This window comes from Lactuca saligna, chromosome 9, assembly GCF_052625555.1.
Source record: "Lactuca saligna cultivar CGN05327 chromosome 9, ASM5262555v1, whole genome shotgun sequence".
In the NCBI taxonomy this organism is placed as follows: domain Eukaryota; kingdom Viridiplantae; phylum Streptophyta; class Magnoliopsida; order Asterales; family Asteraceae; genus Lactuca; species Lactuca saligna.
This window is the reverse complement of record NC_136425.1, coordinates 22,008,508-22,080,596: the sequence shown is the minus strand read 5'-3', so window position 1 is coordinate 22,080,596 and position 72,089 is coordinate 22,008,508. Positions and strand designations below refer to the sequence as shown.

The 72,089-nt window shown below is 34.6% G+C and overlaps 3 protein-coding genes and 2 long non-coding RNA genes across 5 annotated transcripts; 1 reads left to right on the top strand and 4 right to left on the bottom strand.

Annotated features, from left to right (window-relative positions):
• Positions 1 to 23,812: 23,812 nt before the first annotated feature.
• LOC145014850 (cytochrome P450 93A3-like) lies at positions 23,813 to 25,597 on the bottom strand. Its single transcript, XM_078973284.1, has 2 exons — positions 24,664 to 25,597; positions 23,813 to 24,576 (listed from the first exon to the last, which is right to left on the bottom strand). The coding sequence occupies exons 1-2, from the start codon at positions 25,567 to 25,569 to the stop codon at positions 23,950 to 23,952; spliced, it is 1,533 nt and encodes a 510-aa protein (XP_078829410.1). The 5' UTR covers positions 25,570 to 25,597; the 3' UTR covers positions 23,813 to 23,949.
• Positions 25,598 to 33,838: 8,241 nt separating this feature from the next.
• On the bottom strand, positions 33,839 to 34,638 carry LOC145014851 (uncharacterized). Its single transcript, XR_013665654.1, has 2 exons — positions 34,334 to 34,638; positions 33,839 to 34,191 (listed from the first exon to the last, which is right to left on the bottom strand). It is a non-coding gene; the product is annotated as an uncharacterized LOC145014851 (long non-coding RNA).
• A 4,874-nt stretch (positions 34,639 to 39,512) lies between these two features.
• On the bottom strand, positions 39,513 to 41,469 carry LOC145015649 (cytochrome P450 93A3-like). Its single transcript, XM_078974120.1, has 2 exons — positions 40,366 to 41,469; positions 39,513 to 40,298 (listed from the first exon to the last, which is right to left on the bottom strand). The coding sequence occupies exons 1-2, from the start codon at positions 41,269 to 41,271 to the stop codon at positions 39,672 to 39,674; spliced, it is 1,533 nt and encodes a 510-aa protein (XP_078830246.1). The 5' UTR covers positions 41,272 to 41,469; the 3' UTR covers positions 39,513 to 39,671.
• LOC145015650 (uncharacterized) lies at positions 41,291 to 42,055 on the top strand. Its single transcript, XR_013665987.1, has 2 exons — positions 41,291 to 41,406; positions 41,522 to 42,055. It is a non-coding gene; the product is annotated as an uncharacterized LOC145015650 (long non-coding RNA).
• Positions 42,056 to 54,138: 12,083 nt separating this feature from the next.
• Positions 54,139 to 56,053, bottom strand: LOC145018331 (cytochrome P450 93A3-like). The gene is made up of 2 exons (XM_078976224.1): positions 55,065 to 56,053; positions 54,139 to 54,976 (listed from the first exon to the last, which is right to left on the bottom strand). The coding sequence occupies exons 1-2, from the start codon at positions 55,962 to 55,964 to the stop codon at positions 54,350 to 54,352; spliced, it is 1,527 nt and encodes a 508-aa protein (XP_078832350.1). The 5' UTR covers positions 55,965 to 56,053; the 3' UTR covers positions 54,139 to 54,349.
• Positions 56,054 to 72,089: the final 16,036 nt, after the last annotated feature.

Here is a 72,089-nt window from a genome sequence, read left to right as displayed (position 1 = left end):
AGGTAACAATTATGCACGTTACACACTTCATATTTCCTTTATTCAATTGATTGCTCGGTCTATATCTACTTCTTCACTATTTTCTCACTACTACGCTCGATTTAGAACGTTGACAACGTATCTAAATCTCCTTCCTCAATTTACTTTGTAAGCATCATCATCATTTTGTCAATTTCACTTCCTGTTTCTCTCAGATGTGTTTATGTAGCATATTCTCGCTTGTTCAAATTGATTACCGAGTCGAAGCTTTTACAATTTGTCATTCCGTGAAGAAAAAAATATTCTCGTATTTGAATCTTATTATACTGTATTTAGACATTTAATGAGTTTATTGTGTTAAATAACTTATGATAATCCAATTAGTTGTTGGTTTGTTGCTAACTAGTGATGTATACTAAATGCAATTTGGAACTTGGTTAGAACTTTATTATGTATGTGGTCAATGTTTTTTGATATCATTTGTTTTGATGCATGCGAGTATCAATATAGTTGAATGTGAATTTTGAAGTAAAATAAATATACTTGGTTGAAAATTACACAAAGTCAATAATTCCTCACAATAGATGGCCTATTCGATCCAAAATAACCATGTTTCTTATGCGTATTTTAGAAGCAACTCCAAAGACAGTCATGAGGACAGTGAGTGTAAAAGGCATTACCCTTTATCATTTAAAGTCACATCTTCAACTATTACTTTAATTTCACAATAAACAATGCAAGTTTTTTTTTCATATGATCTCAGTTTAATCATCTAAATGTGATCTAATTGGCTATTTTGTCAGGCTATCTAAGTGTGTAGAGCAATCGGATTTCAAGTTATTATGTAACATCCATAAAAATTCAAGCAAATTTAAAACTTTTTAAAACATTTACAATCCATTAAGTAATTAAAATTTGTTTTTCAAAATAGTTTAAGTATCAGAGTATCCCCAGAATCAATCTTGAAAATATGAGGAGGTGCATGATAATGCCTTAGCCTTCTCGCGATCATCAGAAGTACCTGAAACAAAATCAACAACTTTAAGCCCGAAGCTTAGTAAGTTTCCCCAAAATACCAACGCCATACAAATATAACCATATCATATAATAAATACATAACAACATGCATAATGAGCCTTCATCCTGATTGGACCGTCTCGCAAGGCCTACAACCTATCTAGACCGCTCCCGAGCCTTCAACATGATTGGACCACCTCGCAAGGCCTACAGCCTATCTAGTCCGCTCGTTAGGCCTTTGACATGACTGAACCGCCTCGTAGGGCCTACAGCTTATCCGGACTTCCCCGGGTATGTTAGCCTATAGCACAAAGCATGACCACCTCAACCTAACCCCCAATCAAACAAACATGTGCACATAAATATCATAAGCTAGCTCAAATATATAATAGTGAAACCGATCTAACAGATCACTAATCATAGCAACATCCCATAACCGGGATACAGACCTAACATATCACTAACATAACATCATCCTATATATCAGGATACTAACCTAACTAGGTTACTAAGTGTGACATCCCCAAAATCACGGCCAGAAAAGACCGGTTTAGTTTATGCTTTTAAAATAATTTCAGACTAATCTTTTGATTTAAAACAGTTGCGGAATTTGTTCCCAAAACGAAATATGATGAAAATTAGATTTAACAAAGCATTTCTTAGAGAAATGTATTTTTCATTACATTACAATACTTGGGATGTCATGTTCCGATAAACAAACCAAAAGCATAAACATTTCAATACAGACCTTACAAAAGTTATTTACAACAACAGGTCTATAATCCAAAATATCCTGACAAATCATCCAACTTATGTTCTGGCGCCATTACCTGTAATACAAAGAAACTGAGTGGGTCAGGCTTGGGAGTCTGGTGAGCATATAAGTTTTTCAACCCACAATAAATAATTATATTTAATTCCACCAACCAACAATAACCCAATTACCCATTCTCGTTATTCTCACTTTACGTCCCTAAGACAACTAACACAAGGGACCTAGTCTTAGAATATTTCATCAGGGCGACAACACATGCATTCAGGGGTTTCCCAACAATATATGTCAAATAAGGCAACCATGAAGGGGATGGAGTACAATGAATGAACACCCAAGTTCATTAACACCTACTTGTGGCGAGCCTGCAAACGTTCCACAGGACTGTCTAGAAAAGTCTATGGTCATCATTTAAACTCCGCTAGATGACTGATTAAAAACAACATCGATGCCTCTCATCTGTTTATCACACATCAACTATCTACCTATGTTCTACCCAACATATTAGTAGATAAAAATATATAATTTTATACATAGTTTAAAACCTGTATAACATTCTCATTCAATATATATTCCAAACAACAGATGAGACACATACACATAACACGTATTTCATAGAAAATAAATCATATCTATGAGATAGAAGAAAGTTAATATACATTCAAACATATAACAAGAAATATACACATAACACGTATTTCATATAGAATACTTCATAATTATGCGTTACAAGAAAGTGACTACACACTCACTTCATCAGAAGATGATCGGACAATACTACGGCTTGTAGAAGTAGTATTCTTCGACGGATCTGGAAGATCTTCACAAAAACCGGGCTCCTCGCGGGTAGAGCTTTGGCTCAGGAATTTTACTTCTTGGGATCTTCGGGGCTTCGGGACTTGCTTCGGGTCTCGGGAATGATACCGGGGCTTCGGGATATTCTTGCACGCAAAACGAGGTAAAAATGCGAGAGAAGGAAAGAAAATAGCAATTGAAACTCGGCAGCCTTGATTTCAATTTATAGAGGGTTGGATCCTCGATTTACGCTGGGTGTAACCCGGATAAGGTCGTTGACCCCCCCTCCCCCCCCCCCCCCCCTTTGGATAATATCGGAATTTATAATTAAATTTAATATTTTAATTATTTAATAAACTTCAAAAATTCATATCTTCCTCATACGAAATCCATTTTCAACGTTTTTTTATATCCACACATAGGTGGGACTATACTCTACAACTTTCATTTAGACTCCATTGTCTAATTTTGAATTTATTTTTATTATTTATTTTTAGTAGGCCGGGATAGGAAAACTCCGTTATAAATTCATAACTTCTTCATATGACGTCCGTTTTCGCCTGTATTTTTATCGTTTCACTACTATTAATGGGATCTTCAATTCTTGTTTAGATTGTTTCGGCTAAAAACCACTCGATCTCAAATCGAGTATTCAGGTTGCATACTGCTAAGTCGAAACTTCGGAAAATCATAACTTCCTCATACGAAGATAGATTTGGGCGTTCTTTTTATGCACACTCTCGGTTTAACGAACTCTATGACTTTCGTTTATATTACTAAGGCTAATTATCACTCTAACGTAAATTTCACTTTTTACGTCATTCAGTGACGCCGGTTCTGTCGCGAAACTTCGACAGCTCATAACTTCTCCGTTATAACTCGGATTTCGTCATTCTTTATATCTCCGGAATCCTTGTTTCAACAACTACATCTTCATGCAAAGATATCGGGCTTATCTTACACTTTAATTTTGACACTTATTTTATTCTTAATTCATTAAATTATAATAGTTAAGAAAATAAACACATAATTCACATAATAGTCAAATATTTCATCATTAATACTTCAAAATGAGTTACAAGGGTTAACCTAGACTATTACATCAACGATAATGCCTAGCCTGGAAACACGGGCGTTACAATTCTCTCCCCCTTAGGATGATTCCGTCCCTAGAATCACACATCAACAAACAAATGCGGATAGCGACTCAACATGTCACTCTCCATTTCCCAGGTGAGATTTGGCCCATTCATATGTTTCCATCGGACAAGCACTAGTTCAACCTTCTCGCATCGAAGCTTCTTAGTCTTTCAGTCAATAATTACCTCTGGTTCTGCAATTAACCTCTTGTTTTCATCAATTCTCAATTCAGAAAATGGAATTATATCGGGAACCTCTCCCGTGAACTTCCTCAGACAACACACATGAAAAGTATTATGAATACTATTCAGTTCTTCGGGTAATTCGAGTTTGTAAGCTTGGTTACCAATTCTCTGAAGAACTTTAAACGGTCCAATAAACCTTGGACTCAAATTTCCCCTTTTACCAAATATTATAAGTCCCTTCCAAGGTGAGACTTTAAGCAAAACCGAATCTCCAACTTCAAAAATCATCGGTCTTTGCTTTTTGTCAGCATAGCTCTTTTGACGGTCCTGAGCTGCTAACATTCTTTCTCTAATTACTTTCAACTTTATAGTGGTTTGATAGGCTATCTCCGGTTCCATAAACTGCTTTTCCCCAGCCTCAAGCCAACAAGATGACGTACGACACTTATGTCCGTACAAAGCTTGATAAGGTGCCATCTTTATGCTCAAGTGGAAACTATTATTGTAGGAAAATTCTACCAAAGGTAAATGCTCATCCCAAATACCTAGGAATTCTAGGGTACATGCTCTTAGCATATATTCAAGTGTTTGTATCGTTCTTTCACTCTGACCATTAGTCTACGGATGGTAAGATGTACTTAAACACAACTTGGTACCTATTTCCTCTTGTAGACTTTTCCAAAACCTTGAGGTGAAACGGTTTTCACGATCCGACACAATAGTTAACGGAACACCGTGAAGCCTCAGAATTTCCTTCACATAAGAATTCGCAAGCTTATCCATAGACCACTTCTCATTGGCTGCTATGAAGTGCGCACTCTTAGTGAAGTGATCAATGACCACCCAAATCATGTCGTGTCCGTTCTTTGTTTTGGGCAGTTTAGTGACAAAATCCATTGTGATGTCTTCCCATTTACCCATGGGTACAGAAAAAGGTTCTAAACTCCCATATGGTTTCTGATGTTGTACCTTAACCCTTGCACAAGTCACACACTCGGCCACATACTTTGCAACATCAAGCTTCATCGTTGGCCACCAGTAGTAGGGTTTCCGGTCCCTATACATTTTAGTGCTGCCAGGATGAATCGAGTACATGGTTTTGTGAGCTTCTTCCATCAGAAGATGTCTAATTCCTCCAGAATTAGGTACCCAAATCCGATCTTGGAACACCTTGAGTCCGTGACTTTTTATACCGAACACTAACGTTTTACCCAAATGTTATTCCTTTCGGTCATTCTTTTCTGAAGCTTCTTCTTGAGCTTTCTTTATACTTCCCACAATTTTCGACACAACTTCAATTCTTAATGCTCTTGGCCTTTTTCTCTCAACATTGACTTTCAGACTGAGAGCATCAGCAACAACATTAGCTTTACCGGGGTGGTAAGTTATCTCACAGTCATAGTCCTTAAGTAATTCTAGCCAACATCGTTGCCTCATATTCAATTCCTTCTGATTAAATAGATACTGGAGACTCTTATGACCAGTGAAAAGTTTGCACTTCGTGCCATAGAGGTAATGTCTCCATATTTTCAGTGCAAATACTATCGCGGCTAGCTCCAAATCATGAGTAGGGTAGTTCTTTTTATGTACTTTCAGTTGTCGAGATCCATATGCAATCACCTTTTCTCTTTGGTTTAGAACACAACCCAACCCAACCCCAGACGCATCACTATAGACAGCGAAGTCTTCAACTCCATCGGGTAGAGAACGTATCGGTGCTTCGCATAGCTTTTTCTTTAGTTTTTTGAATGCTTCCTTATGCTTATCACTCCAAGCATAAGTTTCTCCTTTGTGGGTCAAAGCTATTAATGGAGTAGCAATCGAAGAAAAGCCTTGGATAAACCTTCGGTAATATCCGGCTAATCCTAAAAAGCTTCGGATCTCCATGGGACTTTTCGGTTGTTCCCACTTCATCACAACTTCAATCTTTGCTAGATCAACCATTATCCCTTCTTTGTTGACCACGTGACCCAAGAATTGGACTTCTCGAATCCAAAAATCACATTTGGAGAACTTGGAATACAACTTCTGCTTCTTCAAGATTTCTAACACTTCTTGCAAGTGTCTGCCATACTCCTCTTGGCATTTCGAGTAAATTAGAATGTCATCTATGAACACTATCACAGATTTATCAAGAAATGGATTACATACCCTATTCATTAAATCCATGAACATTGCTGGTGCATTGGTTAGTCCAAATGACATAACCAAGAACTCGTAGTGTCCATACCTTGTTCTGAACGCAGTCTTATCGATATCCTGCTCTCTCACTTTTAGCTGATGATATCCTGACCTTAGGTCGATCTTCGAGAAATAGCTTGAACCTTGCAATTGATCAAACAGGTCATCAGTCCTTGGCAACGAGTATCTATTCTTTATTGTTGCCTTATTCAGCTCTCTGTAATCAATGCACATTCTCATGCTCCCCTCTTTCTTCTTTACGAATAACACAGGAGCTCCATAGGGTGATGAACTAGGTCTAATGAAACCTTTTTCCAATAACTCCTGAAGTTGCATCATCAGCTCCTTCATCTCCGTCGGTGCTAATCAATAAGGTGCTTTTGCTATTGGCATGGTTCCTGGTAACAAGTCTATTCTGAACTCCACTTATCTATCAGGTGGTAATCCAGGAAGATCTTCGGGAAATACTTCCGGATAATCACACACCACTAGAATATTCTGCATCACCTTCTTTTCCTTCTTAGCATTGATTACGAATGCTAAATATGATGTACATCCCTTGGTCAAACACTTTCTGGCTTTCATTATAGGGAAATGATTCCAGAATTTACTCGACAGTTATCCTCATACACCATAAATGACTCTTTCCCTGGCGGGTTTACTTTTACTATCTTCTTCTTGCATAAAATCTCGACATCATTGGCGCTAAACCAATCCATTCCTAGAACAATGTCGAAACCATTTAGTTCTATAGGCAATAATTCCTCGTGGAACTTATTCCCATTCAAGTAAATGAAGATATTTTTCATGCGATGGCTAACAGGTACAAACTTGCCACTAGCAACTTCGACTAATAAGGCGTTATCTAGTCTATCAACAGACAAAGCTAGTTTTCTACCAAATTCATGCGAAATAAAGGAGTAGTTGGCTCCAGGATCAAATAAAATTTAAGCAGGCGATTCGTTTACAAGAAAGGTACTTGAAGCAACATCAGCTTCATCCTTCGCAGCCTCAAGTGTCATCTGGAAGGCTCTTGCCTTCGGCTTTGGGGGAATGTTGGGTTTTGCTGCCTCTTTCTTCTTCGGGTAGTCTTTCAAAATGTGCCCCTTTGTGTTACAGCCAAAACATATCCTTTTGTTGGACGGACACTCATTGGCAAAATGCCCAATTTTTCCACACTTGTAGCAAGTTACATCCTCACTACATTTCCCAAAGTGCTTTTTCTTGCACTTCTCACACCATTTCACTTCGCCTCCTTTTCCTCCAAAATTTTTCGAATCATACTTCAAAATTTTGATTTTTTATTGGAGCCTGAAGTTCCTTCAAACTTTCTCTTATCGCCAACTTCAACCTTCCTGACGGTTCTTCCCTTAATCATGTCCTCAATAGACTTGGCAGCCCAAATAACTGCCTCTAGAGTAGGTGCCTGACGTATTGGCACCGCGTACTCCCATGTGAGTCCCATTACGTACCGGTCTACTTTTGTTAGCTCATATGGAACGATGCGCAAAGAAAACTACATCTTGTCTGTAAAGTTATTAGTGTATTCATCAACTGACATGCTGCCTTTCATCAATGTCAGAAACTTGTTCTCTAACTCCAACAGATTTTGAGCCGAGCAGAAATTGCGTTTGAACTGCACCAAGAACTCTGCCCATAACAATTGCAGTGGCTCATTAGGGCTTAAAGTCTTCCCTAGAGTGTTCCACCAATGAATGACTCCACCTCAGAACTGACGCACTGCAAAGGTAGTGTACAACTTGCCTTTGCAATCGTAAGTCATGAAGGCTAACTCCATTTCAGAGATCCAATCCATCACTCCAATCGGGTCCTCCTTTCTAGTGAAGGTCGATGGTTTGCAAATCAAAAACTCCTTGTACTTGCATCCTACTCCATTATGTCCTCCACCTTGGTTGTTTTGTGGAACTATTGGTGGGTTGTCTTGACCAATTATCCCACTAAAGTTCTCTCCTTCAGACTGCCCTCCATTAACTTCGGGCTCTTCCACATGAATTGACAGTTCTTCACGATTCTGTTGAAGCAACCGCCTAGTCTCTTCCATTTGACGATCCAACATTGTTTGAATCATCATTTGTACACCATCCATTGTCATTGGCTCAGGTGCTGCTACTACAACAGGTATTTTCTCAATCACTGGTGGTTGATTATTGTTTTCATCTGCATTTCCAACTCCATTCCTTGTTCTCACCATTTTTTATCTATACACCGAATAATGTGAAATTAGATCCTCATTCACCATAGATATTCAAATCATCCTTATCACTTCGAAACGTTTACATGCTAGTTCTAAATTTGTAGACGTACACATAGAATCCTACATACATAAGGTTTCCAGATCCGGTCGGCAACAGACCATAGATCCGAACAAATAGTATCATATATGGCAAACATAAAACATTTAACACATAAAAGCATTTTGGGCAATTTTCCTATAATAAACTAGTGCTCGTGTCTAAAATATAACCGACATACATCTCACAATTTCACTTAGCATTCTAAGTTTAAGTCTAAAAATCCTACAAATTCCTAGTTCGCTTAAACTAATGCTCTGATACCAACTGTGACATCCCCAAAATCACGGCCAGAAAAGACCCATTTAATTTATGCTTTTAAAATAATTTCAGAGTAATCCTTTGATTTAAAACAGTTGCGGAATTTGTTCCCAAAACGAGATATGATAAAAATAAGATTTACCAAAGCATTTCTTAAAGAAATGTATTTTTCATTTCATTACAATACTTGGGATGTCATGTTCCGATAAACAGACCAAAATCATAAACATTTCAATACATACCTTACAACAGCTATTTACAACAACAGGTCTATAGTCTAAAATATCCTGACAAATCATCCAACTTATGCTCTGGCGCCACTACCTGTAATACAAAGAAACTGAGTGGGTCAGGCTTGGGAGCCTGGTGAGCATATAGGGTTTTCAACCCACAATAAATAATTATATTTAATTCCACCAACCAACAATAACCCAATTACCCATTCCCATTATTCTCACTTTACGTCCCTAAGACAACTAACACAAGGGACCTAGTCTTAGAATATTTCATTGGGGCGAACAACACATGCATTCGGGGGTTTCCCATCAATATATGTCAAATAAGGCAACCATGAGGGGATGGAGTACAGAAAATGAACACCCAAGTTCATTAACACCTACAGGTGGTGAACCTGCTAGCATTCCACGTGATTGTCTAGAAAAGTATGTGGTCGTCATCTAAACTCCGCTAGATGACTGAATCAAAAACAACATAGAGGCGACTCATCTGTTTATCACACATCAACTATCTACCCATGTTCTACCCAATATATTAGTAGATAAAAATATATAATTTTATACATAGTTTAAAACATGTATAGCATTCTCATTCAAAAGATATTCCAAACAACATATGAGACACATACACATAACAAGTATTTCATAGAGAATAAATCATGTTTATAAGATAGAAGAAAGTGAATATACATTCCCACATATAAGAAAAAATATACACATAATATGTATTTCATATAGATTACTTGATAATTATGCGTTACAAGAAAGTGACGACACACTCACTTGATCAGAAGATGATCGGACAACACTACGACTTGTAAAAGTAGTATTCTTTGACAGATCTGGAAGATCTTCACAAAAACCGGGCTCCTCGCGGGCAGAGCTTCGGCTCGGGAATTTTACTTCTCGGGATCTTCGGGGCTTCGGGACTTGCTTCGGGTCTCGGGAATGATATCGGGGCTTTGGGATATTTCTTGAATGCAAAACGAGGTAAAAACACGAGAGAAGGAAAGAAAATAGCAACTGAAACTCGACAGCCTCGATTTCCTTTTATAGGGGGCTAGATCCTCGATTTACGCTAGGCGTAAATCCTAGTTACGCTGGGCGTAACCCGGATAAGGTCGTTGACCCCCCCCCCCCTTTGGATAATATCGGAATTTATAATTAAATTTAATATTTTAATTATTTAATAACCTTCAAAAATTCTTGTCTTTCGCATGCGAACTCCGTTTTTAACGTTCTTTATATCCACGCATAGGTGAGACTATACTCTACAACTTTCATTTAGACTCCGTCGGTTAATTTTGAATTTATTTTTATTATTTATTTTTATAGGCCGGGACAGGAAAACTCCGTTATAAATTCATAACTTCTTCATCTGACGTCCGTTTTCGCCTGTCTTTTTATCGTTTCACTACTATTAAGGAGATCTTCGATTCTCGTTTAGATTGTTTCAGCTAAAAACCGTTCGATCTCAAATCGAGTATTCGGACTGCATACTGCTAAGTCGAAACTTCGGAAAATCATAACTTCCTCATACGAAGACAGATTTGGGCGTTCTTTTTATGCACGCTCTTGGTTTAACGAACTCTACGAATTTTGTTTATATCACTAGGGCTAAATATCGTTCTAATGTGAATTTCACTTTTTACGTCATTCAACGTCGTTGGTTCTGTCACGAAACTTCGATAGGTCATAACTTCTTCGTTATAACTCGGATTTCGGCAGTCTTTATATCTCCGGAATCCTTGTTTCAACCACTACATCTTCATGCAAAGATATAGGGCTTATCTCACACTTTAATTTTGACGCTTATTTTATTCTTAATTCATTAAATTATAATAGTTAAGAAAATAAACACATAATTCATATAATACTCAAATATTTCATCATTAATACTTCAAAATGAGTTACAAGGGTTAACCTATACTATTACATCAACGATAATGCCTAGCCTGGAAACGCGGGCATTACACTAAGCATATCACCATCCCATTTACCAGAATGTAAATCAATAACATATCATGTAAATAACCCATATACAAATCCAAAAAGGGTCGGCATTGGTGCTTTGAGCCTATCAGTATAGTGAGGACAACTCACCTGGCACTGCTGAAGTCTTGCGAATGAAACTCCAATTGTTGGTTGACAGATTCTCGAACTGCCAACATCAAACAATACCCAATTAATAATTGAGTTTCAAGCCCAAGGTCCAACCCACACTCCAAAGGCCCAAAAGTCAAGTAATAGGCCAAAGCCTAACATATGACCCAATTTTCTAAATTGGACCTAGACCTTTACGTGGTCTTTCCTCAAGGTCCATCCAATTATCTAGTCCAAACTCTTGGTATTCCCATGGCCCAATATCACATAATCATAAAGGCCCAATTATAGCCCACCTATGGCCAAAATTTTCAAATTAGGCCCAAGTCTCTCACACGGACCTTATCCTAAAATCCATACAAATATTTTAGTCCATTTACTTGTTATTGGAAAGCCCATCAATAGACCAGTCATCAAAGCCTAATAGGAAAGCCCAACTCAAGGCCCAAGTGAAATTAGGGTTTCCACATGAAATGATGATTAGGGTTAAGTTTTTCTTACTTAACCCATTAAGGACTTAATACATTAAGTCCACTATTGCCTTAGGTTAATTTGTTAATGATTATTATTTAATATTTTAAGTTTATTAAATAATTCCCATGTGTGTCCCGATCAATTCCCAAAACTTAGGGTTTTATGCCATTTGGGTTTTCCAAACTCTAATTAGGGTTTCCTAACCAATACTAGCCCATTAATCACATGGTTGGGCTTTTAGGTCAATTAGGGCTTCATTTGGCCCATTAGGGTTTCACCAGTCCCATTCTGTCTAAGTATCCTAAATGAGTCAAAACGCAAACTAGGCACACCGCCACCAAACACAGCGGCTGGTGGTGGTTTGAGTTTTTGTTTCATTATTCTTATATATAGTTACATGTTACAATGATTTAATCAAGAAAATAACACACACACACACACACTAATTGATAAACACACACACAACCACCCCTGTCACCCTGTGGCTGCCGGTGGCGGTATATGGTGGCAACCACCACTTCACGGTGGTGGTAACTTCACTTCAAATTCCGGCCAAGGGTTTCTCACCCACACACTACATTACACACACCTAAAGTATACAAAAATCACACACAGCCACCTGCCATGGTTGCTGGTGGCGACAAAAACATGGCAGCAAGCGATGATTTACAAAGACAGCCACCACCACATGGTGGTGGCAAGCTTTTCTTGAGTCGTCATCAGCAACACGCATCTATAGAACATCTACTCGTCGGGAGCTGGAAACTTAATTTACTCCGATCTCAGCCACTCCCGTAGTGGCACAAGACAGTCGGGAAAGAAACCAGTTGCAACAACCGTCGGGGGTGGCGACAACGGCGATCATGCAACGACAGAATAAGAAGCGGATAAGCAATACACTTCGACCGGTTGTTGGGAGCAGCGGCGATAAGCTTCGTCGGCAAACAATGGCAGTTGGCTTCGGTGGTAGAGAGCTCCAAGATGGAGATTGGAGAGAGTATGGGTAGCAGCTCATGCCTTTTGTGGCAGTAGAACGACACCGACGATGAGGGGCGACATAAGGGGGTGCGGTGCCGGAGTTTGAGAATGAAGGTGGTGGCGGCTGCCATCTCTATTAGGGTTAGGGTTTCAGTTGCATGGGAGTTAGGATGAATATATATGGGCTAACGAGAGTGACAGGTTCACCCGTGTCCATCCCCAACCATTTGCATATTTTACACATTTAGTCCCTCTCCATAAGAAATCTTTTCAACTTAAGTCCTAAAAATTACCATGCACCCCCTACATGACAATATCTTTTCAACTTGGGTACATAATTTACCCTTTTAGCCCCAGCCATCCAAATCATTTCATATTAAGTCCCAATGACACCAAACACACCCTGACTTCCAACTTCTAAATTATGTCGTTTGACTCCCCGAAACCAAAACCCCATTAAATATCATTTGATTTTGGACTATAATAATACAAAATGATAATACAAATTACTTCTCAGGGTTTCGGGTTTTTTATTCAATTATTCTATTTTAAACGGGATGTTACATATTGTTCTCACAAGAGATGTCAAGAAGACCACATAACAATGTGTCATAAGGTAGATAGGTAAATTTGTATTAAATGGTGGAATAAATTCATGTACTATAGTTGTTTGAACGGGATGTTATGTAATTAAGTAATTAAGTCATAAAGATACACACATATCTATCTTATGGAATTAAGTTTGTTCTCATTAAGCTAATTAAGTAAAAAAAATAAAATAAAAAAGACTCATATATAACTTATCAAATACACTTATTTCATGTGATTCTCATATGAATCACATGCAATTCACATATGAATCACATGTAAATCACAAGTGAAGCACATATAAATTACATGTGATTCACATGTAAATCACAAATAAATCACATATAAATTACATGTGATTCACATGTAAATCACAAGTGAATTACATATGAATTACATGTGATTCACATGTAAATCACATACTAATTACATGTGATTAACACGTAAATCACAATTGATATCACAACATAACAAATTTTGAGCATTTGAATGACATGTGATTCATATGTAAATTACAAGTGAATAATATATGAATTACATGTGATTCACATTTAAATCACATGTAATTCACATATGAATCACATGTCATTCACATGTAAATCACAAGTGAAACACATATGAATTGCATGCGATTTACATGTAAATCACAAACGAATCACATATGAATTTCATGTGATTCACATATAAATCACAAGTGAATCACATATGAATTATATGTGATTCACATGTAAATCACAAATGAATCACATATTAATTACATGTGATTAACTTGTAAATCAAAATTAAATCACACCATAACAACTTTTTAGCATTTGAATTACATGTGATTCACATGTAAATCACAAGTGAACCACATATGAATTATATGTGATTCACATGTAAATCACATATGAATCACATGTAATTCACAAGTGAATCACATATGAAGTACATATGATTCATATGTAAGTCACAAACGAATCACATATGAACTACATGTGATTTGTTAGGTGCTATTTGTGCACCTTTTTGCGCACCTTTTAGTCCCATTTTATGCATATATCTAACACAATTGTTCTTCCTTTTCCTTGCATTTTATCATATTCATTTTAGTCTCTAGAACAACCTTATTTGCACACTTTTATATCTTTTTAAGGTAAACTGGAGGTTGGAACGCGCTTTGGGAAGTGTCGGGAAGCATTGGTGAAGATTTCGGGACGATCGGGCGAAGAACGAAAAAGTTGGAAAAATCAAGTTTGGAATTGGAGTCAGAGAGGTACACGGGGCGTGTTGAATTTACACTGAAAAGTGAGCACGGGGCGTGTTTGACCAAAATAGGAGCTGTTGACCATGCTGAACATGACCCGTGTTAGTTTAATGCAAATCAACACGGGGCGTGTTTCTGAACACGACCCGTGTCATTCTAGCTTATTCGAACACAGACCGTGTTCGACCCAGAAACCAACTTTTGGCAGTTTTTCCTATCTTTCATATTACGGGTTAAGGGTCATTTTTAGAAAAAGGAGAACATATCAGAGCACCATTGGAGAGAAGAATTCGAAGCTTTTTGCAAGGGTTTGTCCGTTAATCATTTGGAAACATTAATTCTTGTTTTTGTAAGTTGTAATTACACTTAATTTCATCTTTTAGACTTGTGATCTTGTTCTAGCCATGTGTGGCTAAAACCCTAATTTCTCCAATTTCATGTTTTGACTTCTTGGTAGTGACTTTATTCATATGACATGGTATTTGTTCTTAATTTCTATCTAATGAATTTGATTTTGCTTCAATCGAATGTTTGATTCTAATTATGATTCTTATTGGCCATTTGAATTAGGGTTAGGTCATTCAAGTTATCTCTTTTACAAAATCCGTAATTGTTTTGTGAAATTGAACAAGTAGCAAGCATTAAATTGATCTCTATTGAATGAATTTAGTGTAAATCTTATTCATACACTTTTACACTCTCGAGCTTATGAGGAGTATTGGGTGTTGTTGGGAACATTCACATAAAGCTTCATGCAATCTTTTAATCTAATCCTAAGATGTTGTTTAGATTAGGTTAATAAGGTTAAGGTTAATCAAAGAGCTTGTTTTGGTTAATTAATATGGTGAATGGGAAGTGTTAGAGCTTATTATCACTTTCAAGTACCAACTTGGATAGAATTGAACGAATATTGTGTCATCTTTGAGTCACATTGCTAAATTGTCATACATGGGGTTGGAGTCCTTACAAATTCTGAATTTAATTCACGCATTTAGTTGATTGCTTATGTTTTTAATTGTTTGTTTAATCATTACATTCTAACCCCCCCCCCCCCCTCTTTACTATTGGTGACCATAGTACCTTGTGCAAATAGGTATAGACCAATTATCATGAGTCTCTGTGGATCGACCCTGCTTGCCTTGTACTACCTTTTAGTGCAATATAGTGGGATTATTTTGGAGTATATCGTACCCCTTTATTTGTTGGGTTTAACACACCTAACAAATTGGCGTCGTTGCCGGGGACACAGTGTTACTAATTTTTTATGCTTAGAGCTTTTCGTACAGGTACGCCATTGCCAATTGATTCGGAGATAGAGAAGACTGCAAAGAAGTTAAGGAAGCAAGCCAAGCTTCGTAAGAGGCAACCAGTTTCCGGTACTTCTTCATCAACCAATCCCCCGGTCATCAAGATTTGGGAGGACATACCCCTCTCAAGTGTATCCGCATCAGAAACAGAAAGCCCATCACTCTCACCACAAACAACCTCACCCATAAATACCACTCCACCCTCTTCACCTATTAATAATATCCTAAACAGTTCACCTTCAAAAACCACAACCAATTCTCAAGCCATGGCACATAACCCTGGAGGGAATCAAGGTCCTCCAAACCCACCACCCGAATAAACTCTTCGTCAATGGTCAAGACAAGAGGTGACTCAACAACCTCTTTGCATCACATACCCAGCCGCCACCAACTTGGAACTAAAATTCGGGCTTATCCACTTACTCCCAACTTTTAGAGGATTGGAGAACGAAGATCCTCACAAGTTCCTCACTGAGTTCCATGTAGTATGTGTGGGTATGAAACCACACAATGTCATGGAGGACCAATTCAAGCTTAGGGGATTCCCCTTTGCGGTGCAAGACGCGGCCAAAGATTGGCTTTATGACCTTCCACCGGGGACGGTAACTACTTGGGTAGATCTTGCGAGATTGTTTTTGGACAAATATTTTCCCGAAATGAAAGCTTCAGCCCTACGACGGGAAATTATTGGAATCAAGCAACACAAAAGAGAAGCTTTCCACACATATTGGGAAAGATTCAAGAAACTTTGTGCTCATTGTCCAAAGCACGGGATCACTGAGTACCAGCTCCTCCAATATTTCATTGAAGGAATGACTCCAATGGAAAGAAGGCTTCTTAACGCCTCTAGTGGTGGATCTTTGCCCGATAAAACCCCAACTGAGATCCGAAATCTAATCATGAACATGGCTGAAGATTCCAAACATTCAAGCCATGATGAAGAATGGTACACGGATGCACCCCGGGGTGTAAAAGAAGTACAAACTCCTCAGATTGAAGCTCAATTGTCCGAGCTCACGAAAGTAGTCATGATGTTGGCCAAAGACAAAGGTGTGCAGCCCACACCCCGCCCGTGCGGTATTTGCACCCAAGTGGGGCATCCAACTGATATGTGCCCACAACTCCAAGAGGAAGATTATGAAGAAGCGAAAGTCATGGGAGGCTATTCGGGGGCAAATCAAAGAGGTTATGAGCAACCAAGATGTGATCAGCGATGGAACAATAATCAAGGGTGGGGAGGCAATCAACAAGGGAATTATCAGCACAATCAATCGCATCAATATCAACCAAGACCACCATTTCCTCAAAATCAACCACGACCACCATTCCAACCTCAAAATTTCCAACCAAGGCATCCACAACAACCCCCTCCCCAAGCAAGTTCTTCAAGTATGTCCTTAGAAGACATAGTAAAAAGCCTTGCCACAAGTACTCAAAGCTTTCAACAAGAAACCAAGGTGAGCATAAAAAGCCTGGAGCAACAAGTATCACAACTTGCTCAGTCCGTGAGTAAGATGGAGTCGCAAGGCGAGCTACCCTTTCAAATGGAGAAGAACCCAAAACACAATGCGTGTGCAATTACATTAAGAGGTGGGAAAAGCTATGAAAATCTGAAGATGCTGAAAGAAGAAGAAGAAGAAGAAGAAGAGAAGGAGATTGAGGTGGAAGAAGCTGTCAAAGAAGAGGAAAAGAAGAGTAATCCAAAGTCCAAGAAGCTAATAGAATCTGAAGTGAAAGTCACACCAGCTCCATTTCCTTCAAGGCTGGCAAGCACCAAAAGAGAAAGGGAAGATGACGAAATCATGGCCATGTTTTGAAAGGTTGAAATCAATATCCCTCTTTTAAATGCCATTACACAGATTCCTAGATATGCTAAGTTCCTTAAGGAACTTTGCACATCTAAGAAAAAGCTTAAAGGAAATCAAACCGTGAAGGTTGGTGAAAATGTCTCAGCCGTGTTACAAAAGCGGCTACCGAAAAAATGCAAGGATCCGAGTGTTTTCACGGTTCCTTGCAAAATGGGTAACCTTTTTGTACCACGTGCCATGCTTGATCTTGGAGCATCAATTAATGTTTTACCTTATTCAAGTTATAAGACAATGGGAATTGGACCTTTATCAAAAACCGGAGTTATCATTCAACTTGCTGATCGGTCTTTGGTACATCCGAAAGGTGTATTGGAGGACGTGTTAGTGCAAGTTAATGAGCTCGTTTTTCCCGCTGACTTTTATGTTTTAGACATGGGTGATGAAAACACCCCACAATCAAGCTCCATCCTTTTGGGGAGACCCTTTATGAGTACCGCAAAAACAAAAATAGATGTAGCCAATGGTACTTTGTCAATGGAGTTCGATGGTGAGGTAATTAACTTTAATATCTTTGAAGCCATGCGTTATCCTAGCGATATTCATTCTTTAAACTTCATAGATGTTATTGATTCATGTACTAATGATTGCTTTGAGATGTCAAGCCAAGATGTGCTAACCACCATCTTGAGCAACACTTTGATGAGACAGGGATTAAAGAGTTGGCTGACAAGTACACATTGGAAGACGAATTGATCGAAGTAATCGATTTCTTGGAGAAAGCACAACCTATGAGAGTTGAACCACCCCGCATGAAGCTAAAAAGTTCTAATCCGAAACTTCTCCCATCCATAGTACAATCGCCGACTCTTGAGTTGAAGGCTCTTCCCGACCATCTCAAGTATGCCTATCTTGGAGAGAAAGAGACACTACCGGTGATAATTTCGACTAAGTTGGCACGAGAAGAAGAAAAAGAGTTAGTTGGCATTTTGAAGAAATACAAGGAGGCTATTGGTTGGACTATTGTGGATATAAAAGGGTTGAGCCCATCATTATGCATGCACAAAATACTGATGGAAGAGGACTTCAAGCCAACCCGTGAAGCACAGAGGAGGTTGAATCCACCTATGATGGAGGTGGTAAAAAAGGAGATCATGAAGCTCTTGGATGCAGGTGTAATCTATCCTATTTCTGATAGTAAGTGGGTGAGTCCTGTGCAAGTAGTCCCGAAAAAAGCTGGAGTTACCATTGTCAAAAACTCCGAAGGGGAATTGGTACCCACCCGTGTGCAAAATGGGTGGAGAGTTTGTATCGATTATAGGAAGCTGAATGTTTCTACCCGCAAAGACCACTTCCCTTTGCCATTCATTGATCAGATGTTAGAACGATTGGCTGGGAAATCCCACTACTGCTGCCTTGATGGTTTCTCTGGTTTTCATCAAATTCCGGTTGCCCCGGAAGACCAAGAGAAAACCACATTCACATGTCCCTTCGGCACCTTTGCGTATAGACGCATGCCCTTTGGTTTGTGCAATGCACCCGCAACCTTCCAAAGATGTATGGTGAGCATATTTTCAGAATATGTCGAAAATATCATAGAGGTTTTCATGGACGATTTTTACTGTTTATGGAAACTCTTTTAATGAATGTTTGCAAATTATTTAAAAAAAATATTGTTGAAAAATATATGATAAAAAAAAAAAGATAATTCAAAGTATTTATGATGCAAAATATTATGATTCAACTTGTTTATAATCATTAAAAATTTGTTATGATCCAAAAATACTATGGTCTTTAATAGTATACTTTATGATTCAAAAAATATAATGAGTCAAAATTTATTATAAAGAAAATTTTGATTTAATATATTATGATAAAAACATGATTTAATCCAAAATTATATGATCAAAGATTCTATGATTTAAAAGGATATACTGAAAAATGTTATGAACCAAATGATATTATCCATAAAAATGTTATGAACCAAATGATATTATCCATAAATATTATGATATTTAATCTCTTATAACTTAAAACTTTTATGATTGTTAACCTTCAAAACCTCAATCCAACTTTTAGTTCAAAGAACTAATAATTAAGTCAAAAGACAAAAAAAAAACCCTTAAAACTTGTATTAAAAAATGTAAATAAATAAATAAAAGAAAATGAAAAAAATAAAATAAAATAAAACAAAAAATACATTATAAAAAGTAAAATCGAGTTAAATTATATTTTTAAAAAATAAAGATATAAGAAAAAAAAACATGCTAAATAACTGTTAGATTAGGTGTTTAAACTCATAATTAAAATTGATATATACTTGAATTGATAGTAGCAAAGTCCTTTTGGGTTGTCCTCAAACCTAACAATTGAACATGATGACTTTAGAGAGATTAATTTATTATATGAATAATAAATTAAATAAATTGTTTACTAATGTGTTATGAAAATAATATATTAATTAGAAATCATATTATTTAACTAATAACTAATAAAAACTTAATTGGAATTAATTAGATTAATTAGAAATACAATGATTGTTTTGTTATTTATTAATAGTTGAGAAAGGAATGCTCTATAACCTCTTGAAATAGGTGGAAAAATCTCTAAGGAAACCCTAGGAGATTTCATCCATGGCCCCCTTGGACAAGGGGTTTGGGTTGTTTGGTCACCAAGCAAATGATCTAGTTAGGGTATATCCTTTTTAAACCCTAGCTTTGGCGCAAAGTTTTATCAACTATATAAGGAGTCCCCTAACCTTATTTTTGTCCCATGCCTCCCTCCATAAGCTTTGCTTGAAATTTCCCTTCTCTCTTCTAGTTCATTCTCTTGTTAGTTTTGATGTGATTCTATTAGAGGCATGACACTTGTGGTGCTTGCTTCCAAGAGATCTTCAAGAGGAATTCTAGTTGTTTGCTATAACAACTAAAAGGTATGTAATCCTAACACCTTCTATTGTTAATTTCAAAAATTATCTAGGGTTTACAAGTTTCTTTTTGATGATCTTAGTTATAGGTTCAATAGAGAAAACAGAGATCCTATTTAGGTTGCATGCAAACTTAAGGGTTTTAATTTTAAATGAACATCATTAATGAAATTAGAAAATAATTGCATAAGTAAAATATTAAATTAATAAATGATAAAAATTATTAAAAATAATACTACATAGATAATTATATTTAATTCTATTAATGAGGAAGATGGATTGATGTCAATGAATATTATTATTCAAAATAATTTAGATTATATATATATATATATATATATATATATATATATATATATATATATATATATTAGTTAAAAAATATTATGTCAAAGTTAATGTCAATAACATAACCATTATAAACACACACACACACACACATATATATATATATATATATATATATATATATATATATATATATATATTTTAATATTCTAACAATATATTTTTAACATGCATCGCGCAACCTACGAGAATTCGTCTAGTATATATATATATATATATATATATATATATATATATATATATATATATACTCTAATAAATGAAGTTTTTTTTTACACTTATCATACTCTCATTCAATTTGTCAAATGTCATTTTATGATTATTTTGAATTTTTTTTCCACATGTTATTTTATGAGTTTTTATGTTTTATTAAATTTCACATAAAATTTTAATGTAATAAATATAATAATAAATAGATATCAATTACCTTAATAAAGTTACCTTTTAATTTAAACTAGGTTTGGACCGTCCGCGCGATGCTGCGGAAACCTAGTATGTTAAAAACGCAATTCAACATGGATAAGGTTTTTCAGAGAAATTTTTGCGTATTGCGGCGGGGAACTTCTTTTCAAAATGAATCATAAAAATATAAAATAAGGTTTAAAAGCAAACAATTATGTATGGATGAGGTATATAAAATAAAATTTAAAAATGTATTTTAAACGTATTAACTAACCTTTAAATAAAAAAATAATATTAGTAAAAATGAAAACTATAAAAACAATTATGTAAGGAACCAAAAAACTTAACTTAAAATTACCAATAATTTAAGTTTAAAATTACGAAGGATAAATTGTGTTTAATCAAAATTATTTTAGGGTAGAAAATGTAAATATAAGATTCTTTTATTACAAGCAAATTTGTTATTTTTAGGAAAATGTTTATTTTAAAGCTTATATTATATTCTGTAAGAGTTGTAAAGAAAATATAGATGTAAGAATCTTTTTATTACCAGAAGCGTAAATTTGTTATTTTTAGGAAAATGTTTATTTTAGAGCTAAGAGTTGTAATTTGATATGGATTTAGTTGGTTTTGATCTGACATTAGTAAAAGCAAAGGAAGTGAGTACAATCGTTGGTTAAGAAAAAGAAAGAAGAAAGAAATGAGAAGCAAAAGGAAATCGAACGGCTACGAATGAAAAATTGAAATGAATAGTAAAAGTCCTCACATACCAACTTTGGTAATTAATATATATATAATTTCCAAAATTAAAACTCATTAGTTTCTTTTGTTTATTTATTTAAATTTAAAAGATAAAAAAACATTTTCATTATAATAGTTCTTTATTTTCTTAAATTTTCAAAGTTTTCAAATATTTAAACATTTATATTTATTTTTTGTTTTTTTTTTAAATTAACCCATATATTACATGGGTATCATAACTAATATATATATATATATATATATATATATATATATATATATATATATATATATATATATATATATATATATATATATAATTTGAACAACGAATACAAGAAACATCTAAATACTATTCAAAAAATTTAAAGCCATGTTTTTTTAAAAGAAATGATATTGTTTGTGTTAATCTCTTAATTTTTCAAAAGTAGATCTAATAAAATAACCATTAGTAATTTCTCTTAAATTAACTATACAAATGTTAGATTTCATAGTATAATTTTTAGAGCTTGTAATACGGATGTTAGATTTTATAGTACGGATGATGGATTTCATGGTATGGATGACACAAAAATACATACTTATAAAAAAATGTTTTTCATATAACATATATGTGAATCTGCAAATAGTAATGGTAGATACCATTTGCGAAATCGCAAATGACATATCAAAAATCTACTTCAGAGATGATATATGGGAAATAGAGTTTTTTTTTCACAGAACTATTACATATATGTACAAACAATAGTATTATACATCAAAACGTCTACCTAACTTGTAACAAACTAGTAAATAGAAAATGACGAAACTACCATTGATAATTAGAAATGTTTAACTGTCATATTAGCTAAATTGAAATACTAGCTAACAACAGATAGTCGTAGAGGATTTTACATATGTGATATATTAAATTCTCCAATACATTTATTTATTTGAATTTTTCCCACTTAAATATTTACATTATTTTTTGCAAGAGGACTTCATTTTCATAAACGCCATCTACAAACATATCGACTATTTTGGAGTTGGTAAACTTTTGATTAAATTTTAGAATTTTGCAAATTAGATTAGACATATTTTTCTTTTTTCTAATACGATTAATAATTATCAATTTCAAACATTTAAACTAGTAAGTAAAACATAAATAAATATAAGATTAACAATAAATAATTAATGAATTTTTTTCCATCAATTTAAGTTTTGCTCTAAAAAGTTATTATAACTTTTTCTACATTTTAAATTTACAAGGTATTTGATAGAAATTTTTACAATGTTTAGAGTTGTCTTTACAAAAAGTAAAATTTTGATTTGAAAATCAATTCATGCATTAAAATTTTATATAGTACACATCAAATTAAAAATCTTATTTATTAACACCCACCAAACTAAGGTAGAAGATAGAAGAGAGGAGAGAGAACACGGGTCGTGTCCAAGGTGGGCCATGTAGCACTAGCAGCATTGCTTGGTCCGTGTACACCTCTTAATTACTCTAATCGGGTTTCTTGTTTCTTGAACACAATAATAAAGATACATATTTCCATGTAACAACATCCAAATAACGACGATTTTACTGATTCCAGATGGTTCAATATGAGCCTGACCAAAGACCATAAAAAATGTTATATAAATAAACCTAAAAGTATATATGGGGGTGTAAAGAAAACAGTCAAAAACCAAACTTAGTCGTAGTTATTGCTTTCTTGATTAAAAAATAATATAACATGGAAGACGATAAAATCAATTTCATGTTTACATCGACCCATTCATGCTTTTCAAATAATTCCTAAAGGTTTGTTAACTATACGGCGTTATCCTAACCGAATTTGTGCTCCAACCTAGATGACGATGACCATATTAACTTTTATTTATTTATGTTACTTTCTAGACGCCACTACTTTTAATTTCTATCGCCGTCCATAAAGAAATAGGGGAAATACTTTTCGATTAGACACTTAAGCTTACTAGTCACTTTCCATTAATATCTCTTTGTCAAGTAATTAATACGATAAGATAATGTATCAAAATCTTAAAGATTAAGAGAACCAATAATCATCATGGCTGGAAACATAATGATTGAAATACATAAATAACATGCTTTCGTTACACATTATTCAAAGCAAACACCATTGACTATTGTACTTCGAAGTGACGTATTACACAGACAAAGGGAGGGGATGAAGTCGTGCTACAGGAACACAAACCAAAGGGTTAGCTCTAGGAAGTGTTATCCCGATACCCTCTTCCATGTCAACACTAGTTAGATTCCCATCTTTTCCAGCTTTCCAATCGAAGCACTGAATCATACAACCGAGAGTTACATACACCACCGACAACCCTAGCGATGTCCCTGGACACATCCTCCTCCCACTACCAAATGGTAACAACTCAAAATGTTGTCCTCTTACATCCATCTGTTTCTCTTCGAATCTTTCAGGCTTGAATTCAAGTGGGTTTTCCCAGTAGGCTGGATCTCTGCTGACGCTCCATATGTTGAAAAAGATTGTAGTGTTTGCCGGAATATGGTAACCTCCGATGGTGGAATCTTCTGTTGAGATTCTTTGAATCACTGGGGCTGTGGGGTGAAGACGTAGTGATTCCTTCACGATTGCTTGAAGATAAGGAAGGTTTGGTATGTCTGATTCTTGTAAAAGTCTGTCTTTTCCCACAACTTTCTCGATTTCTTCAACAGCTTTTTTCATTATGTGGGGATGGTTTACGAGTTCTGCCAAAGCCCACTCGGTAGTAATGGCAGAAGTGTCTGTTCCTGCACCAAATATATCCTGAAATGAAACACATATATATGTTAGTAGATGCAAATATAGATATAACAAATGTTGAAATATGATATGCTGATGTTAATTAATTACCAGAATGAAGGCTTTAATGTTGTCTCTGCTCAACTTTATCTCCATGCTCTCATCTTCTGAGATGTCGAGTAAAAGGTCAAGCAAGTCTTTGACTTCTGCCTTCTCGTAATTCTGCTTTCTTGCCTGTTGACGCTTCTCCATGATCTTTTCTATCATCGCATCAAATCTTCCACGGATTTCCTTTGACCTTTTTCCAATTCCTTGTAAATCTATATTCTTAAGGAACCATATATGATCTGAAAGGTTAAATGTAAACATGAGTTCCCCTATGTCGGTAACTATGTTCTTTATGTCCCCTGCATCGTCATCTTCGTCTGAACACCTCTTGCTCATCAGCATTCGTGATATAATATTGTTCGCCATCTTTATAAGCTCCCCTTCAAGTTCTACCGACTTCCCAGCTTTGGCTTTCTCTGATAAAAATCTTAAAAAGCGATTGATTTCTTCGTTTCTGACTGGACGGAGGGAATCGAGTGTTTTAGCATTGAGGAGTTCTGAAACGACGATCTTCTTCAAGAACTTCCAGTAGGGTCCGTAAGTAGCAAAAATGAATCCACGGCCTCCGTAGGCAATATAATCCATGGATGAGTTATAGGGTCTATTTAAAAAGACATTATCATACGTTTTAAACAATTCTTTCCCTGTTTCTGGTGAACCAAAAACAACACTGGGTTTTGAACCCAGAAAGAGGCGAAAAACTGGCCCATATTTCAAAGAAAGCTTGTGGAAAGCTTGGTGGGGACTTGGACCAAGGAGGTGGAGATGCCCGATGATGGGAAGGGCAAATGGAATCGGAGGAAGGCGAGATTTACCCTTCGCACTATTCGAGTTGAATAACGACCGTATGAAGATGGTGGTTATGGTACCTATGAGAAAGAGGATGAGGTAGCCTTGAACATCAGCCATGGTTCAAGTGAAGAGTGGAGAAGAAATGTGCTTAATTTGTAGAAAAAGAAACCACTTTTTTGCAAGTTGCCAAAAAATAATAAAATATATTTGTATTAAACTTTATTATTATACCTTTCTAGGCATGGTCCGTCCAGCCATCATTGTTGACAGTCGGAGGTTCATAGTCCACAACAACCTGAGACTATTTATTATTAATCCTCTCGATTATGGTACTATTTATTATTAATCCTCTCGATTATGGTTTTATTATGGAAAATCTTTGAAATCAGTAAACTAGAAATAGGGAAATCAGTAAAAAAAAAAAAAAAAAAAACGTCCTGGGTTTATCAACTCAAAAGCTATTTCTACTCTTTTTTTTAAATCCCAAAAATCCAATAACACTTGCAAAATAATCATTGTTTATTGTATAGGATTTTTTTTTGAAAATTTCAGATTTTTTTTTAAAAATAAACAGTTAGAGATGTCTTCTTCGATAATATAGTTAAAATTTAACACTGCTAAAAAAAAAAAAACAGGCTTTACTTGATATATGAATTACGACATACAACATTTTTATGAGAGGCACAAAGGTATGTCATACAATTTTTCTCATATATTGTAAAATATCAATGATTTACGACAGACAAAAATGTGTGTCGTAATTTTATGTCATATTTTAAAGAGTAAATTAAAATAATTTTTATCCGTTAATACTATAAGGAAAAGTTAGTAACCGCAAACAATAATACAATGATGCTATGTCACACAAGTACATGAGAACTATATAGTATGAAAAAAAATTAAAGCAAATTTAAAGGATGTGAATTAAATATTAAAACCAATAAACCACTAGATTAGTGCAAAAAAAAAACTAACTACAAAGCAAGGGGAGAAAAACCCGAACAATCGATCAATTTGAAAACGCTCCACTTTGGTGTGGGGAAAAAAACAAAAAGATGAGTGTTTGGTAAAAAATTGTATTTTGATGAAAAAAAAAACTTAGGAGAATGGCCCTTCTAATCGGTAGCTAGGTTAGCATTATTTTTGTTTGCTAACCTACAAATAATAGTTATTATATATAAAAAATAATGCATGGTAGAAAATCTCATATATAAAAAGGAAGATTATGAATGATAATAGCTAGCAAACACCCAAATTTTAAATGAAATAAGTGTTTGGATGGTTTGTAAAAAAAAATTAAAAAAAAAAAAAAAGACATGAAGGACCGTTTCGGTAACAAAAAAACTAAAACAGTTGAAGTATCATTTCTACAACTTGGATGATTTATGAATAACAAATAAGAATGCAGGGTCAATGCAGTAATGTGGATTCCAATTTCAATAAAATGAGGCATTTTTTAAAGTATTACCTCCTAAGATCATTAGGCTATAGTCGCCAGCCCTCTCGCCAAACACTCCCTACCAATATTTACACCATCTCCTACGAGTCGCTAAGGTACTCGCCAGTGACGAATCACAATTGTATTAGTGAGAAAAGAGAGAAGGAAAATATAGTTTTTTTTTAAGACAAAACCTATTAAATTTCTCTCACTACTACTCCCTGCCTTTTTTAACATTGGCAATATAAAAACCTATGTGGCATAAAAAATCCTAAATGGGTCGCCTAAACCACATATCCAAATTTCACTAAATGGGTCGACCCTAAACCACATACCCTAATTATACGAATGAATCATCCATTTACTCTATCCAACAATCTGATGTCTTAATCGATCCCTATTTGATAGAGTTTCATAACCACATATCCACTGCCGCCAGATCTGATACTTTCAGACATTGGATGACAGTTGATGTTAAGTTTCCGACACCTTATTGTGTAACATTCTGTTTAAAATTAAATAAATAAAATAAAATAAATGAAATAAAATGAATAAAATAAAATAGGTAAATAAATAAATATTAAACTCTAAAACCCTGTGATGTATTTTATATTTTATTTTATTTATCCCTAAGTCCGTAATAATTTATCAGCTTTAGCCATAAGAAGTTAAAAGGTATAATTTCCAGAATTTGGTGTCTATATTGTAATATTAGGATTTGAAATGTAAAAGATTTTGTGAAGCAAAGGTTGTTTAGTAATTATTGGATTTAAATTGTAAAGGAATTGCAGAGGTAGGGACTAATCTCGTTAAAATACATTCGAGTTTGGTAAAACACGGACTTGAACCCGTGATTCCTTACCCCTCCTGTTTTTAGAGTGCAACACCCGAAAACCCTAACCCTACAACACTCTTTCAGCTGCCACCTTAATCCCGGCCATCCCAGCTGTCGTCGGCCTGCTGCTGTGAACAACTGTTGCCGCTACCTCCGTTCCTTGTTGCACCGAACCGCCGAGCATTGCGTCTACCTTTCCTTCCGGTGAGAATGACTGGCGACCGTGAGTGCGTCCGCTTCCACCATTCCTCCATCTTATTCTTCTTTTTTTGTCGCCATCTGCAACCACAACACAATAATTGCTAGTGTTGCACCGACTGCCCATCGCCTTCGATTAGATGTCTAAGCACATAACTATTATTGGTATGTACTCGATCCGAGAGTAGCATGACCCATTTGGGTTGCATAGCATCAGAACAATTTGCTAGGATAGACTCTTGAGAGAAGGTTATGTGTGATTTATTAATATATTATAATTTCTAATATATTAATATGAAATCATACATTTTAATTAATATTGATCAAGAATTAATTTGGAAATAATTTAGTGATCAAAAGACACTAATTAAATCTATGGAGACTAATTATGGTAATTAGTTATATTTATATGTGTTGGGCTTATGATCCTTGTTGGACCAAGTTTATGTATGGACATATAAAGAGTTGGCCACATGAACCATGGATCATAATACCCATGGGTATGGATTTGGGTTATACCCGTGACCCTTGGAATCCTACATATAAACAGGTCACTCCATAGCCAAAATCACCACTTCTAGTTCTTGGAGCTCATGGAGTTGATTTTGGTGTGGAAGGAATTCTCTCTCAAGTTCTACCTTTGTCCATGATGTGTTGTGACTTCATTTGAGGCTTTCACACTATTAGGGCTAAGCTCTTAAGGGCAAATACATCAAGACTTCAAGCTACATAAAAGATATGTTACCCTAACTAGTATCTTCTATAGTTTATGTCAAATGCATGCTAGTTATAGGTTTAATGCCTTGGAAACCAATTGCATGTATAATTAGTGAAAATATAGATCCAATGTATTTAGGATTTTATGTGCACCATAGGATGTTGTAGTATACAAAACCCTTCAATATATTGAGTTCACTAAAGATTACTCTATGACAGACCGTGACGTGATCATTATTGATTTTACCTATTTTCTAATTGCTGTTGAATCTGAAATAATTTGGCGCACTGGTAAAGCAAATTTGATTGGAAGATCTACTTCCCAAACTTGCATTGATATTGACAATGGAAATATTGGAAGTCCAGAAAAGTCAGGAAAGACTAAGTTTGAGATTGACTTGTGTGCTATTCCAAAAGAGTCTGTTTGTTTTTATTGCTAAGAGAAGGGGCATTGGATTCAAAGCTGCCTTATCTACCTGAAGGATCATAAGGATGGTAAAGTCATATGTATGACTCTGCTTTAGGTAAGTCCACTATCTAACTTTATTAAGTTCCTATTTCTAGATTCTTAATACATGATGTGATAACATTACATTTTGATGTTTTGGAGGATCGAAGAAGAGAAAGGAAGCTTAAAAAAAGAGCAGACTGAGTTTGATCGCGAAGAGATGGATTTCGATCGCATGATTCGTTGGCCAGTGTTTTGAGTTGCTGCTTAGGAGTTACGATAGGTTTCTTAGGAATATTTAGAAACATAGTTTTCATATGTTCTTGCATTGTAAGGAAATGTTTTCCGCATTTTATAAATAAAGAAAAGTTTTGATTTTATCTTATTTTATATTTCCTTACAATGACATTTGTGAAAATTGATGTTTGTATGTTTCTATTTTTTAGCAATATGGATTTGATTCTTTTGTTTGTGGTATTGTCTAAATTTACCAAATAACGAAAGATTCTCATGACCAAAGTTTCAGTTGGATAGAAACTTGGAATCATGCAACTTGTATTGTATGATGAATGAGAACCTTCATTTTTGGGAAATTAAGACTAATTCCTTATTCACATGTATGTGTAACCCAAGTGAATGACTAGGGGATCTAGTACACATTGGTGTGCACTAATCAAGTCCACCACAAAGAATGATAAGACTATTCGTCATGATTTACTAAAGTTAGTAAATATGGTTATACTTACAAGATTAAGTGTAATTGTGAATCATTGAAAAAGTTTCAATGTACAACAAAACAAATAAGAAGAATCAATTAGGCAAAAAGATAAAAAATTCTCCAATCTAAAAGGAAATGAGAGTACTTTAGTACTGTGTTTTATGATCATCTTAATGATTATAAAACCATATCACAATTGATCCTCTAAGAACACCTTAGTGCACTTGTATGGCTAAGAAGAGGAATCAAGAATTGTTGAAATGGTTAAATCAGAAAGGGTGAATCATATTTTGTTCGAAAATCAAGTCTTAGAGTCATACTCCAAGATTGTGTATTAAGTAACATGTCTTAAGTAGGTTTAAAACACATTATGAAAAGTGGAGTAGAAAAGTTTTCTTTCTCTTGCACATTTGATACTCGTAGTTGTGATGTTTAGATAAGACAAAGACCAACTAAGACCAATTGAGTGACGTGTTAATCTTGATAATAAACCACACTAAATCTTGAATATTTGTTTGTCAAGGAATGTTTCTTGACAAGAGAATCTTATATGTCAAGAGGTTAGTGGGAATCTTAAAGTCCTTGAAAAGCTTCAAGAACTAATCAATAATAAACCTATTGTGTGTCACTAGCTCACGATTTGAGGTTTGTAACCGATCGTGTTGATGTATTCTTGTTTATGTGCTTATTCCAGTTAAATTTGACTATGCATGAGAATTCTATGAGTTCTAAATTGTTTGCATAAGGTAAAGCACCTTGATCAGTGAAAGTTCATTGATCAGTAAGGGTGATCTCTCAACAACTCGGAAGACATGGTAGGCCCTTGTGCTGCCAAGTGGAAAGAAATTGAGATTGAACAAGTTCAGTCCATATAAGCTTGAGTTTGTCAGAGACCTTGTCTTATGGTAAAGGTTGGAAATGACATATTCACATGGATAGGAACACATACACCATCAAATCTAAGTGTCATAAGGTTTCTCTCAAATTCATGAAAATGATTGTGAGGAAACGCTTTCACTAAGTAGATGTTAAAGAGATAGCAGTTGTGTTAATTGCATTCTCAAATTCGATTATGATTACGACATCCCTCTTCATAGTTCAAATTATGAGAAATGGAAAATAGTTTGAACATTCAGAACTTATTGTTGTAAGTTCTGAATAATTTAGACATACATATGAGCTTTCTAATAAAAGGTGTATGAGCTTTAGATAAAGGCTTATCGAAGCATCTCGTATCAGAAATCTGAACTTTTGTAAGAATATAGTTATCATGATAGTGGGAGCAAGATTATTATTATATAAAGTCTTGAAATTTAGCAATACTAGTTATATGAAACAAAGATTACAAATTTGCAAAGTTGCAAAGTTTGAATAGTTTCACTATAATAAGGGAGAGGATACTTATACTTTATTTCGAATCTAAAAGTTTAGATTGAAGTATTAATTAAACTTAGTCGTGGATATATGAATAGCATGTTGAAATATTTCAACATTGGAAATTCTATATTGAAATATTATAGCAAGAGACTGGTCAAGTATCATTTCTTTATGTAATATATTATGAATCGTGTCTCATATGCTTCGGATATAGGATCGATTGCATATTCTATGGTATTTACGTGTTCTAATTTTCCAAATGTCTAGGACGTTAAAAGAGAAAAAGGTCTCAAACCGGATATGACTAAAGTTATTAAACAACCGTCAAGGACAATATGAGGTTTACCAAGGATTGGTTGATTGTGGATAGTTGGAAGTATAGTAATAAATGAACCATATTGATATAATTCTGAATAGATAGGATTATATTAAGAATAAATAGTCATATGGGAATTATGGAAGAGTTTCAATAATGGGAGTTGGATATCAAGAATCTATGAGTAAGTTAGAAACTTTTATGCAAGAAGGATGTTCAAAGGAATGTGCCTTGAATATGAGACTTCGTATCTATGGAATTGTCTTGTAACAATCTCCAATAGAAAGTTTTGTAATTAGCAAAGTCTCTTTGACTTGTGTACATAGTCATTACAAAAGGATCACTGCATATAAGCTTAGAATGTAACATATTACAGTAAGTGGCAAGGCTTTGGTATTCTTACACTTATGATAAGGATTCAGAATTGTGAAATGAGTGTCATTGGAAATCTTTACAATTGATCTATTTCACAAAGCAAGGACCACATGTAAACATAGTGTGCATGCTTGGAGCATGGGATGACTATTGTTTTCATTCAAGTAGTAAGTTGATCAGTCGAAACATTATACAATGAATAATGTGTAATCGATATGTCGATTAAATAAAAGGTGTTTTATTTATATTCAAAAGTTTTGAGACCATATTGGGTTCGATTATTCTTGTGTTTCACTTCGCATGTTTTACTTCCCGAATAACTAGGTTATTCAAACATCCAAAGTCAATCATACTTTGGAAATAAGTAATGAGGTAAGACTGCCATGAATCCGATTGTAGATTGTCTAAAGTGTTAGACATAACACAAGTTTGCTGCAGTATTCATGAGTACTCCTGTAATAATATTTGAGTATTAGATTAAACCCACACTCATGTGAATCATTTTATGGATTCTATCATGAGTGATTGTGAGATGATAATATCTTATATTCTTGAGACAGAGAGATATGAGTTGCAGTGTACAAGTCAGTTGCACATTAATGATATGAAAACGCACCAGTAACTTGGTGTTATACATATTGTTGTGTGTGATTTAATGAGTAAATAGAGCAAGCATATGATTCGAAGCTTATCTGTTCCTTTTACCCTAATAGGGATAAAAGCGATATAAGTGGGCCCCTTGATGATTTACTGATGACAACCCTAAGCGCTTGGCCAAACCTAGACTGATTTGATTTGTTCAATTAGTCGGTCGTCATAAATTGAAAATCGGGAAACAACGCATGAATAGAGAGAATGATTATAATCCATGTCTCAGTTCATATGATATCTTGTAGAATGGAGGAACATATGATCCATTATCTAATGGACGCGTCATTAACTAGGTTAGTGTTCGACAGTGGCTTTTGAGAGCTACGATTGCTAGTTGGGTTTTGAAGTCGTACTTGAAGTTATAGTTATTATACTTATCCAAGTAGGAGACTGTTGGATTAGGTGTCTAAGTCCATAACTATAATTGGTATGTACTTGACCCAAGAGTAGCATGGTCCATTTCGGGTTGACTTCACCAGAACAATTTAATAGAATCGATATTTGAGAAAGAGGTTATTTGTGATTTATTAATATATTATAAGTATAATATATTAATTGAGAAATCATATTATTTAATTAGTATTGATCAAGAATTAATTTGGAATTAATTTAGTGATAAAAAAAGACTAATTAAATTAATGGATACTGATTATGTAAATCAGTGAGACATATGGTTTGGGCTAATAATCCATGATTAATTTGTAACCGGCTAAGCTTATGTGAAAGTCCATAAATTATTAGTCCAAATAAGTTATGGATCATAAGCTTAAATGTAAGAATTAGGGTCACATATAACTCTTGGAATTCTACACTATATATATAACCCACTAAAGCCAAAAATCAGAAAAAGGGTGGATCATTCTAAGAGGGGAGATTTTGTGTACTCCATAACCTCTCTCTCATATTCATCTATTTGTTCATGGTGTTTGTGACTTGTCTGAGTCATCACACTTGAGGTGCTAAGCTTTTGAAAGGCCGACAACTACAAGCTCCAAAAAAGAGGTATTCTTCCAACTAGTTTTATGATTCATGTACCAAATTTGTATGCTAGATAGGTTTCATGATTTGGATAATTTTTGTTGCATGTATAACTAGAGAAAACTTAAATCCAATGCATTAGCGTTGTATGTGCACCATAGGAGTGTTATAGTACTTAAAACCCAACATTTAGTTCATATGACTATTAGCTAATAAATAGTTAAATAATTTATGAATCCTATTTAAATATAATTTAAACCCACATACATTTGCTAGAACTTAATTCAAGTCTCTTCTATATACATATTTCATTTAATCAGGTAATTCAATCCATATAATTCAAGGTATCATTCAATTAAATTGTAATTAAGTTTCATACCCATAGATTATTACCCTATTTAGATTAAATAGGATCTAAAATATGCCCGATTCGCATAAGCCATTACATGCCACCAGCCCATTAGCTAACTTGATACACACCAATCCATTAAAAGCCAAAAAAGAGTCCAACATCGTACCTAGCTTCTAGGCGGCGCACTAGAGCAACCCTCGGTGGTTGCTGAATCTTCGTTCATCAGAAGCGCAACTCCAAAGCCAAGTTATGAGTTACGCAGACTCGCGCCCTGAGTGTTATCGATTTCCTTAACCTTCTTTCTGGCCATCGAAGACTAGCACTTACCCTTCTTCGCTATTGATGATGTTGAAGGTCCCAAGACAGTGGCATGAAAATCATTAGGCCAAGAAAACGGGATTAAAACCCATCAATTAATCTCTCTCTAATCGAAGTAACTGGTGAGAGATAAGAAATCAGAGGATAAATTGAGTCTTACCTGCCTTCACTGCTTTGGAGAACATAAATTGAGTAACTGGTGGCAGCCTCCTTGTCTCCCACTTCCTCTTGCTCATGGAACTCTTTCATACCTCTCTCTCTCTCTCTCTCTCTCTCTCTCTCTATATATATATATATATATATATATATATATATATATATATATATATATATCTTTCTTGATGCCTAAGAACATATACCCTCCTCATTCTCTAGCTATGGTTAGTTTTTGTAAGGAGCCGATGGATACGTCCAAACGAGACAGAAGGAGGAGGCAATGCACCACCTACACCTGATGCAGGGGACAAACATATCCAAGCTTTGTATTCGACAGCCCTGATCCCTGAAGCTTGACTTATTGACGAAACATACTCCAACTCGATTCCCCTTACAAATTGTTGATTTCGAAATTGAACTAAAGCCCCTTAACTTATTAGTGTTATTATTAACCACTAACATTAATAATGTGTCTACTCTTCTTTTAATTTAATAGACCTTATTTTAACTGCTATAATTTATATCTTTCTGTCTATAGATGTCATTTACATATTATGGGTACTTAGTTCTCTATACAATTTAATATTGTTTAAATTGTCATTTACATATTATGGGTACTTATTTATCTATACAATTTAATATTGTTTAAATAACTATCCATATTGTTAATAACCCTATTTCAAAATACTTCGACCGAAAACAGGTTTTACAATCATGGTAATACCTTGAAGCGCTAAATGTTTGATCATCAGGTATCTCGACCATAAGAGTGTGGTCCAACGCTCCAAGAACAATATCAAAACTCTTGCTAAATGCAAGGGATACAAATGATCGACTAGCTCTCGAATCAAACAATACTAAAGTAAGCATAAAGTTAACTAGGAACATACATAATCAGAAGCATAATAATAAGTACATAAAGGATAAATCAACATAAAAATAAAAAAGAGTAACATACAAATGACAACGTCTAGTACTACTCTAGCATCCTCAGTTGTGAGCTGAAAAGCTCTAGAAGCCTTCGCCTTGCCTTAGAGGCCATTTGTGATCATCCATGTAGCCAGAGCATGATTTATCACCCCTCTTATAGATAAACTGGGACAAGTAGCCTTCTTGTGGCCAATCTGATTGCAGTGGAAATATGCCAACATCTCCTGCTTGCAATCCCTTCTGAAATGAACCTCCTTGTCGCAGTTGAAACAACAAGATACAAACACACGACAAACCCCCTCCTATGCCTTCCTGTACATGCCAAATTGGTCGTAGCTCTTCTGACCCCTTGAATTCGAATCAACAACCTTGCACTTCTTCGGTGATGTTGACTATGTGTGAACCTGTGCTTGCTTCCTCTTATGTTGCTGCATCTCGAGTTCCCACTCCCATTTTCGGGTTATCATAATCATCTCTCTGAGGGTATGACACTTGGATGAATTCACAAACTCTTAGATCTTAGTCCACATTATATCATAATACTAGATCATCTTCATGGCCTTGGTGTCCGCATAGTCGGAGCAAAACAATGCCCTCTCCATAAAATTATCAATGATCTCCATCACCGACTCCATTTCAATTGTCTACTCAAGAGTTAGGAACTCTCGAGTCACTTTCTCAACCTCAGTAGGAGGCACATACTCCTCCCTAGACTTGTGTGTGAACTCAACCCATGTCATCGCCACTGGTTCGACCAGAGAAATTGATCGAACAATCAGAATCCACCTTGCATCCTCTAATAACAGGTTCACAACAAACCTGACTTTTTCCTTCTTGGGGAAAAATTTAGGTTAAGTGGGTAAGTTGGGTACAAAATCCCCATTTAGAAACATTCTTTATGTAACTTTTTTATTATTATTCTAGGGCTTTTGTAACATCCGGATTTTACCAGGTATCTTGTAAATCTAATTTTGTCATATTGTGAGAGGGACTCGGCGAGTTGGAGCTCAGACTCGCCGAGTAGAGACGCGGAATTGAACATTGGTGCGCGCCTGGACTCGGCGAGTCCAGGATATGGACTCGGCGAGTCTGCGCTGTGTAATGAAACCCTAAATCTCCGGGTTTGAGGCCTATTTAAAGGGCCTTATGGCCGTCATTTGTGCTCACCCAACCCTCAGTGAGTGACCCTTGTGTTCTTGAGCTATTTGTGAAGAGAAAGGAGCCATTCTTGATCTTGTGTGTGTTATTTAGCAAGAAGAAGGAGACCCTAGGCAAGAGGAAGCAAAGGAGGTTGCTATTTCGTGGATTTGGAGCTTAGATCATCACTCTAGAGGTATTATCTCGGACCATTTTCTGTTTAGTGAAGCATGATGCAATTTAGGGCTTGTGGTGGTCATTTATGGGATGATTTGATGCCCATTGGTTCCCTCTTTGAGTTGAGGCCATGGATCTGGATCCATAGAGGTCCAGAGAGCCTCACTCATCAAGCTTTATGAGTGACAATAGAGTCTTTGACCTTGTGTTGTAGTATTTGAGTCATAAACATCATATATGGTCATATAGAGGTTGTATGTGCATCAAGATTGTAACTTTACGTGCTAAATGAGCTTGGAGGGACTGGATCTATGGATTAATGAACCGAATCTGACCTTTAGAGCAAGATTGAGTCAGTGCATGGCATGGACTCGCCGAGTCCGAAGAACAGACTCGGCGAGTAGCATGAATGTTGCCCGACCACACTGTGAGTGGCCTCGCCGAGTTGGGAAAGGTGGACTCAGTGAGTCAAGGGGGAGTCAGAATGGACAGGTGGACTGAGTCTAACTGGACTCGCTGAGTTGTTCTTGAGACTCGGCGAGTTGAGTCGTGGTGGCCCCACAACTCGTGCCAGGTGGAACTCGTCGAGTTGAGGGAATGCTCGACGTGTCAAGGGAGGATTCCAGGGAAATTGGTGTACACGCCCAGACTCGACGAGTCGCCTGGGTACTCGCCGAGTCCGGTCAAAGTTGACCGTTGACCGTTGACCAGCGTTGACCTAGATTGACTTGTTATAGTGTGGTCAACCCTAGTTGGGAAAGTGTTAATTAGAGGTGTATTGTGCTATAGGGGGACGACAGCTCGACAGGTCGAGTGATTAGCGATTTCAGGTTTACGATTTACCGAGACACGCGAGGTGAGTCTTCTCACTATACTTTACCTTGAGTAGGTAACCGGAGTTATGTGATAGAGTATTTGTATGCTATGTATGTTATGTGTTGTACTGCATTACTTCTATGTGATTGATGCTGTGCATGTTTACAGAGTTAGAACCGAAAGGTTCACAGAGTTAGAACCTGAGGGTTCACAGAGTTTGGGTGCACGGACCCACAGAGTTATAGCCTCGAGTGGCTAATATGTGTTATATGTAGTATTTTGGGGAACTCACTAAGCCTTGTCCTTACAGTGTTGATGTTATTATTTCAGGTACTAGTGACGACCGCGGGAAGGCGCCGGCTTGATCCGTACACACACACATTCGGAGCTTGATATCATGATCTTGGGATTTTGTATTGTCTTGTTTGGATAATTAAAATGGTTGTTTTATGAATATCAATGGAATTATGTTTTATAAAAATTGAAAAATTTGTTTTGAAAATTTTCGGTGTTACAGCTTTGTTAGTTTTAATATTAACTAGTATATGATCACAACCTTTTTCCAAGACGTTTTTTTAAAGAAACAAAAATTGGTACATTTAAAACAACAGAAAAATTAGAGGTCATATATGATAAATGCAAGGGATCAAAGTAGCAAAATCTTGAAAAATTTGTGACTAATATTTAATATATAAAAAGCAAGGAATCAAAAGTGACAAACATAAAATACAAGGGATCAAAAGTGGCAGATTCATGAAACTTTTATGGCTAAATTTTGGATATATATAAAATGTATGGACCAAAAGTGGCAAACATAAAATACAAGGGACAAAAAGTGGAATACATAAAACAAAAGGGACTAAAAGTGGCAACTTCTTGAACCTGTTGTGGTTAAACTATGAATCATAAAAGTTAGGGACCAAAATTAACAACTTCTTGGAAACCGTTGCGGCTAACCTATGAAACATAAAAAGTTACTATTCCTAAACGCATTATCCTTTAAAGTAGTATATTAATGGCGCCCTTATAAAGGAAACACCATTTGCATGTTTAATTTTTAAAAAACATTCCACAACCTTAGTCTCATCCTTTCCACGCAGAATAAAACTACCCCACCTCTTCTAGTTCTTTGCTATGTTGAAATTTCTCATATCGTTGCTCACACATTTTCCCGATCAGTTCACTCTCCATATGGTTTTCCCTAGCACTCTTTTTCCTTTTTCTGCAGGATGTTTGTAGTTATTTTACTGCAAGTTGAAACTCAATTTAAATTGGTTTCTTTGTGCTAAATTGTGGAGTGAGTGGTCGTGGTGGTGAAATTCAATTATGAATGGTGGTGTGTGTCGCTTAAAATGGATGATGTTGACGGGAGAAGATAAACCACACTAATGATAAATTATTTATAAAAATGTTAAGAGTAAATTACACGAATGGTCCCTATGGTTTGGGTTAATTTGTACGTTTGGTTCTAACTTGTTTGTTTTTGCTGCGCTCTTGGTCTCCGTCTTACCTAAAAAGACTATTTTGCATTTGATTTTTAATTTGTTTAAATAAACACCACCCCAACTCTATTTCAACATCACCTCACCTTACCTTACCTACCCCACGTTATTTAAAAAAATTAAAAATTCAAAGACAAAATAGTCTTTTAAAGTATGAGAGAAACCAAACGTACAACAAAAACAAATTGTATGGATTTTCCAAGTTAAAAAAAATAAATAAATAACTCACCTTATCTTACCTACCCCACGTTATTTAAAAAAATTGAAAATTCAAAGACAAAATAGTCTTTTAAAATATGACAGGAACCAAACGTACAACAAAAAACAAATTGTATGGACTTTCCAAGTTAAAAAAATAACTTATGGATCAAACGTGCAAAAGACCCCAAACCATATGGACAATTTGTGTAATTTACTCAAAAGTTAATGGTAATCTATAAAGAAAAGTTGGAATGCCTAATTAAAGTTTTGTTCTTCTACTTGAATGAACGAAATACTTGATCGAATGCAATAGTAAATCATATAAAATGACTAAATATTTAATAAAATAATATTTTATTATCCTAAAAAAGTCATTTTTCTTTTTGAAAATAGTTATTAATATACGTTTTTTTTTGTAGATTTAGTAATATTCACATATATTTTGACACAAAAACATAAAATACATACAAAGAAGCAAATACCCTTGAATGCTTGACGACTGTTCCAAGTAGAAGGGCATGCATATCTAGGCGGATAAACCGAAAAACTTGTTGCGAATTGAACTCAATGTTCGACATATTATATAGACAATGCGATAGGATCAAGTCTTGTAACAGGAACACAAACCAAAGGGTTAGCTCTAGGAATTGTGATCCCGATACCCTCTTCCATGTCAACACTAGTTAAATTCCCATCTTTTCCAGCCTTCCAATCGAAGCACTGAATCATACAACCAAGGGTTACATGAACCAGCATCAACCCTAACGAAATCCCTGGGCACATCCTCCTCCCACTCCCAAATGGTAACAACTGAAACTGCTGTCCTCTCAGATCGAACTGCTTCTCTTCAAATCTTTCAGGCCTGAATTCAAGTGGGTTTTCCCAATAGGATGGATCTCGGCCAACACCCCATACGTTAAAAAGAATACTTGTCTTTGCTGGAATAAGATAACCTCCCAAAGTGCAATCTTCGGTTGAATGTCTTAGAATCACTGGGGCTGCGGGGTGAAGACGTAGTGATTCCTTCACGATTGCTTGGAGATAAGGAAGGTTCGGTATGTCTGATTCTTGTAAAAGTCTGTCTTTTCCCACAACTTTCTCGATTTCTTTTACAGCTTTTCTCATTATGTTGGGATGGTTTACAAGTTCCGCTAAAGCCCACTCGGTAGTAATGGCGGAAGTGTCTGTTCCTGCCGCAATTATATCCTGCAATTTGATAACAGATATGTCAGTAGTAGCGAAAACCGATAAGATATGATATTTGGAGTATTACCAAAATGAAGGCTTTAATGTTTTCTCTGGTCATCTTTATCTCCATGCGCTCATCTTCTGAGATATCGAGTAAAAGATCGAGCAAGTCCTTAACTTCTCCCTTCTCATTCTTCTGCTTTCTTGCCTCTTCATGCTTCTTCATGATCTTTTCTATCAAGGCATCAAATCTTCCACGAATACGCTTTGACTTTTTTCCAATCCCTTGCAAATCAAGATTCTTCAAGAACCATATATGATCCGAAAGGTTAAATGTTACAATGAGTTCATTTATGTCGGTAACTATCTTTCTTATGTCCCCTGTGTCGTCCTCTTCGTCTGTACACGTGTTGCTCATAAGCATTCTTGACATAATATTGCTCGTCATCTTCATCAACTCCCCTTCGAGTTCCACCGACTTCCCAACTTTGGCCTTTTCCGATAAATATCTTAAAAACCGATGAATTTCATCGCGCCTAACTGGAAGGAGGGAGTCCAGTGTTTTAGCATTGAGGACTTCTGACATGACTATCTTCTTCAAGAACTTCCAGTAGGATCCGTAAGGAGCAAAGATGAAGCCACGGCCTCCGTAGGCAAGATAATCCATGGATGAGTTATGGGGTCTGTCTAGAAAGACATTTTCATATGTTTTAAATAATTCTTTCGCTGTTTCTGGTGACCCGACAACAACACAAGGTTTGGAGCCTAGCAAGATGCGAAAAACTGGCCCATATTGGAGAGAAAGCTTATGAAAAGCTCGATGAGGGCTTGGACTGAGAAGGTGGAGATGCCCGATGATGGGAAGGGCAAATGGGCTCGGTGGGATGCGAGGGTTAGACTTCGCACGACTCAACTTGAATAACACCGGTAGGAAGATCGTGGATATGACACTTATGAGAAAGAGAATGAAGTAACCTTGAACATCAGCCATGTTTAATTGAAATCATGAATTGGAATCTATGCTCCATTTAAAGATAATGAAAACACATTTTTCCAAAGCCGCCATTAAAATATCTCATTATTTTCTTCATCTTCATCTATGGTCCAGCCATCACCACTAGGCCGGGTATGAACACTTCTATTTGATTTCAATAATTGAGTGCAACAAATGCCTTTTAATTATCTTTTTACCTCAATGTTCAAGTTAAATTCTCGTTTATCTACTTAATGTTTATAAACAGAAATCGCGGATTCAATAGGAAGTGGAGGGAGACGAAAACACAAAATATTTCCTCGGAAAAAGAAGAGATCCAGAATAAATGTGTTATCAGATGGTGGGGTGCTACAGCCAATTCTGTCGTGAAAAACAAAATTTGGATTTTTTTTGTCCACAAATTTTTACAACTCACGTGAAACACGACCAAAGTTCATTAAAACCATATTCACAACAATTTCTCCCTTGGAAAATGAAGCACTTGAATCGGAGTTCTTTCTTGGTGAAATTAAAGAAGCTGTATGGTGTTGACTGAGTGACAAGGCATCCATGCTGGATGGATTTACTTTGAAATTTATCAATCACGTTGATTAATTTTATTACGACGATTAAAAGCTTTGAGCAGTTTGGTGGGCTAAGGGGTTGAATGCCTCTTTTAGATCTCTAATTCCATAAATAAAAGATCTTGCCACCCCAAAAAGACTTTTATCACATTAGCCTCGTTAGCCTCATTGGGTGTTTGGTGAAAATCTTATCCACAGTTCTTGTCGATTGTTTTAAATTATTGATTGCAAAGTAGTTAGCTTTTGATTATGGTTGTTAAAATTGCGATTTTGATAGAAAGATCGTACGATCCTATTTAGGTAAATCGATCTCGATCTTACTGGAATCGTTTTTCGGTAGGATCGTAGGATCGTTAATATATATATATATTTTTTTAAATTCAAATATTTTTTTGGACTACTAAATAAAAAGAATACAATTGTGAATTGTTTATCATTAAATAGTGTGAAAATTGTCAGAAAATTTTCAATATTTTCGGAAAAGTTACACTTAAGTCCTAAGATTTTTTTTAACATAAAAGTCTCAATTATTTCATTTTGACTCAAAAAAAAAAAAAAAAAAAAAAAAACTTTTAACAGAAAATGACATATATATATATATATATATATATATATATATATATATATATATATATATATATATATATATGGGAAAAGTGAATATAACCTTAAGGGTATATAAGCTTAGGTACTCAAACTCATCATATTACGTCGTTTTGTATCATATATATACATTGTAATTGTCTAATGTTCGTATAATTCAACTTCTAACTTGATATCATTCAAAAAAATTTATAAATTTCACATTTATTTTCCTTTTACATAATTTTCATTTTCAACTATAATATATATAGTCTAATTGATATTCGTCAAAAAGATGTGATGTAAGAGGTAGATAATAATGAAATTTTGAAAATCTTGAAAGTAAATCAAGTTAAGGATTGAAGTTGAAGAACATTATAATAAATATATCAAACAAAATGACGTATTATGGTGAGTTTGGGTACCTAAGCTTATATACCCTTAAGGGTATATTCACTTTTCCCTATATATATATATATATATATATATATATATATATATATATATATATATATATATATATATATATATATATATATATATATATATATATATATATATATATATATGAGACATGTTGTTGGCCTGAAAATCAAGATCAAAATGATGTTTCTTTAAAGTGGACATCCACAAAACTTTCGACTCCCTTAATTGGGACTTATTCTGAAGTAAATGAAGGAGGTGAATTAGAGGATGAAAAATCTTAAATCTGGTAGGGCTTCGGTCCTTGTTAATGGGCCACTTAAAAATGAATTTGCGAGCATGGGTGCTAAACAACAAGTTTCATATTTCTATTTGTTTCCTACTTTTGATTTTACTAATAAGTGGTACTTTTTTTTTTTCTACCTGTGATTTTAGTTAGTTTCAAAATGAATGTTTTGAACAAGCAGATTAGCTTTTTATGATGTAATATTTACTAAAATTTAAAGTAACTTTTGTCTTTGGATTTATTGTATATCCATCTTGCAATTAACTTTATAATGAAAACTCCCAAAGAAATTTTTTTATGGAGTTTGCTACAAGTTTTATAAAAAAGTTAAATATTTTTTTTTTGTTCCTATAAATCCTCTTACCAATAAATGGTGACATGTGTAACATTTAATACTCATTTAATGAAATTTAACGATGTTTTAGTATACTAATGTGATAGATATCACCATTTAAATAGACAGGAGAGTAATAAAAAATTTAAAGATATTTAATTTCTCATATTATAATGAGAAATTGCTACAGAATTTTTCAACGAAATATATAATGAACAATGTGTACGGAATCTATAATGACAAACTGTTATGGCCCAGTTATTCTATAGTGAATTTGCTATGGTATTTGTTCCATCTAAACTTTTGCTATGGAAGGGGCGTAATTAATTTGCTAGATAAGTGAATTTTTGAAGCAAAAAATTTAACTATGAAGGATTCAACTTTTGAATCCCATTTCAATTTTCATAGCTATATGGGTTAGGCTCTGGAATTTCAGCCTCTAACTATGGAAAATTTCTATAGCTCTTCCAAAATTTTCTTGTAGTGATATCATGTCTATAAATAGAAAATGATAGTCTACAATCTATATTAGTAATATTAGTTGCAAAAATAGTTAAATCCATGATTAATATTGCATGTATGTGCTCTTTCAAAAAAAAAAAATATTGCATGTATGAATTAAAGAATAATCTACTTTCTTTAAGTTTCGAAAAGGTTTTAATGTAAAAGATGTGCACGCATAATAGGCCATTAAGCATAAATATACCTACACTTTTTCGTATTAGGAATAACATAATGCATAATCTTTTTTTTTTTTACCTATCAAGCATTTATACTCTTTGGACTTGGTCATTAATTCATTATAAGTGTGTTGTGTAATATTTGGAGTCATTGGGCTTGGTTATGAGTTGTTGTTTAGTTTAGTTTATTTTTGTTGGGTTTACTTGAATATCCAAAAGGGATATGCCAGGTTTTTGGCATCAAAATGATATCTCTTTGGCACACAATTCCTTTTCTACAATGATTGTATGAGTTTTTCTTCCAACATTAATGTGATATTTGTTACCTCTTTTAACAAAAGTTTTGTATTTCGTTCCTAATAGTTCCAATGATTCATTAAGCATGTTAATGTAGAGTATATATCACCTAAAATGAACTTTTGTTTCATCTTCATCTATATGGTACACAACTTTTTCATGTACTTCTGTAGGCTACTTTAGTTTTTTAGATTTGTTAGCAACCGAAAATCTGATAAGATTCTTCCTGTTTTCATTAGGAATGTATATATATATATATATATATATATATATATATATATATATATATATATATATATATATATATATATATATATATATATATATATTCCATATTGCTAGTCATAATTCTTTATGTATCCACAAAGTCATGAAGTGTTAAACTGTTAATGTATTTTGGTCTTTTATGACACATGCAGTTTAGAATATCACACTGGTCAAGATCTAAACCCCTCTTAAACTTAATTAAAAATCTTATTGTTCTTGAACTCACAATCATGAAACTAAAGTGTATTCATATGATGTAATAACATTGGTTATTTATATCTATTAGACTGTATAGAATCCATGAATTTGTGAAGTTGACGTAGAAAGTTAGTTGGAGATGATTGAGAAATTGATTGAAAATTTGTATTGGATATGAGATTAGTTATATTGTGGTACTCGATATTATAACTAAATCATGTGATGAATTGTTACGATTAAGAAGTCAATTAACACAAACAAAATAATTAAAGATGTGATGAAAATATAAAACACAAGGATTTAACATGCTCGATCAGAGAAATCGAGCTACGTCAAAAAAACAAACTTGATAGAGATTTTATTAATAATATTCACACATTCATACAAATGGATATACTTATAATGATGAGTTAACTTAAAATATACTAATAGATAGGACCTAAGAAAGCCCATGACAATGTTGAATCATCTAGTCCATTAATCGAGTCCCATAGTAGTTGTAACAAATGACAAAAATATGTCATTCGCCGGTTAACTTAAAAATTAAAATATACTATTCACAAAAATAAGTATTATTAATACATGAAAAATAAAAAATTGTGTATTAAGTATACTTAGGAGAAATTGAGACTCTAATTGGATAGTGTTTGTTAACATGACTTCATGCATATGATGATCGTCAAAAAACGGATTTAGTATACCAAAAGTTACAGGCTTTCGAAGAAAACGAAAATCTAGCCGGCTAAAAGTGTAAAATTACGAAACTTCAAACGCTTCGTTAGGTGCCTTAAATGATGAATTTTCAACCCCGGGCAATTTTTCCTCGATCACAATAAGATATACTACTTGATTTTGAAGTTAACTCATTTTGCCTGAAAAACTCAAAAATCGAACGATACGACATAAGCTTATTCGATCCTTGGGGTTAGCTACGCATCGCGTTACCTATTTTTTATCGTGTTTTTGAACATTACATAATATTTGATTTCATTATTGGAATATTTTTTACTTAGAATTTATCACTTTCGTAAAAAATGTTAATCGTAAAAGTTATAAATATAACAAAATTGTAACTTCAAATGCTTTTTAACATAGTTTCATCATTTGTTGAAGAAATTCGATATCATTTTTGGAATCACCACACTCGAAGAAATTGACAGCTATGTTTGGAAAAAATTTACGAAGTTAGGTTTCGGCACACGCAAATCGAGACAACATGTGTCGGTTGACATCACCTTAATGATGTCATCAAGGTGACATCACTTGTCCTATAAATATAAAAACAATCTTCACAAAAATCAATCATATCTCTTCCTCTCTCTACCTGATCACTCTCTTTCTTTTCTCGAGTTTCGAGTCACCAGTGACAAGCTTTGATGATCTCTGCTACCCAGCACTGCCGCCCTACTCCGCCACATCTCTGCCACTGGCACCGTTGCCATTAGTCCCATCTCCGATAAAAACCAGGTGAAAGAGCTATTGTCGAAGACACCAAAAGCCTTCGCGAACGACCTTAGAACACAGCTACACGCTGCCATGAAGCAGTGGTGCTCTGGCGGTTTCCGGTGAAGTTCGTTTGACACAAAAGTGAATTTTTCGTTTTCCTAATGAATGGATCTACAAACATGTGAAGTCATTTCGTTCAAAAAGCTTTCTGTTTAAAAGTCAAGAAAACGAAATGAGCCCAGATTCTCAAAACGAACACTTTTGATGCTTCAAGGGTGAGTTCTACGACCTATTTTATACTTTTTAAGCTTTTGGAGGATGATACATGCATTATTCATTTTACGTTCACGTTTACATTTTACATTTACGTTCATTTATGTTTTCGTTATCGGTTACGTTTATATTTACGTTTATGTACATTATCGTTAATATTTATGTTATATTTACGTTTAATTACGTTATCGTTAACATTAATGTTTATATTTATGCTTATGTTACGTCATTCATATTTTCGTAATATTTACGTTTAAAGTTCAAGTTATATAACTACTTGTCACTAAAGATATGTCATTTTATGTTCTATACTTTATATGTCTTATATAAACTGGTTGAAGTTATATCACTTAAAATTAGTTATATAAAATTAGTATAGTTTATATGTATGAATAACTTTATTATAAACTAGATATAGTTTGTATTTCATATTTATACATGTTATGTAAATTTATTATCAAAATTTAGTAATAAGTTTAAAATGAACAAATATGGCTACAAGTAAGTATAAAATCTATATTTTTGGGTTATAAAATATAGTGTTTGGGTTATTTTTTTTAAAACAAAATGACTCATTTTGTATTTATAAAAGGAGGATTAAAAAGGTGATTTCTATATACATGCACGACGTATATATGTTTTATAAACCATAAGTTGTTTTGTTTGGTTGATTTCACATTAGTTGAAATCTGGTTTTGGTCAAAATGCACCCGTTATGCTACCTGATTTTCGTCAAAAAAAACTTTGATATAATTTTGAACACCAAGTCTTGTAAATTTATAAATTAAGTGCTAAGATTCAGGTTTCTATTACTAAAATGATTTGAACAAATACTAGTCTAATAAACTTTTAACTTAAAGTTTAGGACTAAAATGCACACAAACACTTATTAAACTTGGGATTCCCTACATGGAGATGTACACTTCATCCACTAAGAAAATAAAAACTTATTAAAGCCTTCTATGCTATAACGATTAATTAGAAAGGAGTGTGAAACTTTATGGTATAGATCTATACGGTTTGATAGTTATGTGTGTGGTTGCTAGCTACAACCTACGTCTGACGAGTCGAAACGGACATTAATATTCATTCTTTATATATTTTTTGGATGCCGACGAAGCGTTGGTGATGTTATCGGTACGCCCGTTTGCATTGCTTTTTCAGAGGCTTTTTCGTTTATAGTTCGGTTATAGGCTCATTATAAACTCGGACTTCACTCTAAAAATACATATATAAAATTGAAATTGTATTCATACATAGTTTGAATGCTCATACCATTTGAAATAGGATTGTATGTATAAGGAATATTTTGCTTAATAGATAAGTGTCGGTGAATTAATTAAAATAATACTTAATAATTTTATGACATGACTTGTATTGTTTATAAAGTTATACTTAATAAGTTATCAATATAAATAACACCCTCATTTGCATGTGAATACAATCATTTATTTTGTTTATTTTTATACTTTTTGAGAAAAAAAAAGTAATATTTTATATAACTTTTAAACACTTATATATTTGTTTTATACTTTTGGATTTGAAAATGTAATATCTTATATAAGTTTGAAACACTTATATATATATATATATATATATATATATATATATATATATATATATATATATATATATATATATATATATATATATATATATATATAAAGAGAGAGAGAGAGAGCTAGGTTCAAATATGAATGAACATTTATTGTGCGGAGTGTATGGACAGTGCTATTCTGTGAGAATGACAAAGAAAAATATGTTGTTTGATAATATGAATACGTTAAATCTTACATAACTATTGTCATTATCACATATTCTCACTAATTAAATCATCTATAAGGTTATTATAGATTTTTTGTTATTATTCTTATTCTGTCAGAATGTTTATTGAGTCGTATTCTGTCGGATTGAAAATGAGTGAAAAACGATTTGTGAGAACAAAAATAAATAAGAATTAATAAGAATACATGAAAATGACGATATTTTTGTAAGATTGAACGTATTTACATTACTAAACAACTTATTTTCTTAGTAAATCGCATTATCCACACGTCCGCACAATAATTGTCCATCTATATTATAACCTAGCTATATATATATATATATATATATATATATATATATATATATATATATATATATATATATATATATACATATATATATATATATATATATATATATATATATATAGAGAGAGAGAGAGAGAGTCAAGATCAAATAAGAAGGAAATTTTTGGTAGGAAGGTAAGAAGTTTTTTTTGTACATATTTTTTTCGCGAACAAACAAAATGAATCATTAGATGATTCATTTGTAAGATGATTCACAAGAAAAAATTCTCAAAAAAACATCACGATGATTCATTTATATAATGATTTTGTTGTTATTTACTAAAATTGTCATAAAAATGGATTTTTTCTTAATTTACTTAAAAATGAATCATATAGATGTTATTTTGAGAATTTTTTCTTGTGAATCATCTTAGAAATGAATCATCTAGTGATTCATTTTTTTTGTTCGTCAAAAAAATATGTAGAAAAAAAACTTCTTACCTTCCTACCAAAAAAATTTCTTACCGGATCTATATCGTGTATATATATATATATATATATATATATATATATATATATATTATAAAGTTGGATTTGAACAAATAATATTTTATATAAGTCTTAAACGCTTATATGTTATATTCTATACTTTTTGGTTAGAAAAGTATACTTTTCATAAAAGTTGGTCAAACAATCGAAATTTTATAAAAAACACTATTGGTTATAAAAGTACACTTGTCAAAACCTATAGAATACATATACAATTTAAATTAGCATTAGAACGTATTTAAGAAGATATTGATCACATTCTTTACATCCTCTTCTCTTTGAATCGCTTGAATCATTCACCCAGAAGGCCAGGTCTGATCTTGAAATCTGATTCACAACAGGTATGGTGATGGTTGGTGTTAGTGTCTGCCTAGAAACGGAATTGAAAATTTGTGTGCCCAGAAATGAAGCACGAATTCATTGTATGTGTACATGTGTGCATCAAGAACCTTCAAAGTCGATGGGTTCATTCATGTGTGCATGTAGAAAAAAAATTCAACAGGAATTCTCAAGATTTGACTTTATTGCATCTGAGAGAGATCGATATTTGACCTTTGATATTCGATCGCACAAAACCACACACATGAGGGTTTATGTACGCCATTGATTAAGTCACACATAACTTTTGTTGTTCGAGGTCGATTTGCAGGTGAGTGGAAAGGGGCGGAGTCGATTTAGCACTTAATCTGTCGTCAAATGACCATCGAATCCATAATCCTCTTTCTCCAATCGTCCTTCTTGTTTTGAGCTTGCAAACCTTCGTTTAAGATCTAGATCACCATCGTCTTCGTCCATGGCTCTTTCTTTCCTCATAGTTGATATTCCCAAAAAAATGAACCAATAAACACAGATCTGGAGCTCTGAACTGGGTGATGATGGAGACCCTTACAGAGGGCAATAAAGGTGAGATATCCGACGACGACTTGAAAAAGAGAGAGAGAGAGAGAGAGATTTATTTTTATTTTTATTTTCTTGTTCTTAATCTGAAAATCAGGAGAGAAAGGGAGAGGGAGAGAGAGATTTATTTTTATTTTTATTTTCTTGTTTTTTTTTAAATCTAAAAGTCATAAAAACAAATAGGAAAAAAGATAAAATCATATTAACAAGGGTAAATCCGTCATTTTGAATAAAACCATAACAGATTTGACCAAAGATGCAACAAAGTTTTGGACCACTAGTGCTACTCCAAACATTATTTTTGCCCAAAGTGGCAGTTTTTGACAAAGCACAAGGACCATTTGTGCAGTTTATTATTCATAACAGTTATCAATATAAGATAGATATATCTCAAAAAACGCTGTAACATATAATGATGGGTTTGACCTATAATAACGGGTTTTCATGACTCATGAGTTATACTTACTACTATTGAACGAAAACATAACTTATCTTCATTGACGCACACTTTTCTCTCATGTTTTTTTTTTTAAAAAAAAAGACCCGACATAAAATGTCTTTAATGATGGGGTTTTTTTATGTGGATAAAGACCAATTTTGTACTAGTATATATGATATATTTAATTGTGTAATTAACTTATATCTTGTTAATATGGTTACTCACTAAGCTCATTGTAACTTACCATTTTTGTTTTGTGTATCTTTTAGGTTCAGGTAAACTTAGTAGCATAAACTGGATTTAGTGGCGCCTGACTTGGATTCTTACATAAGGTTATTGTAGGATCCTCTTGATAATTACTTGTATTAATTTTTTATATGAATGTACACCAAAAATTTTATGATCCATGTAAAATGAAATTATTTGGGTATACTATGTATTAAAAAATCAGGTGTTACAAGTGGAAGTATGGAAGTGTGAGACTGAATTTGTATGGTTACTTTAATAATAACAATGGGGTTTGTTGTAGTTTTAGAAGTGTTGTTTTGTACATGTCATCTTTTTAGGGAACTTTTTGTTTAAATGGTTTGTTAAGTGACGACCTTAATAACCTCATGGACTTTCTCAGCTAGGTTAAAAGGTTAGGTTTCATCAACTTCTGTTATACCAACTTAGGTAACAACATTTTTATTAGTCTTAGTAATGGTAACAACTTGGGTTATAACAGGTTGATATTTTTGTACCTTGATGAAGGTCTTACTAAGGGTTTGAAAATGAAGGTGTTGAATAATTACATTGTTGATAATGTACCTCTTATGGTTGAACACCTATTGATGAAACATTATTTTTCCTGACTTCTCTTTCTTTAATCTAGATATAAGATCTCCTTTTCCTTTTACAACAACTTTTTTTTTTCAAAACAATTATTTCTTCTCAATTCTCATAGATTTCTATTCCTTTCAGTTTTCTTTAAGTATTTTAGAAATAATGTCGCTTCTTGTTGATCTCTTGGTCCTATAAGAACCTTCGATTTGATTGTGGGTAATTGAAAGCAAACTATTTCTATGTGTTTCGAGTTGATATTGTTGTAGTAATCATTTTGGGTATATAAGACACTTTGATTTGATTTGGCTAATCAAACCTATATGTTTAGATTGTCTTTTTGTTTTTCAAAGATTTGATTTGAATAAGTTTGGTTTGTCTCCAATACTCTAAACGAATCAACCTCGAGTAAATCACTAGGTAAATCTATTGCCTAACTTATTTTGATGTGTGCTCAAACTGAAGACTATAGCTCGGTTTGGGGATTATCTTGGACTTTAAGAAGGCCATGAAATGCATAGCGTTCTTAAATATTGTTTTAATATACTTATTGTTAACAACATTGTTGGTTTTTCAAACTTGAATTAAGTTTACTATTTTAGGACCAAAGTATTTTTCTGCAAACCTAAACTCTGAATTTTTGGGACATTTCCCGAACTGATTTTGTTTAAGTATGGTTTCAACTAGATTCAAGCGCGGGGCATTACATTACAAATATATCACAGATTGTAATTGTACGTATCAATCGAATATTTGTAGATATGGAAAATGGTAAAAAAAAAAAAAAAGTGATGTACCTTGTGGGTATTTAATAGCATCAGTAAGATAGTTTAGTGTGCTAGGAATTCATCAACTTATTAATTATAATTATATTTATGCAATGTATCGAATCACATATCAAACTAGTATGGTTAATCCGGTATTTAATAATTTCAATGAATAAGTTTAGTCTTTACTTTCTTATTAAAAGTACTTTTGATACTCCTATTGTAACCATAAGTACAACTTTCTTACTATCAAATTTGTATCCAATTTGTCGATGGATAGTCTTTATTACAAACCACAATGAAAAAATATTATATTTTCAAACATAGTTCATATGCAAAAGTTACGAAGGTTCAGAGTTGGGTCATATTTAATATTTTTCACTTATTAGCATGCTTTACGGGTATAAAAATATGACTTTCCGGCCTCTAAATTTGCAATCCAAAAGTTCGAAATCGACTTGGTTTTGGAAAAAGAAAAAAATCAGAAGGTATTTTTGGGTATTTTTGTTTTTACTATTTTTGAAAAAGAAGTTTAAGAAAATTAGCTATTATAATCATTTTCTCGTGTATTAATACATAAAAAAAAAATTGTAAGTTAGATTTTCTTTTAGATTGTCCGTAATATATTTTGGTGTTCATAAAAGCATTAATATATTATCCTATTATACGAATTTAGAATTGCCCGATTAAAATAATTTCCGAGAAATTAGACGTCCCTCTCATAAAAATTAAAAAATCCCTCCCATCAAATCAGCATCATGTTGTAATGTTTATAAATTATTACCCCTTTGTCAACGATTAGTTTCATATTTTTTTTTTTTTGTCAAATTTATGTGAACATAGAAGTAGATCGTTATTCTTAGAATTGAGCCAGTGGTAAGAAATTGTTTATTTTTCAACCAACGCTTAACATAAGACACATAAACTCATATTATATATATATATATATATATATATATATATATATATATATATATATATATATATATATATATATATATATATATATATATATATATATATATATATATATATATATATATATATATCCTTTCAATCCCTATTCTAATAAAATAATAACTTTATTCTCCTTTTAATATATGTCATCTTATTAGATCTCCTAATTAACACATACTAGGTGTGAAACCCGTATATTACACGGATTGATTTAAAAAAGATTAAACATTAAAATATAAATAAAAAATATTTTTTAATATACAACTTTAAAATAAGAAAGAAACATATTTATTAAAATTTAATATTACATATATGATATTCAATATTTTACATATATAAGTATATAAGTTCAATTTTAAAAATTGAAACAAACAAAAAATTTACAAGTGGATAATATTTATTTCAAAAATACCACAAAATGATAAATATCAAAACTCATGAGAGATTGACATGTGGTAAAAAAAACCTTTATTTATTAAGAAGGATTTATTTTCTTTTATCATGTGTTATCCTATTATGTTTCATAATTAATTCATGCACTTGTCAACTCCATTTCAAACTTTAAATTAAAATTTCCATTTTAATTACATTAGATTAATAATATTAAAATAAAAATTAAAATACAATTAATACAATTTATAAAATGAAATAATTTCACATATTTTTTAAATCAATGATTAAAATGTATATAACTCTAAAAATCTATTAATTATTAATTTATTTAAATAAATAATTAATAATTTTATGTTTTTACTATAAAAAATTAATTAATTTTATAGAACCACGGGTTATAAACTAATATATATATATATATATATATATATATATATATATATATATATATATATATATATATATATTGTGTATATGGAATTTGTAAAAAGAAAGTGTGGTGACCTCCTATATATGTACATAGTTTTTTTGTGAACTTCAACGACATTTGCATGTGAGTAAGAAATAGTCGATCACTAATAAAGACAAGTTCTGAGAAAAAAAAATAGTTCGAAAACGATAAAGAGTGAACATATGATTTTTTTAGTTTATATCTTTTATTAGCCTTTTTTGTAGACATGAAAATGAATTAGATTAAAAAAGATGACGTCTTTCCCGTTTTTGTTTATGCCAAACTGAAAGTTCGCTGGGGTGGCAAGATCTGAAAATGACAAGCAACGAGGAATCGAAAGCATAGGAATTATTGGATGAAAATTGAAAATAGTATGATTAACATGATCCATGGCATGTTAGGTTGGCAACGGGAGGGAATCAAGTCGAATGATTGGTACACAAACCAAAGGGTTAGCTCTAGCAAGTGAGAGCCCGTGTCCCTCTTCCATATCAACAGTAATTAGGTTTCCATCTTTCCCAGCCTTCCACTCGAAACACTGAATCATGGCTCCAAGTGTTGCTTGTATCAAGGACAACGCAATTGAAATCCCAGGACACATCCTCCTTCCGCTTCCAAATGGTAACATCTGAAAGTGTTGTCCTCTAACATCCAACTGTCTCTCTTGGATTCTTTCAGGCTTGAATTCAAGTGGGTTTTCCCAATGATTTGGGTCTCTTCCGAGGGCCCACACGTTGACAAAAATAGTTGTGTTTGCTGGAATAAAGTAACCTGCCACAGTGCACTCCTCTGTTGATTGTCTTGGTATCATTGGGGCTGCTGGGTGGAGTCGTAGGGTTTCCTTCACGATTGCTTGAAGATAAGGAAGGTTTGGTATGTCTGATTCTTGTAAAAGTCTGTCTTTTCCCACAACTTTTTCGATTTCTTCTACTGCTTTCTTCATGATGTTCGGATGGTTGATGAGTTCTGCTAAAGCCCATTGGATGGTAATCGCACTAGTGTCTGTTCCCGCTGTAAATATATCCTGAAATGATAGATCATGGATATTTTAGTACTTATCTTAACATATAAAATAGAAAAATACATGGAGACATAATATGTTTTAATGTTACCATAATGAAGGCTTTGATGTTCTCTCTAGTCAACTTTATCTCCATGCTCTCATCTTCGGAGATATCGAGTAAAATGTCGAGCAGGTCCTTCACTTCTCCATTCCCCTTCTGTTTTCGTGTCTCTTCATGATCTTTAATGATCCTCTCAATCAAAGTATCAAATCTTCTACCGATATCATTCAACCTTTTATCGAATCCCTGGAAGTCTAGATTCTTAATGAACCATATGTAGTTTGAAAGGTTAAACCTACCCATGATCTCAGCCATCTCAGCAACCAATATCCTCATTTCTCCTGCCTCGTCATCTTTGTCTGAACATCTTTCTTTCATAAGCATTCTTGATATCACATTGTTTGTGATCTTCACCACCTCCCCTTCAAGATCCACTGCTTTCCCAATTTTGGCTTTGTGAGATATTGATTTCATTAAACGATTAATCTCATCACGCCTAATTGGAAGGAGCATATCAAGTGTTGTCCCATTTAGGAGCTGTGAGGTGATTATCTTCTTCATGAACTTCCAATACGATCCATAGGGAGCAAAAGAGAAGTCTTTTGATCCATAAGTTAGGTAAACCACGGCTGAGTTTTGGGGTCGATCCAAATAAGCATTTCCATAGGTCTTAAGGAATTCTTTTGCCATTTCTGGGGAGCATGCAACAACACAAGGTACAGAGCCCAGAAAGATACGAAAAACTGGCCCATGTCGGAGAGAAAGTTTGTGAAAAGCTTGATGAGGATTCGGAGCAAGTAGGTGGAGATGTCCAATGATTGGAAGGGAAAACGGGCTTGGTGGAAGATGATATTTAGCATCACTTGATTTGGATAACGACCAGCGGACCAAGATGGTCGTGATCAAGGACATGAGAAAGATGGTGAAGTAGACATGGTAATCAGCCATGGCTTAGAAGTGTTAAGATGGTGATGTGCTCAAACTAGAAGAAAGAATGATTATGTATTCATGTGGACATAAATGGACTGAATCATCTCTTTCCATATTCTATATATAAATAATATAGACTCTACTTTTGCTCTGTTTCTAGCCGCCAGTAGTACAACAAGTAGTGATATTTGATATTTCGGCTACCCATCAATTTAATATTAATATTTTGTTCAATTATAATTTATAATCAAAGTAACTTCACTACAGGAACAAAAACAGTCTACGACCTAAATTTTGGTCATGAAAGCATCTTGTAGTACCAGAAATTAAGTAATAACTAAATTTTGGCAATCCTAAAAATATAATGACCAATTTTATAGGGTGGTCATTAACTCGGCCACCTACACAGAAAAAACTTTTGTTTCGTATCATAATAACTAAAAAAAAGTTAAATTACTTTTGTTTCGTATCATAATAACTATTTTATTTAATGATTAAAAATAATGTTGGTTATGTTAGAAGCTTAGTGATAAAAATAATAGTTACTATATTGAAAGTTTAGTGATCATATCTATCGGAGGTTTAGTGAACAAAAATAATAATCATTGACTCCTCTTATTCAAAACTAAAAATAAAAGTGCAACATTACTATTTTCTTGTTGAAAACTATTTAAATGTGGAAAAACAATTAGTGTAACGCCCGTGTTTCTGGGCTTGACATTTTTAGCAATGTAACAGTCCAGATTAACCTTTGTAACCCAATTTGAAATAATAAGAATGTATTATTTGCGAATTATGTGTTTTATACTTATCTGTTTAATTATGTGATTTGATTTAATCAATAATAAAAATAAGCGTAAAAATGAAATGTTATATAAACTCGATACTTATGCACGAACATGTAGTGGTTGAGACGAGGTTTCAGAAAATATAAAGAATGTTGAAATCCGAGTTATAACGAAGAAGTTATGATCTGTCGAAGTTCCACGACAAAACCGGTGTGGTACAACGTGACGTAAATAGTGAATTTACGAAGGAGTAATATTTAGCCTTAGTGATCAACACAATAGACATAGATAATGTTGAACCGAGAGCATGCATAACACGAACGCCTAAATCTGACTTCGTATGAGGAAGTTATGATTTTTCGAAGTTTCAGCTTAGCAGTAGACAGCTCAAAAGTTCGAATTGAGATCGAGCGAGTTTTAGCCGAAACTTTCTAAACGAGAATTGAAGATCTCGTCGATGGTAGTGCAACGACAGAAAGAGGGAAGAAAACGGACGTTGGACAGAGAAGTTATGAATTTCTAACGAAGTTTTTCTGTCCCGGCATACTAAAAATAAATAATAGAAAATAAAGTCAAAATTAGCCAACGAAGTCTAAATGAAAGTTGTAGAGCATAATCTCACCTACGTGTGGATATAAAGAACGTCGAAAACGGAGGTCGTATGCAAAAGTTATGAATTTTTGAAGATCGTGGCACACATACCAAAGCTTATCCGAAGCGTACGCCCAGCGTAAGGCTTGGTACGCCCAACGTACTTGGAAGTTACGCCCAATGTAATCCCAGACCCAGCAGCCTATAAATAGAAACCGAGATCAACCATTTGCCTTGCCATTTTTCTTTCTTTCTCTCTAGTTTTTTGCCTTGGTCGTTTGCATGCTAATTATATCCTGAAGCCCCAGTATCATTCCCGAGTCCCGAAGCAAGTTTCGAAGTCCCGAAGATCCCCAGAAGTAAGATTCCCGAGCCGAAGCCCTACCCACAAGGAGCCCGGTTTTTGTGAAGATCTTCCAGATCTACCGAAGAATATTACTTCTACAAGTTGTAGTGATGTCCGATCATCTTCTGATCAAGTGAGTGTGTAGTTACTCTCTTCTAATGCATAACTATAAAGTATTTTATATAAAATACGTGTTATGTGCATATTTTGTTGTTATATGTGTGAACGTATATTCACCTTCATCTATCTCATAGATATGACTTGTTTCCTATGAAATACGTGTTATGTGTATGTATCTCATCTGTTGTTTGGAATATGTATTGAATGAGAATGCTATACAGGTTTTTAAACTATGTGTGTGTGTGTGTGTGTATATATATATATATATATATATACCTACTGATATGTTGGGTAGAACATAGGTAGATAGTTGATGTGTGATAAACAGATGAGAGGCCTTGATGTCGTTGTTGTTGATCTAGTTATTCAGCAGAGTATGGATAATGACCACAGACTCTTTCTAGACAGTCCTGTGGAACGCTAGCAGGCTCATAACCTGTAGGCGTTGTGAACGATGTGTTCACCGGTGTACTCTATCCCCCATGGTTTCCTTTAGGACATTTATTGCTGAGGAAACCCCTTGTAGCAATGTCCGTACCGATGAAAATCCTTAATTAGGTTCCTTATAATAGATGTGGTTTTTGGGACGTAAAGTGAGGATAACGGGAATGGGTAATCTGGTTATTGTTGATTGTTGAAATTAAATATAATATTTATTGTGCGTTGAAAACCCTATATGCTCACCAAACTCCCAAGCCTAACCCACTCAATTTCATTGTATTACAAGAAGTGGCGCGATGGCATAAGATAGATGAATCACCAAGTTGTTTTGTTTACAAGTCTGTATATGTATATATTTGTTGAATGACTTGTAATGTTATCGTTTATGCTTTATGGTCTGTATCGGAACATGACATCCCCATTTTGATTATGAAATGAAATTATATTTCTTTATGAAATATTTTGATAAAAATCTATTTTATAATGTTTTGTTTTTGGGAACAAATTCCGCATCTCTTTTAAAATCAAAAGGATTTACTCAAAAAATGTTTAAAAAACATAAATGAAACCAGTCTTTTCTGGCCGAGATTTTGGGGATGTCACAGTTGGTATGAGAGCATTAGTTTAAGCAAACTAGGAATTTGTAGGATTTCTAGACTTAAACTTAGAATGCTAAGTGAAGATTATGAGACGAGTGTTTGTGATATTATGGACACGAGCACTAGTATATTTTAGGAAGTTGCCTAAAATGCTTTTATGTGCTAAATATTATATGTTGCCATATATGATATTATTTGTTCGGATATACGGTTTGTTGCCAACCGGATCTGAAGGTTTATGTGTTTAGGATTATAAGCGTATGTATATGATATTAGAACTAGCATGTGATCGTTTGGAGTAATAAGGATAAATTGAAATCTTATCGTGAAAGAGGATCTAAGTTCACCTTATTCGGTGTATAGATAAAAAATGGTGAGAACAAGAAGCGGAGTTGGAAACGCAGATGAAAACAGGAATCAACCACCAGCGAATGAGTGAGTACCTATAGTAGTAGCAGCACCTGAGCCAATAATAATGACTGGGGTACAATTGATGATTTAAACTATGTTGGATCGCCAAATGGAAGAAATAAGGCTTCTGCTTCAATATAATCATGAAGAACTGTCAATTCACGTGGAAGAGCCCGAAGTAAATGGAGGACAGTCGGAGGAAGGGAATTTCAGTGGGGTTATCATCCTTCCAACCCACCAATAGTTAGGTAGAACAACCAGTATGGAGGAAGTAATGGGCATGGGTGTAAGTACAAGGATTTCATGGCATCCAAACCACCATGTCTATCCGGAAGCCCGACGCTGGTGCAAGTTATGGAATGGATCTCCGAGATGGAGACAATGTTTGAAAGTTGCGAATGCAGCGACAGGCAGAAGACCACTCTTGCGATCCCTCTGCTAAAATCTGGCGTGTTGTGTTGTTGGAAGCTGTTAGCTGACTCTATGCCCAAGGGAGAAGCGAGAAAAATGTCTTGGGAAGACTTTGTGGAACAACTAAAACTGCATTACTGCTCCGAGCAGGACCTTCTAGAAATCAATAATGAGTTTCAGAATTTGAAGAAGGGGAAATTGAGCGTTATTGAATACGCTGCTAGTTTCACAGAAAAGATGAAGTTTATCCCATATTTGGTCCCAAAAGAACTCTCTAACGTCAACAAGTTTGCCCTCAGACTACCAGCGGACTATGGTCCAATGGTTAAGCAAGCAACCACATTGAAAGCCGCCATCTGGGCTGCTAGAAATATTGAGACCCATATCAGGGAGAAAGGTTTGGAGAGGTCAGAGGTTGGTGAAAAGAGGAAAATCGATGGACCTTCGAGGTCCAGAAAAAAGGGTAAATTCTCGAAGTCTAGTTCGAGAGGAGGTGGAGGAGGTGAAGCGAAATGGTGTGACAAATGCAAGAAGAAGCATCATGGGAAATGTGGTGGGGAAGCCACATGCTTCAAATGTGGAAAACCAAGGCATTATGCCAACGAATGCACCATCACCAAGTAAGTTTGCTATGGTTGTGGTGAGGAGGGGCACATCTCGAGGGATTGTCCGAAGAAGAATGAGGCAGAAAAACCCAACATTCCACCAAAGTCGAAGGCGAGAGCATTCCAGATGACACTAGAAGCTGCCAAAGAAGAAGCTAATGTCGCTTTAGGTACCTTTCTCGTAAACAAATTGTCTGCCCAAATTTTATTTGATTCTGGAGCCAACTACTCCTTTATTTTGCATGAATTTGATAGAAAACTAGCTTTTCCTGTCGATAGACTAGATAATCCTTTATTAGTCGAAGTTGTTAGTGGCAAGTTTGTACCTGTTAGCCATCGTATGAAAAACATTTTAATTGACTTGAATGGAAATAAGTTCCACGAGGAATTATTGTCTATAGAACTTAATGGTTTCGACATCGTGTTGGGAATGGATTGGCTTAGCGCCAATGACGCCGAGATATTGTGTAAAAAGAAGATAGTCAAAGTAAACCCAACAGGGAAAGAGACATTTATGGTGTATGGGGACAAGCGTAGAGTAAGTTCTGGGATTATTTCTCTAATGAAAGCCAGAAAGTGTTTAGCCAAAGGATGCACATCATATTTGGCATTTGTGATCGATGCTAAGTAAGAGAAAAAGGAGATGTAGAGCACTGCTGTCGTGTGTGATTATCCGAAAGTATTTCCCGAAGATCTTCCTGGATTGCCTCCTGATCGGCAAGTGGAGTTCAGAATAGACTTGTTACACAGAACGACGCCAATATCGAAAGCACCTTACCGACTAGCACCGACGGAGATGAAGGAGCTGATGATGCAACTTCAGGAGTTATTGGACAAATGTTTCATAAGACCTAGTTCATCACCCTTAGGAGCTCCGGTGTTATTCGTGAAGTAGAAAGATGGAAGTATGAAAATTCACATCGATTACAGAGAGCTGAACAAGGCAACAATAAAGAATAGATATCTGTTGCTGAGGATTAATGACCTGTTCGATAAACTACAAGGTTCAAGTTATTTTTCAAAGATCAACCTAAGGTAAGGATATCATCAGCTAAATGTGAAAGAGCAGGATATCGAGAAGACTGCATTCAGAACGCGATATGGACACTACGAGTTCTTGGTTATGTCGTTTGGACTAACCAATGCTCCAGCAACATTCATGGATTTAATGAACAGAGTTTGTAACCCGTTCCTTTATAAATCTGTGATAGTATTCATAGATGACATTCTGATTTATTCAAAAAACCAAGAAGATCATGTAAGACACTTGCAAGAAGTGTTAGAAGTCTTGAAGAAGGAGAAGCTATATGCTAAGTTCTCCAAATGTGATTTTTGGATTAGAGAAGTCCAATTCTTGGGTCACGTGGTCAACCAAGAAGGTATAATGGTTAATCCGGAAAAGATTGAAGCTGTGACAAAGTGAGAGCAACTGAAGAATCCCACGGAGATCCGAAGCTTTTAGGATTAGCCGGATATTGCCGAAGGTTTATCCAGGGCTTTTCTTCGATCACTAGTTGGTGGTTGTCGAGGCCAACAAAATTAATACCCTAAATATTACACACTAAAATAGTGTATAGTGGTAAAGGGATCGTATCCACGGAGATTGGTTAAATTTGTTACTTCTATGATAATCTTGGTGTACAAACACTTGTAATACTAAAATAAAATAAAATTAGGGGATTTTGATCTTTTAAGATGTTTAAAATAAAACTAGAATTACATTAACATTTAAAAACACAATTCAACAAAAGAAAAGTTTGATGTAAAATCAATAAGATAAAGATGGTTGACTTTAGACTTTCATTACTTGAACATTTGGTTAAATAATCATGAGAATACCAAGGTGCAATACTTGTGTTTATAATCTAATTTGGCTATAGCAATTTATAAGCATAACTTGCCTCAACTCTTCTTTTATATTAAAATGACTAGAGAGGCTCATAGCACATTTCCTAAATCAATGTCACAAAACTAATGAAGCATGTAATTTCGTGAAAATCAATTAGCATTAAGTTTTAAGAGTCACCAAATCCAAAGAGTAATCTATTGCTTTCATTACCACTATGGAGAAAATATTTTCTTAGTCTAAATGGAATGAAAAGAAACATTTAAACTAATTGTTGCTTGTTAAATTGAAGACCCATTACTTAGCCAAGAATTTAACCAACAAAAATAATATTCACATATCAATATTCATGACTAGAGATATATAAACATGAAGGAAGTTTTTATAGAAAATATAATCATAGATATTCAACACAAGTTCATGGAGTTCTTCAAAATAACCAAAACATTCAAGCAATTACATCCAAGTCAACCAATGATAAATCTAGCCTAGCATGGCTATGATTAAACAAAAACAAGAGAAATTAGAGATACCAAACATTGTTCAAGATGAAAGATGAAAGAAATCCACAAATCTTCTAATCTTCTAGAGAGAAAAAGTGTTTGTTTCTTCAAGTCTTCATAATGAAAAATCCTCTCAAAACTTCAGTAAAAGTGGTCAAAAATCGGATCCAAAAGTTGCCCAAAAGTATTCCACCAACTTTCCCCATATAGAGGCAAAAGGCTAAAATTCGAGTTCTTCACAGTGCGATCCACACAGACCATTTGTAAATCCACACGGACCGCGTGGATTCTGCTGAATGGGCTTTTTGGCCCATTTGATTGGCCTTCTAGATTACTCTTCTTATCCATTGTCCAGCCCGTTTGTGCAAGTTCTTGATATCCCAATTATGTCTTCCAAACTCTTCCAAGATGCTCCAATGCTCCTTTAATCTTCTATAGCTCGAATTCTCGTCGTCCCGCCCGAAATTTAAGTCTGGCGCGCTTCTTGCTTATTCTGACACCAAGCCCAATTGCACCACTTCAAGTCCATAAAAAAATTTCAAGCCTCCAATTGTCCCGCACTCCTTCCAAACCTCCAATAACAAATAGTCTTCGGTAAATCCTGCAAATAAGCTCAAAAGACTAGAAAGCACCCGGTAAAGGAGAAAAATAACAAAAAGAGAAAATATGCATGAAGATTAACTAAAATGAGGTGGTTTTAACTAAAAATAAACTATGAAAAGAAGTAATAAAAATGAAACTATCAAATCACCCCAAGCTTAAATCTTACTTGTCCTCAAGTAAGACAAGACTAAAATGAACTTGGGACGAACTACCCTAAAAATAAAAAGAATGGACAGAACCATGGAACCTGTTCAACGTTAGTCAACATGATCAGAATTGATCTCGCTGCTATCTCACAACTTTTTCATCCGATGACAATGGAACCATAAACCACAGCCAGGACAACTCCTTTAGGTGAGTAAGGAGGGATGAGCGGTCGCAACCTCAATGGAACATGCATACAATTAAGAATATATGTAGTAGGGAGAAAGCAGCTAGATGGGCTCGGGTGGAGCTCTTCTTTAAATGTACACTCTGATCTCACGTTTTCCGGTTTCTCTCATATGTAACTAGGTTTAATCGCTCGGGCGCCGTTGTAGGAATCGGCTCACTTGGTGTTGGCCTAAACCTCCTGTAGTATCCGACTCGACAGTATCCCTAACATCACCAATTTGCGAAAAACAACTCGATCTATATACAATAAAACATACCTAAATAAATGAATATCAAATGCCGGGTGACCAAAATGTTGGAAAATTTAGTTCAATAATTGAACCGGTCACCTTTCTCAGATTTCTGCAGCTGGGAATTTGTCTGCACGTTTTTTTTTGTTTTGTTTTTTTTTTGTTACCATACTTGAAGGTAATGTAGTAACAATCGAAATTTTTAACAAGAAAACCCTTTGACTCAAAATTTGGTTCCTAAAGTGTGTAAGGTGGAACCGAAAGGGTAGTAATATAATCCGAATGGTCTAAGCGAGAAAATGAACATGTGTGGAGCATAAAGATGTAATGTAAGCTCATTTTCAAACTTGTGATTTTTTTTTTGGTTAAGAACAATGAAAATGTCCACATGCGGACAAAAAGACTTCTCTAAAATCCTAAGAAAATCGCAAAAAGATATGGTGATGTAAAGAGATTGGATACGGATTCTACTCGGGGACAAGCACTAGTGCTTCATCCTAACGGTTCAAACATGATCAAGTGTGATCCTCTCGGCGGTAGTGACTGCAAGGCTAAGACATCCATTGCTATTGTATATCCTATAGTCATTAGTATTGTATGTATAATTCTTCATGAAAACTACCTGGTCATGATCGCTTACCCCTTTAAGCTACCAGCATCTGATGCCAAATATGAAATCCCAAGCTGCAGCTAGTGGTCCCGGTTCGATGGGTGAGATAGCAACAAGATCCTGTACCAATAATGATACAATAACTATGAACCTGTTTCATGGCATCCAAGAGAGGTGAGAATAAACAGAAAACAAAAATGCATGAATGCTAATGCCCTAAGCTAAATGCTATGCAAAAATAAAAGATGAAAAATAAGAAAATAAAATCTTTTTGGGGTTTTATATAAAAAAAATGAATGCAATTTATACTAAAATGCTATGCAACCTAATTAAAATGCATGATAAATTAAAAAGAAAAAGGAATACCCCACCCCAAGCTTAGAAATAAGCATTGTCCTCAATGCTTGGGGCGAGGCGAAAGTACCTAAACCGGGGGAATGGGAGGAGGATATGGGTATGGATTAATGGTATCTTGAGGGAGAAAGAATGCATAGAGAGAGGGAAACAACTGGCATGCTAATGAAGGAGAAGGGTTGCATGTCACTTAAGTTATTTGGTCAAAAGTTAATGGAAGTCAAATTTGGTCAAAGTTGGTCAACAAATCCAAGCGGACAGTTTCTGGAGTACAGGCAGACCATTTGTAGTACACACGGACAAGGCATCGGGTACACACGGACCGTTTGTATAAATACGTGGACGACACCTCGAGTACACTCGGACCGCGTAAAATGTTCTGTAAACCCCAAAATTTGAAGATGGACGCGGACATTTTTGGGGACCACACGCTGACCATTTGTTTATTAACGCAGACTCATCCCCGAGTACACGCGGACCGCGTGTGTTCTACTGCAACTTCTCAATTTCACCCTTTGACCAAAACGAATACTGGGTCTTAAAATCCAACACTCTTTTACTGCAAGAAGGAAGAATAAGAAATCTGAAATGCAAAAAGGATCTATCTACGACATTTATTTGGAACTAGAAAAGATGAAAACTTTAAGTTTTCCAAAAATGCCCTTCTTTAACGTCTTTGGCGAGACGTCCTTCCCTCTCGATTTTAGTATACCGGGGCATCCAAATGAATGAAATCTTGGACATTTGCATTATAGCCTTCATAGAAAGGTTTCAAACGATGCCCATTGACTTTGAAGATTTTCCCCGTGTCAACATTTTTTAATTCCCACACCTCCATTATGACTTTTTTCTTGTATTTGACTTTCTTTTTACGGGAGAACCATATCGGACTTAGACCTTTGATAATAGCAATCATCCATCCGTATCCTTCCGTGTACTTGTTTAGTAAGGTGATCAGCTCTTCCCTCTTTGACATGGTGATTGAGTAGATGACCGGTTGGGCATTTTCTTTCTCGGGATACGCATCATTTGAAGAGTCCACCAAATTTATCATTTATGGCTCTTGTGGTTGTTCTACCCATGGATTTAGTTTCTCAATCGTAGTGGGTGGCTCAACCTCTATTTCCTTAACACCCAACACTTACTCTATAGTTCCATTGGTTTCTTTCTCAGTTTCTTCTTTCTCATTGACAACCTCTTCCACTTCTACTTCTTCTTCCACTTCTTCATATGAAACTCTTGCGCCATCAAAACTTTTCTCATCTTTCAAAGGAATGGTACATGTGCTATGCCATTGGATCTCTTCATATGGTAGTTTGTCTTGAGCTTCCATTATACTTATTGTTTGAGCGAGTTGTGTTATTTGTTTCTCCAAGCTCTTGAGGCTAGCTTGCGTTGTTTCCTAGAAATTTTGGGTAGAAGTGGCAATGATCTTTACAATCTCCTCTAAGGACATGCTTGGCGGTTTAGGTTGTTGAGGAGGTGGAGGATATAGATGTTGGAATTGTGGAGTTGGTTGGTATTGGTCATTTCTCCAAGCTTCTTATGGACTTTGGTATTGGTTGTATCCCCAAGCTTGGTTGTAGTCCCACCATTGATCATGTTGAGGTTGATCATAACTCCATTGGTTTGACCAGTAGTAGCTTACTTTTTCTTGTACTTCTTCCCATTCTCCTTGTAAATATGGAAACATATCAGAATGATGCCTATTTTAGGCACAATTATCGCAAGGAAGAGTTGTGGGTTGCACACTTTGGTTACTTCCAATCATCATAACTAAGTGAGCTAGCTCAGAAAGTTGGTCTTAATGCAAGGATTGTTCATTTCAAAACCATACTTTTTTTTTTATCAATTTTTGAGTTTTAAACTAGAGTATCTGCACAATGAGATCTAGGCATAGAGAAACAAATTGATTAAATATAAACCAATCCCCGACAACGGCGCCAAAAATTTGGTGGTTGTCGAGGCCAACAAAATTAATACCCTAAATATTACACACTAAAATAGTGTATAGTGGTAAAGGGATCGTATCCACGGAGATTGGTTCAATTTGTTACTTCTATGATAATCTTGGTGTACAAACACTTGTAAAACTAAAATAAAATAAAATTAGGGGATTTTGATCTTTTAAGATGTTTAAAATAAAACTAGAATTACATTAACATTTAAAAACACAATTCAACAAAAGAAAAGTTTGATGTAAAATCAATAAGATAAAGATGGTTGACTTTAGACTTTCATTACTTGAACATTTAGTTAAATATTCATGAGAATACCAAGGTGCAATACTTGTGTTTATAATCTAATTTGGCTATAGCAATTTATAAGCATAACTTGCCTCAACTCTTCTTTTATATTAAAATGACTAGAGAGGCTCATAGCACATTTCCTAAATCAATGTCACAAAACTAATGAAGCATGTAATTTCGTGAAAATTAATTAGCATTAGGTTTTAAGAGTCACCAAATCCAAAGAGTAATCTATTGCTTTCATTACCACTATGAAGAAAATATTTTCTTAGTCTAAATGAAATGAAAACAAACATTTAAACTAATTGTTGCTTGTTAAATTGAAGACCCATTACTTAGCCAAGAATTTAACCAACAAAAATAATATTCACATATCAATATTCATGACTAGAGATATATAAACATGAAGGAAGTTTTTATAGAAAATATAATCATAGATATTCAACACAAGTTCATGGAGTTCTTCAAAATAACCAAAACATTCAAGCAATTACATCCAAGTCAACCAATGATAAATCTAGCCTAGCATGGCTATGATTAAACAAAAACAAGAGAAATTAGAGAAACCAAACATTGTTCAAGATGAAAGATGAAGGAAATCCACAAATCTTCTAATCTTTTAGAGAGAAAAAGTGTTTGTTTATTCAAGTCTTCATAATGAAAAATCCTCTCAAAACTTCAGTAAAAGTGGTCAAAATTCGGATCCAAAAGTTGCCCAAAAGTATTCCACCAACTTTCCCCCATATAGAGGTAAAAGGCTAAAATTCGGGTTCTTCACAGCGCGATCCACACGGACCATTTGTAAATCCACACGGACCGCATGGATTCTGCTGAATGGGCTTTTTGGCCCATTTGATTGGCCTTCTAGATTACTCTTCTTATCCTCTGTCCAGCCCGTTTGTGCAAGTTCTTGATAGCCCAATTATGTCTTCCAAACTCTTCCAAGATGCTCCAATGCTCCTTTAATCTTCTATAGCTCGAATTCTCGTCATCCCGCCCGAAATTTAAGTCTGGCGCGCTTCTTGCTTATTCTGACACCAAGCCCAATTGCACCACTTCAAGTCCATAAAAAATTGCAAGCCTCCAATAGTCCCGCACTCCTTCCAAACCTCCAATAACAAATAGTCTTCGGTAAATCCTGCAAATAAGCTCAAAAGACTAGAAAGCACCCGGTAAAGGAGAAAAATAACAAAAAGAGAAAATATGCATGAAGATTAACTAAAATGAGGTGGTTTTAACTGAAAATAAACTATGAAAAGAAATAATAAAAACGAAACTATGACTAGTCTATTAACAACTTTGACCCACAAAGGAGCTGTTTATGCTTGGAATGATAAGCACATAGAAGCTTTCGAGTTGCTAAAGAAGAAGCTATGTGAGGCGCCGATTCTATCTCTACCCTATGGAGTTAAAGACTTCGCTGTTTATAGTGATGCTTTTGAGGTTAAATTGGGTTGTGTTTTGACCCAAAGAGATAAGGTGATCGCATATGCATCTCGATAGCTAAATGAGCATGAAAAGAACTACCCGACTCACGATCTAGAGTTGGTAGTGGTAGTTTTCGCTCTAAAAATATGGAGGCATTACCTCTATGGAACAAAGTGCAAATTGTTCACTGATCATAAGAGTCTTCAATATCTCTTTTGTCAAAAGGAATTGAATATGAGACAACGACGCTGGCTAGAGTTACTTAAGGACTATGACTATGAGATACTTTACCACCCCGGTAAAGCAAATGTTGTTGATGCTCTCCGTTGGAAGGTCAATCTTGAAAGAAAAAGGCCAAGAGCATTGAGAATAGAAGTTGTCTCGATAATTATGGAGAGTATAAAGAAAACTCAAGAAGAAGCTTCTGAGAAGAATGACCGAAAGGAGAAACGTTTGGGAAAAATGTTAGTGTTTGGTACAAACGGTCATGGACTGAAGGTATTCCAAGATTGTGTTTGGGTACCTAAGTCAGGAGGAATAAGAGATCTTCTGATTGAAGAAGCTCACAAAACCATGTACTCCATTCATCCTGGTAGCACTAAAATGTATAGGGATCTGAAACCCTAAAACTGGTGGCCGACGATGAAGCTTGATGTTGCGAAGTATGTGGCAGAGTGTGTGATATGTACGAGAGTCAAGGCACAACATCAGAAACCATACAGGAGTTTAGAACCTTTGCCTGTGCCTATGGGCAATTGGGAGGACATCACGATGCATTTTGTCACTAAACTGCCCAGAAAAAAGAATGGTCACGACATGATTTGGGTGATCGTTGATCGATTCACTAAGAGTGCGCATTTCATAGCAGCCAACGAGAAATGGTCTATGGAGAAGCTTGCGAATTCTTACGTGAAGGAAATTGTGAGGCTTCACGGTGTTCCACTAACGATTGTGTCAGATCGTGATAGTCGTTTCACCTCAAGGTTTTGGAAAAGTCTACAAGAGGAAATGGGTACGAAGTTGTGTTTAAGTACAGCTTACCATCCACAGACTGATGGTCAGAGCGAACGAACGATACAAACGCTTGAAGATATGCTAAGATCATGTACCTTAGAATTCCAAGGTAACTAGGATGAACATTTACCATTGGTAGAATTTTCCTACAATAATAGTTTCCACTTGAGCATAAGATGACACCTTATCAAGCTTTATACAGGCAGAAGTGTCGTACGCCGTCTTGTTGGCTTGAGGTTGGGAAAAAGCAGTTTATGGAACCAGAGATAGTCCATCAAACTGCTGAAAAGTTGAAAATAATTAGGGAGGGAATGTTAGCAGCTCAGGATCGTCAAAAGAGCTATGCTGACAAAAAGCAAAGATCGATGACTTTTGAAGTTGGATATTCGGTTTTGCTTAAAGTCTCGTCGTGGAAGAGGCTTATAAGATTTGGTAAAAGAGGAAAATTAAGTCCAAGGTTTATTGGACCGTTTAAAGTTCTTCAGAGGATTGGGAACCAAGCTTACAAGCTCGAATTACCCGAAGAACTGAATGGTATTCATAACACTTTTCATGTGTGTTATTTGAGGAAGTTCATGGGAGAATTTCCGGACATGATTCCACTTTCGGAGTTAACAATTGATGAAAACAAGAGATTGATAGAAGAACCAAAAGCAATTGTTGACCGAAAGACTAAGAAATTGCGACGTAAGATGGTTGAGTTAGTGCTTGTCCGTTGGAAACATGCGAATGGGTCAAATCTCACCTGGGAGACGGAGAGTGACATGATGAGTCGCTATCCGCATTTGTTTGTTGATGTGTGATTCTGGGGACGAAATCATCCTAAGGTGGAGAGAATTGTAATGCCCTTATTTATGGGCTTGCCATTTTTAGCAATTTAATAGTCTAGATTAACCTTTGTAACCCAATTTGAAATAATAAGAATGTATTATTTGCGAATTATGTGTTTTATACTTATATGTTTAATTATGTGATTTGATTTAATCAATAATAAAAATAAGCGTAAAAATAAAATGTTATATAAACCCGATATTAATGCATGAACATGTAGTGGTTGAGACAAGGTTTCCGAAAATATAAAGAATGTTGAAATCTGAGTTATAACGAAGAAGTTATGACCTATCGAAGTTTCGCGACAAAACCGGTGTAGCACAGCGCGACGCAAATAGTGAATTTACAAAGGAGTGATATTTAGCCTTAGTGATCAACACGATAGACATAGATAATGTTGAACCGAGAGCGTGCATAAAACGAAAACCTAAATCTGACTTCGTATGAGGAAGTTATTATTTTTCGAAGTTTCGGCTTAGCAGTAGACAGCCCAAAAGTTCGAATTGAGATCGAGCTAGTTTTAGCCGAAACTTTCTAAACGAGAATTGAAGATCTCTTCGATGGTAGTGCAACGACAAAAAGAGGGACGAAAACGGACGTCGGACGAAGAAGTTATGAATTTCTAACGAAGTTTTTCTGTCCCGACCTACTAAAAATAAATAATAGAAAATAAAGTCAAAATTAGCCAACGGAGTCTAAATGAAAGTTGTAGAGCATAATCTCACCTACGTGTGGATATAAAGAACGTCGAAAATGAAGGTTGTATGCGAAAGTTATAAAATTTTGAAGATCGTGGCACACATACCAAAGCTTATCCGAAGCGTACGCCCAGCGTAAGGCTTGGTATGCCCAGCGTACTTGGAAGTTACGCCCAATGTAATCCCAGACCCAGCAGCCTATAAATAGAAACCGATATCAGCCATTTGCCTTGCCATTTTCTTTCTTTCTCTCTAGTTTTTGCCTTGGTTTGCGTGCCAATCATATCCCGAAGTCCCACTATCATTCCCAAGTCCCGAAGCAAGTTTCGAAGTCCCGAAGATCCCGAGAAGTAAGATTCCCGACCCGAAGCCCTACCCACAAGGAGCCCGGTTTTTGTGAAGATCTTCCAGATCTACCGAAGAATATTACTTTTACAAGTTGTAGTGTTGTCCGATCATCTTCTGATCAAGTGAGTGTGTAGTTACTCTCTTCTAACGCATAACTATGAAATATTTTATATAAAATACGTGTTACGTGCATATTTTTTTGTTATATGTGTGAACGTATATTCATTTTCTTTTATCTTATAGATATGACTTGTTTACTATGAAATACGTGTTATGTGTATATGTCCCATCTATTGTTTGGAATATGTATTAAATAAGAATGCTATACAGGTTTTTAAACTATGTATATATATATATATATATATATATATATATATATATATATATACCTACTGATATGTTGCGTAGAACATTGGTAGATAGTTGATGTGTGATAAATAGATGAGAGGCCTCGATGTCGTTGTTGTTGATCTAGTTATTCAGCAGAGTATGGATAACGACCACAAAATCTTTCTAGACAGTCTTGTGGAATGCTAGCAGGCTCATAACCTGTAGGTGTTGTGAACGATGTGTTCACCGGTGTACTCTATCCCCCCTGGTTGCCTTTAGGACATTTATTGTTGAGGAAACCCCTTGCAGTAATGTCCGTCCCGATGAAAATCCTAAATTAGGTTCCTTATAATAGATGTTGTTTTAGGGACGTAATATGAGGATAATGGGAATG

Excerpts from the sequence above, each read along its gene's own strand:
- LOC145014850 (XM_078973284.1), bottom strand. The coding sequence starts at position 25,569 with ATGGCTGATGTTCAAGGCTACCTCATCCTCTTTCTCATAGGTACCATA. Across the intron at positions 24,577-24,663 it reads ACATTAAAGCCTTCATTCTG|GATATATTTGGTGCAGGAAC; the intron begins GTAATTAATTAA and ends GTTTCATTTCAG.
- LOC145015649 (XM_078974120.1), bottom strand. The coding sequence starts at position 41,271 with ATGGCTGATGTTCAAGGTTACTTCATTCTCTTTCTCATAAGTGTCATA. Across the intron at positions 40,299-40,365 it reads ACATTAAAGCCTTCATTTTG|GATATAATTGCGGCAGGAAC; the intron begins GTAATACTCCAA and ends ATCAAATTGCAG.
- LOC145018331 (XM_078976224.1), bottom strand. The coding sequence starts at position 55,964 with ATGGCTGATTACCATGTCTACTTCACCATCTTTCTCATGTCCTTGATC. Across the intron at positions 54,977-55,064 it reads ACATCAAAGCCTTCATTATG|GATATATTTACAGCGGGAAC; the intron begins GTAACATTAAAA and ends CTATCATTTCAG.